Genomic DNA, 71,525 nt, shown 5'->3' on the forward strand with positions numbered 1-71,525 from the left:
TGGATGATGGCCAGCTGTCAGATAGTCCAGTTAAAAAAAAAAAAGATTGGACAATGACCCAAGGGTTAGCTTTATCACTGGGTCTGAAGTCTCAGCCATTTGAGGCTGGGCATGGTGCTCTCCTCCACCGCACAGGGCCAACGTTAGGTGGTATTTAACTATCCTCACTTTCCCAGTGTTGGTGACACCATGTGTGACTGGTGAGTTGGAAATGACTTTACTGGAATATTCTGCCAAATACCAGGAAATAAATTTGCGAATTAATAAAAGAAAACAAAATCAGAGACCGTTCTTTTTCATAACTGAAAAACCTGTTAAGGGTGACCTTTTGACCCGGTGTCCAAAGCTGCAGAAATAAAAAGTCCTGGACCAGTGAGAACTGAAGAAAGGGTGATTTCACTGGCTTGTGCTGTCCAGTACACTGCTTCTATCTGGCTGGCCAAATGGGTTCATTTTGTTTGCCTCCATGGCCTGGTAGATAGAGAAAAAGAAGGCTGCAACAGCACCAAGGAGCAGCAGCTGTGCCCACACTGGCAGGCTGCACCAGGCTTTGGCTCGTACACTAGGAGGTGCTGCAGACTTGGGAAAGTTGGACAGGGTTACTGCAGAGAAAGGAATGGCTGAGAGGGGCGTGACGCTATTGCAATGGACGGAACGGCTCTCTGTGTAGGATGAGGTGGTCTGCTTGTGTTCCATGAATCGTGCACGCAGTGTGTCTTGCAGATTGTCGCTGATGGGCCGGCCAGCTGCTCCTTTAATTGGTGACCGACGGGTTGCGCTTAGGGAAGAAAGAAGAGAAAAGACAGCGAGAATATTAAGAATAACCTAATAATTCATTCATTCATTCTCTGCAACCCTTATCCAGTTCAGGGTCGTGGTGGGTCCCTGGAGCTGTGTGACTGCAACACTACCTGCTGCCCAAGTAATTCAATCACTTATTTTCTGCAACTAATAATATAGTAACCAAATGTTAGAAAATACACACAAAGAAATGTAAAGAAAAAAAAATATGTACATTTTTTATTGTCCATGTATTAGGCCAGATTTTATTACAAAAATACAAATGTTCATGACCAACTTACATGACCTAGCAAATTTTGTTACAGTGACTTTTAAAAATCAAGAACTTCAAATAAAAAGTGATCATATGCTACAGAGAATTCAGTGATTTTCAACTCACCTCATTCCCGTATGTGTGTTGAGATTCTCATCAGGGAACATCTCTTTTAGGAAATCTCTTTCTGCTGGTTTCGGGGTGTGTTCAACAGCAAACAGCTTCTCAATCTGCACCCAAACACAGACTACTAGTCCTGCCGTATTTGCCCAAAACACTCACCCAGCACCAATTTCTAAAAATAACTAATAGCAGTTGCTGAATGGCTAGTATTTTTCCACGTGTTATTAGCCAGTTATTTTAGCTTTTTAACAAGTAATATAAATCTACTACACATGAACTCATAGCTTGTGAGTGATGGCAAGTAGCATTGCCAAAACGTGCTACTGTTGCGTGTCTGTGGAGAATTTTCACCCTGATAAATGCGAACGAGTGAGTGAACGTGTCAGTTACAGGCCAGTGTTCACGAGGTGCTTCAAAACCTGGTACTTTAGCATAGACACCCAATGTGCAGGAACCTTATTCACCATGAACCAGCAATCATTTTGTGGCATTACCGGTAGTGGTCTCTGGAGAGTGTGGTCTTGCTCATATACAGGGTTGAAGTGTGGAGAGAAGACCTTATGGATTTTGGTTTGCTTTCCGCATAGTAGCGCCACTTTAGACGCAGAGTAGTCCTGTTATTGGAGTAAAGCGGACAGGTGTTCCTTGTGTGTTTTTCTTAGAAAAAACACAGCAAAAAATGTCTATGCTTACACAACAGTGTTTTTTTTTTTTTTCAGGATGCTTATCTGTGCTGAAACACATTAAAGTTTTAGTATTAAATATGCTTTAAATGGCTGTCTGAACATAAATGCATCTACAAAAATAGTAATTTTACAAAAGAAGGGAAAAAATACCTTCTTAGCTTTCAATGGAAGTCAACAATTTCCCCCCGATACCCTTTACTGTTAAATTCTATTGAAAATATCCAAGATATCCCTCCTCTACAGAGTCAAAAATACTCCATTGCAAACCTTAGGCAATCTCTTTGAGACCAGTAGAGGGTCTTCTCGAGTGAGACGGCAGGGTGAATCAATCTGAGAGTATGGAGGAGGGAGGAATTTATCCAGGGCTTTCAGAGGAGGAGGGGAGTGGCGGCACATCATGTGAATCAAATCTTTAGATGGTCTAGTTGAAGCTTTATGAGGCAGAACGGATGGTGGGTCATACTTGGCCAACAAGGCAGGTTCGGCTTCCCAAGATAAACCCTTTGGTACAGAGTGTAACACCGCTTAAAACAATATAGACCTACTTTTAAATTTCTTATCCCATGTTCTTACACAAACCTTTCTAGCCTTAGCAAGTCTGGAACTTCCCCAAAACAAATCTGCACCTATGACATTACAAATAAACATACGTTTCTTTCTTTTTCTTTTTTCAGAGCTATGTGGACATGTCAAATCCAATTTTTTCCAGTCAGAGTTGAGTCACTCATATGTGTGTTTAAATTGCACAGGTACCTGAATCGTGGACATTTGACATGAATGAACAGATCGGATTTCATGTCTTTTTGCCTGTACGTACCCAGGGCTGTCGCATAAGCCACAAAACAATGGAGGAGAGGCTACTCCCTGCATAATGCACTTCACAGATTAGCAAACTAAAGCTACTGACCCAGACAGGGCACTATTATATTGGGGTATAAGCAGCAAGATTTGCAGCTTATACCCCATTATAAATGGTTTTATAGTTCAATATAGAAACACACTCTGAGTGCAGAAACCACTACTTTTTTGCTTACACTTTGCACTACACAGGGTGGAGTCCTACATGTTAATATGAAAAAAAATAGCAGGCAATAGATAAGCTAGGGATTATATAGTTTTTACTCCAGTGTGTGTGTTGATGTGCGTTTTAACTCCTCCTTACCTTGTGCTGACCACTGCGTGTTCTGGTTGTGACTGATGGTTTTCCTCTACTCCTCAAAGACCTCTCCACCACCGGGACAGGCTCTGGGACTGGCTCTGACTCAGGTTCTGGTTCAGGTTCTGGAATTACTAATGATGTTTCTGATCGACAATCACCACATTAATATCAGTTAATTTGCCATTGATCTGTACTAGGCATCAATTGCCTTTGCAGGAACAACGGCTTTACAATTTATTAAATACAGTGGAACCTCTACTAACGAACTTTCCAAGATACGAACTGGGAATTTAAATATTTTTTGCCTCCACCAACGAACCACGACTCTAGAAACGAACCCGAGCCTCCGCCGAGCCTGCGGCTGGAAATGGCCACTGACCCCAATAGGCGAGTCTCCCAGCGCCCCCCAGACTTGAGTGAGCTTTTAAGATTAGCACATTGTAGCTTTAGCAATTTAGCATTAGTGTAAATAGCAGACATCGAAATTCGTTCCACATTCACCGCCTACTCTCCGTTATTCCTCCCTCCCCCCACCTCCCGTCATACAGCCAGTGCCTGTGTTACTGCTCCAGCCAGTCGTCACGTCTTCAAGGTAGCGATGTGTAACCACTTACAACTTTATTATTTCTTTTTTATTACTGTTACCACTGTATTTCTTTTTTATTTTTAGTAACGCTACATGTATTTTTTTTTACTAATTTGAGAGTGTTGTAAACATAGATCAGTGCAAAAAGGGTGACTTTCGGGGCGGGAGCTGGAACGCATTAATTGCTTTTCCATTATTTTAAATGGGGAAAATTGACTCGAGAAACAAACTTTTCCACTTACGAACCGGGTCACAGAACGGATCAAGTTCGTAAGTAGAGGTTCCACTGTATATTAAGGCACCATGTTGCCACAATTTTCGGTTCCTGTTTAAAATTCAGATATTTTATATTGCAATTCAACATATCATCACTAAACATAAGAGCCTTGAAACTGAAAAACAGGCCAGAGATACTGGCTTCCATATGCTATAATCCTGTGGTCACAGGATGTTTCTTTCTGTTAGTTTTGTAAGGAATTTTCCACACAAGCTGCAATACAAATTGAGAGTTCATACAGTCACCTCTACAGTTTAATGTCTGGTTTCAACTGTGGATAAATGTATTAAAAACTGTACCACATAAGCATTATTTAATCTTTAAGCACCTGCAGTTGAACTGGAAAGAAATTCCTCCTCATCACTGTACTGGTCTGAAGCAGTGTTGCCATTTTGGCTCCTGTCAGTTTGAAGAGGCTCTGAGGGAGGTGCGACTACCTTCTTCTCGTCCACCTTAGAAGTTTCTGCTATAAAATCAAATAAATTAAAGACAAAAATGGTATTGAAATAACTGAACAAACCATTCAATCAGATCCCAATATGATCCTCCGTACGATGACTTCCAGAAGGGACTAACAACAAAAGCATGCCCTGTAAACAGGCAGAGATTCGTTTTCACCCGAGAAAAAGGACTTGTACCATTTATGGTCATCCAAACAGTTCTAGCTTGAGCTAACTGCGCTGATAAGCCTGTGTGCTAACCTACTGAAGAGGGAAAAGAAGGAAAAAGAAAAAAAGAAAAATGGGTGTGGGGGGGTGATATTTATGCATAAGAGGCAAAACACAAGCCATGTTAGTCCCCACATGTGAGTCAGGCTTTACATGGAACAATAAATACATTAACCTCCTCATTCCAAACGTCCAGTATGCTGGACATTTTTTTTCTGGCTTTTTTAACTCGACAGCAAGTTTTTCAACGTCCCACCCACTTTTACGGGTTTCTGCCCAACTACGGCTTTCTATTGGTTGGTCAAGTACGTTTAGGTTTTTTTGATTGGTTGTCGAAAATAGTCCTGGAAATGGCAGCACCTAAGAAAGACGCACCCCGCCTTCGTGATCGAACAAAACGTAAGTTTTTCTTCATTATTCCATATTGTTAACTGAAAAGTCTTTGTACATATGTTATTTTAGACGTATACTGATACGAAAAATAATTATACCAACAATGGAAAGTTATTTTCACAGTCCCAAATTTCGAGCGAAACATTTATGTCCAGCTATATGGACATTGGGAATTAGTCTATGGAATGTTGCTGACTTTAACATTCTATGTATTGCGAGTACGTGCATCTAATGATCGATATTGCATTATTGTTCATAGATTTCCTGGTATGCTTATCTTCTCATGTCTGTTTAGGCCTAACAGTAGAAGATGTTCTTCAGTTACTAGATGATAGTGACTGCAGTGTTGAGAGTAGTGAGGATGAATATACACAGGACAGGGAAAGTGATAGGGACTCCAGTGATTCTGAGGACATGCCAGATGAAAAGGAAGAGGTAACTTAAATCAAACTTAGCTTAATGTTAAAATAAAAGGCATTGTAATTTTAAATATTGTTCAATTTTGTTAATTGTAAGTATATTATGTAGTAGGGGGTATCAGCTCCAGATTACCAAGCCTGGTCTAAAATACATTTTAATGGACATTTTTATTTAACCTAAGACTGCACTTAAAGCATGAGAAACAAATGGGTATGTACACTGTATATTTGTAATTGTAAATATTGTTTTTAAATTAAGGTGGTCCTTATGAAATATTTTACAGGAAGCTGAACAGTCTGGACAATCACGGCTCTTATTCAAGCATGCAGCATTCAAACCTTTTGATGTTCCAGCATATGTGGATCCACAGTACACACCTGATGCAGACAGAGAACACTGGACACTTTAGAACTACTTTCAACAGTACTTTGATGATGAATTTTGGGGTCTAGTTAGTGACCAAACTAACATACGAGCTTTGCAAAATGGTACACGGCTCAAAACATTCATTCATTCATTCATTATCTGTAATCGCTTATCCAATTCAGGGTTGCGGTGGGTCCAGAGCCTACCTGGAATCATTGGGCGCAAGGCGGAGGGGGCGCCAGTCCTTCACAGGGCAACACAGACACACACATTCACTCACACCTACGGACACGTTTGAGTCGCTAATCCACCTACCAACATGTGTTTTTGGACTGTGGGAGGAAACCGGAGCACCCGGGGGAAACCCACGCAGACAAGGGGAGAACACACCAACTCCTCACAGACAGTCACCCGGAGGAAACCCACGCAGACACAGGGAGAACACACCACACTCCTCACAGACAGTCACCCGGAGGAAACCCACGCAGACACGGGGAGAACACACCAACTCCTCACAGACAGTCACCCGGAGGAAACCCATGCAGACACGGGGAGAACACACCAAGTCCTCACAGACAGTCACCCGGAGGAAACCCACGCAGACACAGGGAGAACACACCACACTCCTCACAGACAGTCACCCGGAGGAAACCCACGCAGACACAGGGAGAACACACCACACTCCTCACAGACAGTCACCCGGAGGAAACCCACGCAGACACAGGGAGAACACACCACACTCCTCACAGACAGTCACCCGGAGGAAACCCACGCAGACACGGGGAGAACACACCAACTCCTCACAGACAGTCACCCGGAGGAAACCCACGCAGACACGGGGAGAACACACCAAGTCCTCACAGACAGTCACCCGGAGGAAACCCACGCAGACACAGGGAGAACACACCACACTCCTCACAGACAGTCACCCGGAGGAAACCCACGCAGACACAGGGAGAACACACCACACTCCTCACAGACAGTCACCCGGAGGAAACCCACGCAGACACAGGGAGAACACACCACACTCCTCACAGACAGTCACCCGGAGCTGTGTGACTGCGACACTACCTGCTGCACCACCGTGCCGCCTGGGCTCAAAACATCACAGTCTGAAATCACACATTGTGATGGGATGCTTGCGTTTACCACGCATTAGATTGTGTTACAAACCAGTAAATCCAACAAATCCAGCCATTACTCAGATCCCAAGGGACAGGTTCTACAAATTGAGAAACAATTTGCATTTTGTCAACAATTTGGATGTAGCAAAACTGACATGCTGAATATTTTGACCGGAGGTTTTAGTAATTCTATTTTTATTAACAAATTTTTATGAAATACATTTAGTGCATACTACATGGATTATATGAAAATAAATCTAAGAGAAATTAAAGAAAAAAATAGAAGCAAGATGCTTAATGTGTTGACTTGAATAGTGATAAATGAGGAACATGAATAAGATAATTCAGTTGTTTTAAACTAATGGAAATCTACTGCAAAATGTTTATATGTACTTCCATATTAGTATGTAATTTTTACTGTAAAAATGTATTACATGATTCCCCTAACACTTAACATAGAAAATACACTTGCTTTGGATACTGTGTGCGGCACGGTGGCGCAGCAGGTAGTGTTGCAGTCACACAGCTCCAGGAACCTGGAGGTTGTGGGTTCGATTCCCGCTCCGGGTGACTGTCTGTGAGGAGTTGGTGTGTTGTCCGCGTGGGTTTCCTCCGGGTGCTCCGGTTTCCTCCCACAGTCCAAAAACACACGTTGCAGGTGGATTGGCGACTCGAAAGTGTCCGTAGGTGTGAGTGTGTGTGTGTGTGTGTTGCCCTGTGAAGGACTGGCGTCCCCTCCAGGGTGTATTCCTGCCTTGCGCCCGATGATTCCAGGTAGGCTCTGGACCCCCCGCGACCCTAAATTGGATAAGCGGTTACAGATAATGGATGGATGGATGGATACTGTGTTAGTCGTAATAAATATTTGAAATTTTTAAACTCATGCGGAGTCTATGCCCTTAATTCCAAATGTCCAGTATACTGGACACTGAATATCTTAAAGTCTCCATGCAATTTAAAAAAAAAAAAATTGTACTGTGACTTTTAAATGGCTGTAGTAAACATATTTCTTAGCAAAACATCATTTGTTTTTGATGTGTCCTCTCTCGGGACTGAGGAGGTTAAACGAAAAGTTTGGTTTGTGAATATGAATAATGTAAACTTTTCTAGAAGTTTCTATTTCAGGAGAGAGGGGTTTTGTGCACGTCACAAGTGATGAAGCGACTCATACTGTATACATTTACTGTAATTTGATACACTCTGAGCAATCATGATAACGGTTAAAAACTTTGAGCAGTCCAAGTATCAATTCTGCATTTTCTAAACGGTGCAGACACCTGGTAAAAACACTGCTCAGTGAAGTGAACGGGCCCTACAGCTGTGAGTAAGCATAGAGCTATAATCCTGCCCTCTGCGACTACAACCATGAGCCTGACTTTATACGAAAACGTGCATTTCCCTTTTCTGTTTTGCAACAAAGAAACAGTCTCTGTTTCTCTGTTTCAGCCCCTTAAAACCACTGCAGGGATCTTTAGATTTGATGCAACTGTTGTCAAGCGGTACAGGAAGTGATTAGCAGTTATAGAAGCTCAGAATATATAGAAACAAAACGCCAAAAGTTGGTCTTTCAGACCTTTGGTTGTCAGTTCAGTCACATCTATCTCCTCTAGCCGGGGTCCGTCAGTCTTCTTCGTGGCTTTCTGGAGAGGGACAAAACAGAAAATAGATTCAGATTTCAGAAATTAACATCAGATTTTGATGCATAATTTTAAATTTGAGTTCTTCTACTGTGGGTTCGATTCCCACTCCGGGTGACTGTCTGTGAGGAGTGTGGTGTGTTCTCCCTGTGTCTGCGTGGGTTTCCTCCGGGTGACTGTCTGTGAGGAGTGTGTTCTCCCTGTGTCTGCGTGGGTTTCCTCCGGGTGGCTGTCTGTGAGGAGTGTGGTGTGTTCTCCCTGTGTCTGCGTGGGTTTCCTCCGGGTGGCTGTCTGTGAGGAGTGTGGTGTGTTCTCCCTGTATCTGCGTGGGTTTCCTCCGGGTGGCTGTCTGTGAGGAGTGTGGTGTGTTCTCCCTGTGTCTGTGTGGGTTTCCTCCGGGTGCTCCGGTTTCCTCCCACATTCTATAAACACATGTTGGTAGGTGGATTGGCGACTCAAAAATGGCCGTAGGTGTGAGTGTGTGTGTGTTGCCCTGTGAAGGACTGGCACCCCCTCCAGGGTGTATTCCTGCCTTGCGTCCAATGATTCCAGGTAGGCTCTGGACCCACCGCGACCCTGAACTGGATAAGGGTTACAGACAAAGAATGAATGAACAAATTCTTCTACTCACATTTATTTAACCAAAATAAGCATACACATGTTATGTATGAATCTGTAACGAAGTGAAATATATTCCACATAATCTGCAAAATATTTAAAAGCTTCTGCAGGAAAATTAAACTATGTGCTGTTGTCAGTTTGAAGACACACAAGCGGAAGCCACAAAATATAAAACCTTGAGTATAGAATCACAGCGTTCTAACCATGAACGCTGCTCACTAAAGAATACTGTAAACATTTTCATTCATTCATTATCTGTAAGTGCTTATAGAGTTCAGGGTCACGGTGGGTCCAGAGCCTACCTGGAATCATTGGGCACAAGGCAGGAATACATTTGGAGGGGGCGCCAGTCCTTCACAGGGCAACACATACACAAACCTTTGAGTCGCCAATCCACCTACCAACATGTGTGTTTGGACTGTGGGAGGAAACCAGAGCACCCAGAGGAAACCCACGTGGACACAAGGAGAACACACCGCACTCCTCACAGACAGTCACCCGGAGGAAACCTACGCAGACACAGGGAGAACACACCACACTCCTCACAGACAGTCACCCGGAGGAAACCCATGTGGACACAAGGAGAACACACCACACTCCTCACAGTCAGGCACCCGGAGGAAACCCACGCAGACACAAGGAGAACACACCACACTCCTCACAGACAGTCGCCCGGAGCGGGAATCGAACCCACAACCTCCAGGTCCCTGTAGCTGTGTGACTGCAACACTAAAGTGAAAATATATGTACTTGTCCATGAAGGGGCTCAGGTCAGCAGCATTAGCACAATCTGTGTAAGCCATTCATGCCATTCCTGACACTAATCTGGATAACACAGAGCATTAAAGTTCTAAAGTCAGGAAGAAAATGAGTTCAAATGTGTGCTGCTTTCAAAACAAAACTTTAAATCCCCCTTAAATGTAGTTCTTAAGGATGAAAAACAGTAACAATTTATACAATCCTTGACATATAACTTTATATATATCGGTCCATCCAGAAATGTTTCAACAAAAGGCCATTTCAAATAGTGACAATGGTAAAATGTTGATAACAGAAAGAACAAATGAAATAATATCCACTTGATCGTCTACACAAAGGCTGCAAGAAAACTCCAGATTAATGGAGTCACTGGGGCTGGGAGTGGGTTTAACTGTTGCAGAAAAAGATAGAGCAGGAATACTGCAGCTCCAGCCACATTCCCCTGGAGCTCCGCCATGGCTCGCTCCACAAAAACAAAAACATGTGATTGAGCTGAAGCAGAAAAACAGTGAGAGGCAAAGCAGTGCACATATAGGTGTATCTCATGAGTGCGAGTAGAGAGGGCGAGACATTGAAAGTAGAATTATTAGCGTCAAAAAGTCCTCACTCCTCGCAGTTCCTTAGAAATACCTCGAGGCCTTCTGAAGGGGATTTGGAACGATGCCCGTTCAAGGACCAAATTTCATAAACACACATTCCAAGAGGAAGAGTGAGGGAGGAGGACCTTTCCTCGGTCCCCCAGCCACACCACTCCAGACTATAGAGGAAAGCATGCATCCCAAATCTATGCTCACTCTACATTCAGTACTAGACTTCTATTAAAAAGTGCACATTCCCTTCCTACAACTTGGGCCAAGGCTCTTGGGTTTTCTGACATCATCGGTCCAGACAGTACTCACTCAGTGTGGTTCAGAGTTAGTGTTAACACTCACGTGCCCCCTGTGCCAGACATCTGTTCTTGCAAATAAAGAGGCATTCAAGTGGTCAGCCACAGTTTTCCAAACTTCATTGGGAATAAACTAAATACTGAAGTGACTACTGCACAACAGGTGTATACTACTGGGAAATAGACCATTTCAGGAAAAGCCAGGACACAGCCGTAAAAAACACCACATGCAAAACAATAGGGTTTTTCAAGGTAAATATTAGCAATGGATTCTTCCCACTTTAATTCTCTGAATGTTGAAGCCCTATAGGGACATTTCACAAAGGTTTAAGAGTCTTAAATAAAACATTCCCAAGCCAGAATGAGTTTAAACCAAAGAAATATACAAATATTCAAGATACTCGTCAAGAGATTTCATCCATCCATCCATTATCTGTAACCGCTTATCCAATTTAGGGTCGCGGGGGGTCCAGAGCCTACCTGGAATCATCGGGCGCAAGGCGGGAATACACCCTGGAGGGGACGCCAGGGCAACACACACACTCACACATTCACTCCTACGGACACTTTCGAGTCGCCAATCCACCTACCAACGTGCGTTTTTGGACCGTGGGAGGAAACCGGAGCACCCGGAGGAAACCCACGCAGACACAGGGAGAACACACCACACTCCTCACAGACAGTCACCCGGAGGAAACCCACGCAGACACAGGGAGAACACACCAACTCCTCACAGACAGTCACCCGGAGCGGGAATCGAATCCACAACCTCCAGGTCCCTGGAGCTGTGTGACTGCGACACTACCTGCTGCGCCACCGTGCCGCCCCAAGAGATTTCAATCTAGACTTTATCCAGGTCAGAACATGAGCCTGACAGACTTGTTCTCCAGACATATCTTAGTGGTGTTTGCACTGTGATCACACAGTTTTTAATTATGGGAACCAAGCCTATATCTGCCATATTCTCCTTTACTCCAAACAAAAATCACCAGTTAATCACAGTTAAAACAACACAAATCTGCAGTTATTCAGGTATTAAGACCTTTAAAATATGGACAATTGTGCCAAAATAATTAATAGTGGAAAACGAAAACGTAACTAAGAGCTGAGATCGGGTTGTAAAACACAGGAGTGTTCCTTTAAGTAAAACTATAAACATTAGTGCAAGCCTTTGAAGAAAGTTTGGACAAGCACACATCTGGCATCATAAGTCCAAATTCCTCCTCCCAAGCAACTATTTCCTCAATAAAGCGACCAAACCCACAATGAAAACAGTCATGAGCTGTAGCCATCCTCAGACCCCTGGACAAAGGAGAGGAGAGAGATAAAACGTAGTGTATGTGTAATGTCACAGAAAACACTACATTTTATTATTGCTTATTCAGCCCTCAGCAGTTCAGGCTGCTCAGGCACACAATGGCACAGGAAGGGTTTCAGGAAGGGTTGGCTGAATTTTGACGAGAGACAGCCAATCAGAACAGAAGGACGAGGAGGAGAAGGACTATTATTTTTTCTAATCCCCTCGTGGAGACTCCACATTTAACTCATCTATGGCAGTGAACTCACACATACCCCAGCAATTTTTTGCACACATACAATATGAGAAACCACTGAGCTTGTAGCATTTGTGGGTTAGGGCACTTTAGCCTTATCCAGTTCAGGGTCGCGGTGGGTCCAGAGCCTACCTGGAATCATAGGGCGCAAGGCGGGAATGCACCCTGGAGGGGGCGCCAGTCCTTCACAGGGCAACACACACACATTCACTCACACCCATGGACACCTTTTGAGTCAACCAACGTGTGTTTTTGGACTGTGGGAGGAAACTGGAGCACCCGGAGGAAACCCATGCAGATACAGGGAGAACACACCACACTGCTCACAGACAGTCACCCGGAGGAAACCCATGCAGACACAGGGAGAACACACCACACTCCTCACAGACAGTCACTCGGAGCAGGAATCGAACCCACAACCTCCAGGTCCCTGGAGCTGTGTGACTGCGACACTAGCTGCTGCGCCACCTGAGATGATGTTGCAAAATGTAATTTAATATAATGTCTGTTCGGTAAAGAAATCCTTGCACAGGCCTTTCATACAACAAATCCAAAGAAAGCATGTTTTTTTTACCTAAAGGGTAAAAGCATTGTGTTTACTTTAATGTGGCACACCTCTGCTTGAATTAGTTAGCAATTCTAAACCTCAAACGTCTTTTTCTTTTATCTTCCTCCAACTTGGGAAACAGCATTTGTTTACATTAGATAACTCTGAATGAACAGGACTAGCAATATCCAACATGCCTCTGCACATCAGGATTAAGACCTGTGACAGGTGTCGAACAACATGTGTAGCACTCTATTCAAAAGTTTGTGGACACCTGCTACCTCCAATGTTTCTTCTCTTCCCCTACTCCGCTGAGAAGCTTTCAGTGGCTGAACTTTTCTGGGAGGATGTGGCAAGATTAAACAAGGAGAAAATTTGTGACACCAGGAACTGATTGATTATTAGCTCTGCTATTCATCCCAAAGGTATTGGATGGAGCTTTAGAGAACACAGTCACACTGCACAACCAAATACTGAGGCATGGGACTGAGCACGTGTAGCTCATGTGCAGCTCCAGAACGTCATATTTTATCCGTGGAAATGATACAAGCTGTAAGTGGACAACTGAAGTGTTTTCAGGAAGAGTTGACCTCCACGTGATGTTGCTCATACACTAGAAGATGCATCATAAGCTAAATAATCAAGCAATGGCATGTCCAAGCATTTCCACTTTGAAACTACACAATCTGAGTAGGTGGTTTCAGACAGACGAGGTTTCTTATGTCATAAACTTGCAGGTCAGGCTTTTGAACTGCAGGTGAATGGCAGAAAGGTGCGCAGAGAAAGAAGTGGGGTGCACATACTTAAAAGGACATTATGTAAGATTCCATTTCCCCCCCTCCGTGTGCTCCCCTGTACTGAGATAAATGGGGAGTTTCTGCAGTGCTGAGTACCAACAACAGAAGCTCTACTCTCCTTATTAGGAGTCAGTGAAGCATCACAATGATTTTTATGCTGTAATTTTAAAGTAAAAATATTACATAGTGTCCCTTTAATGAAGACGAATGTATCATCACATCTAACACGATTTAAGGGCATTTCCCTGTTTTTTAAATATTTAATTTGAAATGGCTTTTTCGGGTTTAAGAAGGGGAATGGGAATGAATCGACAAACTATAGGAGATCTCTTCAAAGTACTGGCAATGTTCAACACACTATTTGTAAACAGTAAAATGGTGGGGAGCAAGAGAAATAGGAACAGAAACTGTCACAGAAATGTCTTAGGAATTTCAGTTCCCTAAAAAAAGTCTTCCAAGTTGCTTCAAAGCTTTAGAAAATAGCTTAACGCTGAGGTTTATATATAATTCTTCTGTCACCTAGGTCCTATCAGGGACTTTTATGAACGAAAGAGAGATTAGAGGAACTGTGCAAGCATTTTCAGCATCTCCTACACTTCTAGACACAGCACACTGAAGGTATGGAGATGTTACAGAGCTGCAGGAGTACTTTTTTTTTTTAAGCGAAACCAAACAGCTGGTATTGTTAACCGTGTGGAAAAACACACTCATGCACAGAAGAGTGAAAGTGACCGTGAGAGGGAGCCCACCCTGGCGGAGCGGCTGCTGTTAGAGACCGGCCGCCGCTCGTCGTCGCTGGAATACAGGTCCGGGGTGGTGCTTCTCCGGCTCGGAGAAGTCAGGTGTCTCAGGTAAAGCTCCACATACACACTCTTCCTCTGCTCTCCGCTCGGCAACACCACGTTGTTGGCCAACAAAGCGGTCTTCAGCTGCTCTTTAGTGAGGACGGACGGGTCCTCCAGAAACTCAGACATGTCTGCTCCTCTGTATCTTTATCTGTCACTATCCTTCCTCCTGCTCAAACACGGGTTTTCTACTAACACTAAACAGGCAATAAACCACTTTTAAACCACTGCCCAAGTGGCCACTGGTAGAGCGCGCAACTGATTGGTCAGCGAAAGAAGAACGGCCCTTCTCATTGGAGGAAAAGTCTCCCGCATTCAAGCGCCTGCCCCAAAATGTTAACGGAACCAATATGGAGAGCGTCGCAAGGCTGGGACCAATAAGATTAGCTTTTCATTGTTGTTTACCTGCAGGAGCCAATAAAATGTTATCACAAAATAGTAATACAAGGGGTTTCGCCAGCTAACTTAAAGGAACGATACGAAATTAGCTTACAATTAGAGCTTCAAAATCATTGTGATGATACACTGACCTGTGAAAGGGACAACAGAGCCTCTGTTGTTGCTACATTTGGATTAGCCCTGTGGAAACTGCCCAAACCACCCTCCTTCCATACTGATTTTTGTACAGTGGAGAAAATACAAATCTTACCTAGTGTTCCTTTAAGCCTAAAGTTGAGGACTGTCCAATAGTAGTCTCTCACAGCTCTGCTCCGGACAAGCTGGACATTATCTGGCTAAACTGAGAAATCCTGCTTCCTGTTACACTACTCAGTTTCTTTCCCTTCAGCCTTTGTTTTAATTGCCAAGGCATCATCAACATAAACACAGAAATCAATGAGAAATCATTAACACCATTTTTATTCATTCATCGATTGTAGCCACTTATCGAATTCAGGGTCAGAGTGAGCTATTTTCTGTTTACAGAAATTATTTCCAAGAAATGAAACACCCAAACATCGGCACTGTACCATAATGTAGGAGTCTTATCTTGCTACTTTTTCCTTGGCTTGGTCACTTGGGTCTAGGACCTGGAAGTCTGTAAAACTGCTTTGTGACATCAGAAACATTTGTAGAAACATTAGTGGCTGAAATATTTTATTTTTTTTATCTTTTGTTTTTCAGGTGCACTACCAGGAACAGCATACACTGGCAGCACTGGCATTTTCGTACATTAACACTGAAGATATAAAATGGCAGCATTGACTTTTATAATATACTTTCTAAGTAAATAACGATCTCTCTCTCTTTCTCTCTATGTTAATGTTCATGAGTCCACCATCAGGAGAACCCAAAACAACAATTAGTGCAAGAAGAAAGCCAATCCTCTCCAAAAAGAAATATTGCTGCCTGCCTGAAGTTTGTAAACATAACAGAGAAGCTAGAAATCTATTGGGAAATGAGACAAAAAAAAAAAGCTTTTGGTTTAAATGAGAAGAATTGTGTCAGGGGAAAAAAAAAAAGGAAAATATGCATTCCGACTTGCCAGCTTAATTGAAGCAGTTAGGACTGAGGCTACCACCTGCTGGTTAATTCTGGTAATAAACATTTAACTTTGAACAGTCTCAGAAAATAATTCAAAATTCAAAATTTACTGCTGAATGAGTCACGGAAACAATATCTGTATTAATGGAATAAACATGCTGATAAATGGCACATCACCAATATTTTATTGACTAAATGATACAACAGCCATGTTGCAACCAAAGACAAACAAGTTAAGAACTTAAGTCGCTTTTAAGCGTTTACACGTTGCAGTCCAAAACACCCCAGTATCTGGGTATGCATGTTATTACACCACAAGATACCACTGTGAATAATATCAGCATTTGATATTACATTTCTCCTCAGGATCACTTCCACTGAGTTATCATCAAACTGAATGTGAGCACTGTGTATTCCCTTTAATGAAAAACATTTTTTGTTTAAAAGCACAAATCCAAAAAGGAAAGGGAAAGAAAAAAACAAACAAAACAAAAAAAAAAAAGCAAGGTGTTCACAGTGCTGTGGAAACAGACCACTCACTATTGAGGAGCTGACATGATACAGCATCAGAGAGAGAGTAGGCAGCTGGGGGTCTCCCATCTCTACTACTTCCTCCTGGTGCTTTGCTTGAATGTGTTGTTGGATTCCTCATACTCCCCACGTTAAGCTCAGCTCCCCAGGCTGTTTCAGGAGATGGAGTCAGGGTGGCACAGCACTCTGCAGGGGCGTGGGCTCACTGCCCCAGCCCTTTCCGAACCTCTCCTACCACTTTCCTCTGCATCCCTCAAGCTTTGATCTCAGCTGGAGGGCAGTACAGTGCATCTGAATTCTCAGAGGCCAGCTCCTCTGCAAGGGACAAGTGAGGAAGTTTAGGGACAGCACTACTTTGAACTAAAATGCTGAAATGTATTACTGTGAGCCTGGTTGTATTGTCAAAATGATGAATTAATGAAAGATAGCTGCAATTACGTAGCAGTTTTCTAGGCACTCAAAAAAATGTTAAAATAAATTGAATTGTAACGACTATTTGGAAACATACATGACACGTTTACAGAAAACTAGGGCACATAAAATATATGCTGTTTGCAAACCAGTGGTTAAGCAACACTTCAGCTGAAATACATTTTAAACTCACCTGGAAGGACACACTTCCACAAGCCGTACGTTTTCCCCACAGCTGTCTGCCACAGGCGCAGAGTCCCATCCTCAGAACCGCTGGCATACAGTTCTCCGTCAGGGCTGAAGCGCACACAGTGCACAGGTCCAAAGTGACCCTTATAGGACTCTGATTTTTTGAGGGAAAAAAAGTAATTATTTTGTTGCTATTGGCAAAAACAACAGCAAATATGTTTGGACACAGTGGCCAACCTGGACTTGTCTGTAATCATAAAAAAAATAATTATGTGGCTTTGTGTTAACACATCTTTCAAAATCCAGCATAACATCAACTTTCTATATTGTTAAACAATATTTCACAATATTACTACACTCAGAAAAGGTACTGTAAATGTACATTATTGGTACAAACAGTGTTAATGTAAAACAGCGGTTTTGAAATCCAGTTGTGTTCTCTTAAGGTACACTGCATACTCTTCTCCATAAGGAGAGGTGAATATGTATAATCTTTCATTATTAAAGTAAAGCAAGTTTAAAGTAGATAAATGAAATATGTCCTGGAGGTGAAACTGAGCACATTTTTTTTTGTTGGAAATCATTTTAACCACGCACGGTGGCGCAGCAGGTAGGTGTCGCAGTCACACAGCTCCAGTGGCCTGGAGGTTGTGGGTTCAATTCCTGCTCCGGGTAACTGTCTGTGAGGAGTGTGGTGTGTTCTCCCTGTGTCTGCGTGGGTTTCCTCTGGGTGACTGTCTGTGAGGAGTGTGGTGTGTTCTCCCTGTGTCTGCGTGGGTTTCCTCCGGGTGACTGTCTGTGAGGAGTTGGTGTGTTCTCCCTGTGTCTGCATGGGTTTCCTCCGGGTGACTGTCTGTGAGGAGTTGGTGTGTTCTCCCTGTGTCAGCGTGGGTTTCCTCCGGGTGCTCTGGTTTCCTCCCACAGTCCAAAAACACACGTTGGTAGGTGGATTAGTGACTCAAAAAGTGTGAAGGACTCGCGCCCCCTCCAGGGTGTATTCGCGCCTTGCGCCCAATGATTCCAGGTAGGCTCTGGACCCACCGCTGAACTGGATAAGCGCTTACAGATAATGAATGAATGAATCAATTTTAACCAAAGCAGAACACGTTTTAGTATAGGGTATAGGGTAGGAAGCTGATCCTAAATCATGACAGTACTTTACTGATTGTAGGGATGGTGATCACCCTTGTTTTAGATTCTTACCCATTTCCTCCTTTGTACTGTAGTCATATTTGTAGAGCTTGAAATCATCCCCTCCAGCCACAAAGAAATCTTTATCAGGATGTAGTGATGCAGAGTGAATGGAGGCTGGGGCATCAACCGTTTTAATCAGGTCCAAGCTACAGGAAAAAGAGACATAAGAGATATTGAGACACATACTGATAATATAAATCAAGGATTAGGCATACACAAAAATGACAATAATTTAAAATGTGGTACATTCTTTTACTTTCCTATTAAATTTCCTGCCTGGAATGAGTCTGGCAGAGATTTATTAAGGCAGGTAAATTAACATTACAAAGGGACATCCAAAACACAAAGCCACCTTTAATCATATTCTGCACCTGTTTGTTTTCATGCAAACCTGGGCTGACACATAGTGCGTGTTTCACTGGAACTAGTAATCCACAAAATTTTACTATGGAGGAACAGCAAATAGGAAATATTTACGTGTGAGCTTTGTAGAAAGCAATGGTCCTTCCATAGGTGAGGACAAGGATCTCCCCATCAGGAATGTATTCCATGCTACTGACAGATGCTTCAAATGAAAGAGTCTTCACTGCTTCTCCAGTGTTTCTGTCCCAAAGGCTAAAGAGCAGAGCAATGTGTTAAAAAGGATTTACTTTTTAAAAGTGTGGAGCCCTATGACCAATGAGTTTGTAGGTTTCCAGATCATCACTGGAAAGAGGCAGTGCCCCTATAATGGGTTTATTTGGGTGTTGGTTCATTCTGAGCACCACAGCAACACCAACATGGTTGTGACGTGGCTCACAGACAGACAGTCCACCTATTTGCTCGATCCCAACATGTGGATTGCCTGTGAAGACTTGAGGACTGATTTCAGTCACACACTTCTCCTTGTTCACACACTAAGGGTCTGTCCCAAAACCCAGTGAGCTGCCTACAGATAGCATTTTACATCAGAGTGTGCATGCTCTTGAGTGTGCTTACAGAGATACCTTAATCTGGCTAGATTTTAAGGCAGTATTGAACAAATTCTCAGGAACAAATTCTGAGGTAATCCCATGGTAGAATGTCTGCCTCCATCTTTCTTTCCCCAGAACAAAAATTATTAATCGTGTTAAAAACAGGAAGAACAGAATCTATGAGGCTAGTAGCTGAGGTAATTAAACACAGATTGCGCGCAGTGGGCAGGAACAAGCTGGCAGGGCCTATCACTCTCCAATTGGAGGGTCTAAGGAATCTGCCTCATGAGGATAGACTGCTGCCTACTTGGTCAGTGCCTACTCAGGCAGTGTACTAGGTTTTGGGACAGAAATTAAGTGTACAGTAAGACTATAGCTGTACCTTACAACTCATTATATAGTCAGAGGTATTACTATAGTGTTCCTGTCATTTCATGAATGAAGTAGATAGCAGCAGAAAAAGGAAGAAAAACAAACCAAACAAACACACACAACAAAACAACAAAAACTGTGCAGTAAGGGATATTAAATGGTCAGCAATTGTAAACGTATAATGTGTGCTAGTAGGAGTGCCTATTAAATGACATGTGGGTACAAGACACAGTATGTACTTAATACACTCTCTACACACACACCAATTCAACTTACCGTATAGTTTTGTCATCTGCAGCAGAGAGAATCTGCTGGTCATTGTTACACCACAGAGCTTTCTTAATCGCTGATGTGTGGCCAGAGATCTCTTGAGGCTCTATGAATGAAACAAAACACCAGCTCATTCATAAAAAGTAGGCTTTTGTTGAACTTCTAGTTCACCATTAGAGTCCACAATTTCAATTATGGGTGGAGGGAGGGGGCAGATATTATGTCTTTGTCTCTCTCAGTTTCACTGAAACTTGCTGTTCATTGGTTATTTTCTATACCTGCTTCGGGTTTGCTGAGGTCATAGATGCGCAGCAATTTATCGTTTCCTGCAGTCAAGAGGCAGTTACTGTCCTGTTAACATACGAAACAACGGAGGATATTTTATTATATTGCATAATATGACACAAATAAAAGAAAAATCTTTGATTGGTCTGATTTGTTTTGTTTGACTCAATGAGACAACCCTTCATGAAGCAATAATGTAATACAATGGTCCATTACCTGTGTGAAGTTAACACATTTAACAATGTGCTTGTGTGCCAGGGTGAGGACCTCATCACCAGTGACTGCATCCCACACCTTTCTGCAAAAACAACGATGAAGAACGCTATGTAACGCTGCCTGTTGCTCTCTCATGTAATGTCAAGTAAAACAACCTCCCCAAAACATTAGGAGATTTCAACAGTGGCATAACTTTTATACAGTTCTTTAAAGGCTAAGCACCAGCTCTATGTAAATAAATACAGTGGAATTTGAGTTCCTAACTTGTGTTTATTGATAGTCAGAAAACATGTAATTTCTTACTAATTCAAGGAATAAGGTTTAAAAGACCGTTGCTAGGCTATTGTCATGAATAATGTTGGTTATTTAGCTAGCTAGATACTGCGGCGTTGTTCAGCTGTTGTCCACCAGTGACGTCACGGTTGCGTTCAAGAATTTCCGTAGCGAGCTCGGGTTTTTCCGTCAATTTAATAAAATTTTCAGTTTTAAAGCAAATTAAGCTGCTATTTTCATTTTAATTCATACTTATATATGTCAGTAACTACAATAATGTGAAATATTCATGGAGGTCCATTAAGTGGTGCTTAGCCTTTAAGTTAATTTATATGTTTCATAATTTTTTTTTCAGAAGGATAGACTTTTAGGACAATTTCTACCTGATCAAACAAATTTTGTGTAGAGAAAACCAGGAGAGGAATTTCAACCAGGTTGCACTGTCTGGAAAAAAAATACCCTGCCTGTGTATGGGGCTGTTTTTTAGGTTGGTGTTGGTAAGTTCACTGGTGTTTACTGATGGAATCAAACAAGGCCAAATAATCTTCAGGTACAGTAAATACTCCAAAGCTTAAACATATTTTAGTCTCTGTTACTGAGAAAGTCATACATTTGCGATGTGATACATTTGTAATGCGTGTCACTTACGCTGAGAAATCGGCAGCAGCGGTAGCTGCTTTAGTGGCTTCTTTATTTAAGGTGGCCCCCCAAACGGCACCTTTATGACCCAAGAACGTCCCAATCCAGTCCCCTGTGTCCCCCTGGCGCAACATTGGTTTGCCATCTGCAAAGGTTGAATAGATAATAAGGGATAAAAGGGTTAACCACGGTTAATTAATTTCAATCAACACTGAAACTATATTTACACTGTTGTAGAAGTGTCTGATCATATTTTATTATTATAGAGATCAATTTTGTTATTGCGATAAACACTTTTCTGGGCATAGGACGGCTGTACTTAAAGTACATTTAACAATCACTGAAAGCAGCATAACTTTCTGGACAAACGGTGAATTGCTGAACAAAACATTTAGTGGCCAAGTGTGATACTAGCCCAGGGTCTGTGTCAAAATACTGTGTATTGTGATGATGTCTTTAAGCATAACGACACCAAACTTTGCCATATCACTTTCCCCTAAAAGAATTAATCACAAAGGGGACAAAAACATCTGACATTTTATCTAAGAATTAAAATACAAAAAAGAGTATGTCTGAGATTCCACACTTACCTTTGCAAGCACTTATCAGGAAATAGCCATAAGGGGTTATTCCACTGAAAGCCAGATCCACAACAGGTCTTGTGTGGCCTGAGCAGGTGAGAGGAGTTTGCCTCATAGCCATTCTCTAATGTAAAACCTGGAGAAATGACAGAGCCGATTATTAATTTTGAACTGATTATTACCTCTAGTTAAAGGGCCAAGCTTTTTCAATATTTTATTCCACAAATTTCTATTACACGTAACTAGGTACTTTAGTAAATTGGACGTAAATTAACGGAACACATTCACACACGGCTAGTTGTCTTTAGCCAGCAAGAGCTAAGAGAAAAGACTGGCCTGCACACGTTGAGCCTTGAACAATATCATTTTGAGCGTCTAGATTTTATAAAACGAATCAAATACTGACACACGACTCTTAAAAATTGAGAAATGTTCACTCTATCGCTCAAACAACACGGAAAACGTTTAGCTGTTGGGAAATGTACGTTAGCTGGCTACTGAATCATCGGGCTCAATCCCAAATGCCTCCCTATGCCCTGTATAGCGCACACTTTGAAAGTCTTTAAATTCCACCACATACACCCAAACAGTGTAATGAATGTTAGACAAAGAGCCACGTAGCTTATAGGCTTTGTACAAGTCATATAATGCGTTTTTATATCTGTAAAAGATGTTACTCGTTGACTTTCATAGTGCACTACATAGGGAACTTAGTGCGATTTAGGATTCGGACTGAGCCTGCTATAAACAGATGCTAGCCAAAGCTAAGATAGTCTTGATTCGCCGGTACTTAATGTGTATGCTACCTAACTTACCTTATACACAGACAGCAAACGAAAGCCCGCGCAGATATCTCCGTGTCCAGCGAAGCAGAGCGAGAAAGAGAGCGATGTCCGGGAGCTGTAGATGGAGTGTGTGGAGAGGCAGTGAGGAGGAGCGCACCCACTGAAAGTGCTGTGCCACCAGCAGCAGCAGCAGCGATAGAGCGGAGCTCAAAACGGCGAGGGCCGCTCCACACGCACACATTAACGGACGCGGACAGGAAACAGTACACCCCCCAGCTCAAACTACACCTCTATACCCTACAATCAACTACCCTGCCCTCATGACATAATAGCATATTACATTTATATGGAGATTTACATATTCTACGACATTCTGAAATACTGTAAGCAACAGCCAATTTAACTGTGCTCTACGTTGTTTTATCAGAAGTAACTTTAATATAAATGTGTTGTATTAACAGCTGACTACATAAAATATAATTAAAAACAAAATGAATTATTTTTAGTAATAACTGTACTAAGCAAACAAGAAACCTAGTTTGGAGTGGACTACTGTTGCCAGGCAACCATGTCATTTAAGAGGACATTCCCATTTACTCGCTTATCACCAGCACACTTTGGTGAGGCCTTTATGGATTAACATATGTTAATTTAGGGCGACCAGACGTCCTCTTTTACCCGGACATGTCCTCTTTTTTTAGACTTAATAAAAATGTCCGGGCGGAATTTCACAAACGTCCGGCATTTTGTTTTTCTAGCGCTTACATAGAACTTCGAGAAATTTCGTTCACAAACTAGTCCCGCCCTCCCCTACTCCGATTGGTTCGCTTAAGTGAGAAGGGGGCGTGGTGAAGTAGCCTAAAATCTTCGGATTGGACGGTCTGACTGTAGAGCTACCGTTATTGGTCGATAACCTTCTCTGTAAACATTTAATTGGTCAGTCTGCACGTCAGGCAAAGCTCATGTACCTACCCTAATCTCGAGCAGCTATGCCGGAACGTAAATATAAGTTCTCGCGAGCATTTCTGTTTTGAATCTGCAGTGTTACTAAGATGGCTTCCCGTGAGCGAATTCAGACAACCATCTCGGCAGAAGTTGGGGGTTAAGGGCTTCGCTTAAAAGCACCTCAGACATTGATGATTAGGCAGGAGAGTGTTATTTCTTCACTGTACATGGCCCCAATTTCTTATTGGTCAAACCTGTGGCCTTTTCTGTTCCAAGTCCCTTTCACTAAACTTTAGGCCACTGATACCCCCAAGATAACACGGTTGGGTGTTTTTGATGGATGTGCTATAAGGAATATACATTAAAAAGCTTTAATGCAAAGAGCCGGGTTCAGACCTGCGCAAGGAAACCAGGCCAACAACTAGGCCATCACAGCACCACGTTTTAAATATTACTCTGCCGTAGCATTTAAAGAAACATCAGTTAAGATGTTGTGGTATTTATCCTACTGGGCTACCCCCTACAGTTGCAGAGTGCAGTTCATATTTTACAGCACTGTCCTGAAATCAAGTGGGTTAATGTGGTGTTTTACTGTCTTCCAAGTTACATAGTGCAGTTTCTACAGTGCTGAGCCCAGAGTAGCAATGGCAGAGGCTCTATTTCCCCAATTACAGGTCAGTGAAGCATCACAATGATGTTAAAGTTGTATTTTTAAGGGAATAACACTTCCTAGTGATGACATCCCAGTGCCAAACCTGCTTCTCTTAACCTACTTAAGCCATGGCTGCCCCAGAGGAAAACAGAGACTGTCCCAACACCGCCAATAGGATTACAACCTCGCTGCTTGCTGACACAGTTTATAAGTCGGGTTTCTCTTTTTCAGTCATCCTATCTTCTCACCCCTTTATGAGATTTGGGCATTGAGAAAAGCAGAGGCTTCCCAGCTCACTGATCAATCATCTCCTAATCCCGGAGCTCTGACGCAAACTTGTGAGTCACGGGCCCCGGCATGCACCGCGCGGGCTGCCTCCGGGGGGGAGGGAGCAGAAGAGGCGGGTCCGACGCATTAAAACTCATCTGATCTGCTGTTGGAGGAGAAAGCGAGAGTGAGACGCCGTCTGCTGACTCTCAAACACTCACACTCATACATACACTCAAACCACAGCCTTAGTGGGACTCTGCAGCTCATGGCCAACTACATCCACGTCCCGGAGGGTGCACCCGCGGTACCCAAGCTCAATGTGACCGTGGACGAGCAGGACTACCGTGCTGGGGCGCTCTCACTCATACAGGCGCTCAGACCGCACTGGAAACCCGCCGAGGTCAAAATGAAGGTAATGGGTTTTTTTTATTGTTATTAAATTAAATTAAACTATATTTAAGCCCTAAAAGGACCGTTAATTAGTTGAGGACTCTACACCCTTCTCCGCTATCTATATGAGCTAACGTTATATGAGGCGGAATGCAGGCGGCCCTGCAGCGCCTCCGCCCTCTGAGGCTACCGTTACAGCTGCGTCACCGATTCGCACCGTCACGGCTCGCGGTGCAGAGTTCCGTAGCGACCAGCAGTGCAGTCAGTCGGTGTGAAGCTGATACGGGGAACGACTTATTAATGTTCAGGGGCTGCGTGTGGGCGCTGGGGGGAGTCACAACGGCCGTTTTCTCGAGCAGGTAATATTACACCTTATTTTCTTATCAGCAATGAATCAAACAGAGGTACGGCTGGGTTTGAAGGTGATTAAAACAAAAAGGTTTCGGGTCTAATGGGTTCTGGCACACGCAGAACTAGCGCTGTACTGCGGGGAGATTCAGATTCAAAAATAAACGTGTCAGAGGAAGTGAGATGGTAATGTTTCAGCCTCCATGGAGCACGTGACGACCGTCACAACATTGCGGGTGTCTTAACGTTGCGATTAGCAGCTTTTTGTTGGTGCGTGCTCTAATTTATGAACCCTATGTATTAGAGCAGAGAGGGATAGAGAGAAAGAGGAAGTGAGGGAGGGCACAACAGGGGTCATTTTTTTTATAATTCTGAATAAAATAAGAACTATTCTTTATATTTACACGGTTAAAGACCCATCAGTGGTCTCAAACAGGTGATTTCAGAGTGTTTTACGTCATAAAACTAAGGAGCCAACCCCATTAACTCATGGGGAGGGGCTTTCTAGTTAAGCTTGAGCTGCAGGAAAGAATGATTGGACAAAGAGGCAGGAAGTCATTTGCATATTCATATATCAGTGCATACTGAATGAAGTTGAAGGTGTGGAATTAACATACAATCACATCTGCACCAGTAGAGGATATTATTTAATGATAATAATAACATTTAAATAGGTAATATTAACAAAGGCGAGCCTTTAGGGGTTTAATGGATGACCAGAAACGGACTTTATGGTGTAAACAGGGTGCAATGATGTAAATCAGGCATCCAAACTCTTTAGTTCCACCTAAATCTATGGTTTAAATTGTTGCAAAAAAAATGACTGGATAAATAATTACAACATATTTATTTTTTGGCATAAAACCTACAACTATTTATAAATGATTAAGTGCCTCATGTCAGTCAACATCTTTTGTTTGTGTAAACATATGAACACACCCCCTACTGAGAACAAACGAATGCACAGTAACTGCTGAGGTTATAAAAATAAAATAAATAAAAAACGAAGGGTGGTGCAGCAGGTAGTGTCGAAGTCACACAGCTCCAGGGGCCTGGAGGTTGTGGGTTCGTTTCCTGCTTTGAGTGACTGTCTGTGAGGAGTGTGGTGTGTTCTCTCTGTGTCTGTGTGGGTTTCCTCCAGGTGACTGTCTGTGAGGAGTGTGGTGTGTTCTCCCTGTGTCTGTGTGGGTTTCCTCCGGGTGACTGTCTGTGAGGAGTGTGGTGTGTTCTCTCTGTGTCTGTGTGGGTTTCCTCCAGGTGACTGTCTGTGAGGAGTGTGGTGTGTTCTCCCTGTGTCTGCGTGGGTTTCCTCCGGGTGACTGTCTGTGAGGAGTGTGGTGTGTTCTCCCTGTGTCTGCGTGGGTTTCCTCCAGGTGCTCCGGTTTCCTCCCACAGTCCAAAAACACATGTTGATAGGTGGATTGGCGACTCAAAAGTGTCCATAGGTGTGTGTGTGTGTGTTGCCCTGTGAAGAACTGGCGCCCCCTCCAGGGTGTATTCCCGCCTCGTGCCCAATGATTCCAGGTAGGCTCTGGACCCACCGCGACCCTGAACTGGATAAGCGCTTACAGATAATGAATGAATGAATGAATAAAAAACGAATGTGTGAAGATGACGTACAACTAATTTTTATATATTCGTTTTTTTTCTAATGTGTTAAACTTAAAGAAACAGGAACTGGGGCAAAATCTGTATTTGACTTCAGCATAAATATCTTGTACGTTCTTCACTTAGAATATCAACAAAACATGTACTTTATATATATTTTTTGTTACTTTTATAAAGTGTTATGTACTTTATAATTAGTTTTTTCAACAAAGCAGTAACATTTATATCAGACAACGCTGACTAATCATGTTTAAATATCAAAAACAGAACCATGTGTAAGATTTGAAAGAACATATGTATGTATGAGAACCTACATATTTTCATTTTATTTGGATACCATCCCCATTCAGTGAACATCATTCTTTACATTCATTGTCATCTTTTTCTTAGAGGAAGCAGCAGAAGTAACTCAAACCTGTCTCACTTGTTCTGTGTCCAAAACCATTTAGAGCACTCATTACGTCTCAAGTTTCTGTGTACTTGTGTTGGGCAATACTATGGTGACCGGCCTTTTCTCATGATTCAGTACAGCAGGTTTTAATTCTGGTTTTGCCAGGTTCTCGAACATTTATATTGAGCTTGGCTCATGTAGCCCCCAATCTTCCTTATGTGGACATGGGGGGGGCCTCTGCCATGGGAGGTTCCTTCACGTAAAATAACTCTTGCTCCTGAAGTCAGTAAGTAAGTACACAGAGAGACACAGCCCAAGGGTATTTTTTTACAGAAGTGATTTGCAAATTGAGCCAAGTTCAGTGTACATGGGTTAGTTTGCAGATATATATTTTAAATGTAGTTGTCTATGTATCATCACTTGATTCCATTGCATTAAACATGAACAAGGTGCCCAACAGGGGTGTTAATTTTTTTCTATCTCTGTTCATTCCAATAGGCTACAATTTCTACTGATAGAGAGAGATAGTTCTTCTCCACTTGACTCGAATACACTGTGCATTATCCTTCTGATTGACAGTAATCATAATGATAACCTATTTAAAGGCATAACACTTCTGGCAAATTATTATTCTTTTTCAAATAACCGTGACAGATTAGACTGAAGTTTACAATAACCACAAATGACATGTTAACTCTCATTGCGGTTGGCACACCATTGTAAATAATACCTTAGCTTTTCTATTAGAGAGATTTGGATTGGATTCCCTGCCTGTGAATACACACCTGCTACATTAATAAGGGCGTTGCCACACTTGTCCCCAACACTTGACTCTACACCCAGGAGTGATTCTGGGCTCGTCTTGGGGAAGGGCTCTATCTCTGGTTTGATTTTTGCATATGAGATCTCCCTCTGAACCGTGGATCGATTGAATTTCATACACCACTTTTCTTTGCATTGGTCCCCAAAACGTTAGGAAGAAGCTTCGTCAGTTTGCTGCTTTTCATTATTGTCCTTGGAGGAAAAAATAAAAAATTCAATTAAAAATGTGGTGTGGCTTTTCACCGCATAGGAGCCCCTGCAAAGGATGGGAAGGTTTATAGCCATGCAAACCAGTGCACGACAATGCACACCCCATCTACAAAAGCCTTTCGCTGCCGTCACGAAACTTGCAATACGTCAAAGCAGATGTGAACGCCCCTTTGCAGTCATGCCAACCCACACACGGTACTGGGGGTGAATAACTTCCATACCTGCATCAGACCACAACCTATTTTGCTAGAAACACTCCCTAGACCACATTTCAATAGGACCAGAACTCGGTGCTCTGGACCGCTTCAGGGCTTAAACAGCTGGGACCGGAAAGCGTCTCTTGCGCAAAAACACCATAAGTGTATTTTGGGAACTTCAAGAACCTGCATCATGTGCCATGATTAAAGTAAGTCAGTTTGAATAGGAGTGCTTGCCAAATGCCATAAATGTAAATGACTCTGGCCTGCATATACTTAATCAAGCAGTACACAAAGAAGGTTTATTCTCCACCCCCATCATGATGAATTGTTAGAGAATACTAATTGTCACTGAAGACATCCATGTCTGTGTTTAGTGGATATGATCTGAGGTTAAGGAGAGGATGCCCCTGAATGTTCTGGACTATACAAATTCAATAGCACACTAGATGCGTCATGTCCAAAATTCTAAACCATCGTTTTAAGCGGATGTATGCACGCTGGCGCCAGCAGCACACGCCGACTCTGAGCACTGTTCAGTGCCTCAGCCCATCTCAGTGTGCCATGGTATAGTTGACCATTGCTACCTTACGTTAAAGCTGTATTGAGAGGCGGTAGATCAAATGTGGCCTAACAGTTTGAACTTGAAGAGAATGTTCATTGATGCTGTCATTTTGACCCTTCGGTGGCATTTATAGTGTTATTTTTAGTTAAAATGCATATGCTGCAAAGCTTATAGGCAATATCATTTTGAAATCACTCCTGTATAAATTTGGCTACAGCATCTTGTGCAAGGATCAGTCAAATATCACATAACTTTATTTTTTGATTTGTGAGAACCTAGTATCTAATATACTGACAGAAGGAAAGGAAAACGTGGCTCGGTACAAGCCTCTAATAAAGTATATTTTATTCAGGGCACCAAACATGGATGTTTCTGTTACTTCCCTGTTGTAAACAAGTTCACACAGAACTGGTATTAGTACTGTTTAAATAGCTAAAGCCATGCTTTTAAAACAGCAGCGAGAATGTTTTTTCTTTGTATTAGCTACGCAAGTAATACGTGACTTGTTGATGTACTCGCTGTACCATGGGGGGGGGGTGTGTCACCCTATTCCTCAATGAATTATCACCAAAAAAAAAGTGGCACTCAGCACATGCCAGCCTTTACTGACTGGTGCAAAAATAAAATTCCTGACATTCCTCCTGCGTCCGCTCAATCCCTGATAGTGCACATGATTAGGGCTGGAATGCCAGGCTACCAGAACACGCTTCATTTTACATGAAGGGGACAATGAGAGTTTGTACCACTCTGACAAACGGTGTCATTCCCTTTTGTATCGAAGATGGAATCCAAGCTCATGTGACACCTGTTTCCATGCACGTCTTTTATGAAAACAAACAGAATGGCAAAGGTTGAGTGTCACGATAAATGACTGATAGAAAACTGTTGTTGAATGCTTACTTTCTGCAAAAAAATAATGTCAACGTGAAGCACTTTATGCTTCTTGTTCTTTAGGAAAAACAGCAGAGAGTTGTGCTATTTGCCTTGCACCCGTTTTTCAGCAACACACTTGAGCACATGCTGAGGTTAAAGAATCTTCGCTAGACAAGTGGCTGGAGACTTGTCAGACGATGCCCTAATTTGCTGATGGCAACACACTTACAGTAACAGTGCGGTACATAGAAACAGGTGGGAGGAGATCAAGTGCATGTGTTTGCCTCACACAGTAAACTAGACTACAGTCCAAAGATACTGGCCACTATGCCTAGTTTGGGACTTGGCTGCTTAAAAATCAAGTGACTTTAAAGTGTGTGTTAAACCATGCTAGTCACAAAGGCTTTAGTCAGCAGCTCAGTTTGGTTTATAAGGGGGGAAAGAAAACCCAACGGAGATTCTCACTTAAGCCACAGCATGTCTTGCACGCACACCTTCTTCTGCAATATCAGTCTATTTAAGCAGGCATTAGTCACACACCTATGTAAACACAGATCTCTGTGGTTATCTCTCTTGTTTATCTATCCTTTCTTAATTATCTAAGAATGAACGCAAATGACTACCTGCAGAAGGAGATAATCATCAGCATTCATTTCTATAGCTGCAGTGAAGGATGTGTTAATTAAATAATGTAATGATTTTTTTTTTTTACTGTGATATTGTTTGCCGTTTTTGAAATTCCCAGTTTTCTTTATGGTTCCAGGAAGTTAGAAAGTGTCCCTCACTTCCTGGAACCAGACCAATTGGTGTGATTAATAGGTTAGAAATAAAACTCATAGATCTTGTGCGTGAAGTGAAATCTTATCTGCAGCTTTGAGTCAAAGGAGAAGTTTATGAAGTGTGACTGGAAGCTTTGTCACAGAGTCAGCAAAAGTGTTCTGGTCTTTTTTTGATCAAAGTGATTGTGTGAATGAAACCCTTGATAATTGAAACACGAGCGTTCATCAACATCATCTGAGGTTGCTCATGGCACTCAATAAAAGGAGTGAAATTGGAGAGCCTTGGTGAATAATGGTACAATGTCTTAGCTTAGTCAGATGAATGTATTTGAGCTCCTCCTGAAACTTACTAACAATAGCGAGAGTAATTTTATCAGTGCTGTCTCTTCTTCAGCACTTCCTCCATGTCTAAGATGTGCTTGCTCTCTATATTCTGCTGTAATGTTAATGCTGACCACTAACTTACACAGTTCATCTTAACGATATCAAAATACCACAAGGATTAAGCACCACAGCCTGTCTAAACAGCTCACCAGTGAGAAGCCATTTTGTTTTTTTACGTTTTTGCTCATTTCTCTTCTTTCGGTGTCTTCCTTTTTCATCTTTGTTTGTTTTTACATGGGTTATCCTCACCTTTGCACATTTACATAAACGTCAGCTTGTGCTTTGACTGGATACACTCAGATAAGGGGGCGGTATTTAAACGTGGCCACACTAATGTCAGAATTGGAGCAGCGTCAGAACGGTTCATTGAATCTTTTGTGCGCTGCCTTGGGCAAACCTCAGGAAACCGAATGTGTGGTTTAGTCGCACAGTTTGTGGGCTGTTAAGCCAAAGATATTAATAGATAATGTGTAAACACAGTAAAATATTGCTATGGCTTTTTTCATATGCTTCCTTTAAAACAAAACCGGTTGCTTGTTGAATTGGTGGTCTTGTGTAAATTTATGTAAATGACCTATACATGAATAAAGGCTAATCTGTGTTTAAAATGTCAGGTATGTTCATGAAACATTGGATACCTGTACTGCAGTAAATGTACACAGTGCTGACCACGTGCAGAGAAAGTTGCATGAGGGATAATAGGAGTTTAGCCAGTTTGCCTATAGAGCAGCTAATACTACAACCTGGATTATGCGGATGAGCTCTTCATAACTCTTGTAGGGGATTTTTCTGCAGAGTCTTGAAAGGGACGTGTAGATAGATGACGCATCTTTAAGATCACTTTCAAAGTATGCCTAAAAATAGTTTAAAAGAGGCATGCTTAAAGCAAACTGGATGTGTAGACAGTGTGTTAAATTAGAGAAGGAAATGGAGCCAGAAAATTAACTAGTGTTAGTTTCTTGCACTAGAAACTCGGTCTTAAAATGTCACTCTCATCACTTCTTCCTCTCTCTGCAGTCTTTCACTGATGGCATTACCAACAAGCTGATTGGCTGCTACGTGGGTGGAGCCCTGCAAGACGTGGTCCTGGTGCGGATCTACGGTAACAAGACAGAGCTGTTTGTGGACCGTGAGAATGAGGTGAAAAGCTTCCGTGTTCTCCAAGCCCACAGTTGTGCCCCACGCCTCTACTGTACCTTTAATAACGGCCTCTGCTACCAGTTCCTCGAAGGCATGGCCCTGGAGCCAGAGCATATCCGCAACCCAGCAATTTTCAGGTGAAGAACGGATGCATACAAGCGCACACAGTTGTGGATGATTATGGCCAAAATGGCCACTGCTGCTGACCTGTAAACAACCTTTAATCTGTGACTGTGTTTCAGAAATGTGTTTAGAGTCATACCACCGTTATTGAAACATTTTCTGTCATATATATTGATACTATTTTATTGTCTGGCCCTTCTCCGAAGCCTAGATATGCCCTCAGGCAGGCTTGCCACTCAGGTTTCTAGCTCAGCAGCCAGATCTGGGCATGAGCTTTGTGCTCATTTCCTCTGAGTTGAAGCCACAACCTTCTTTGCAACATGATCCTACTGCTCGTGATCTGAAGCTTGCCAAGCCCCTGCTCTAACTCCAGCACTCATTCTGCCTCACAGGCATGGGGACTCTCTGTATATGCCCTGCCAAAGGCTTTTATGGCATCTCTCCAACCGTGTGTCTATTAAGAGCTTGTTTAAAAAAAAAAAAAAGAAATAGTGCCCTGCTGTTATTGGCCTGAACATCAGTCATACTAGAACTAAACCCAGTAACCACAGAAACATTATAACTGAAAGTTATCTGATTTTATTTCCTTTTTCTAGACTCATTGCACGGCAGTTAGCCAAATATCATGCCATCCATGCACACAATGGCTGGGTGCCACAGTCGGATCTCTGGCTGAAGATGGGCAAGTTCTTTTCTCTTGTCCCCACCCACTTCGAGGATCCACACAAGAATGAAAGGTGAGGGCTGGGCTGGTACATGATGGTATGAGATTCGAAAGGCACTACTCTGACTAAGAGGGTGTAGTTTAACCTTGTGATTACCAATTGATGTTATAGGCTGGTCCTGGCATAGTCCCAGGCTGCCAAACCCTGTTATTGTACATAGAGGTCTTTTTAGTTTCAGCACTAATTGAATGAACTTGGCCCTACTTTTCAGGTGAAGGCGACTTGGATTAAGTTCACCAGTCATTCTAAATTAAGGCCAGAGTCTGAGACAAGAGTTCACATCTCCATATCACAGAGAACACGTCTCGGTGGGCTGGTCAGCTAGTGTAAATATTAGAATGTGCAGCTGAACATAATATAGGATAAAATGTAAACCCTGTTTTTATCTATTATTTATTTATTTTTTTATCCAGTAGAAAAGGATCAAGGACAGTGTTGGTTTAGTATTATTGCCCATTGCATCAAGGTCTGTAAATTTTGGCAGCTATCAAATGTTGAGACTGAAGGCTTGTAATATAGAGGCATTCTGAATCATGAGAGAGAGAGAAAATAGGGGAGAGAGACCGAGGGTGAGAGAGAAAGTGAGAATATAAGAGAGAGAGAGAGAGAATGAGAATATAAGAGAGAGAAAATGAGAATAAGAGAGAAAATGTGAATGAGAATAGGGGGGAGGGAGAGGGAGAATGAGAATGGAGAGAGGGGGAGAATGAGAATGGGGAGAGAGGGGGAGAATGAGAATGGGGAGAGAGGGGGAGAATGAGAATGGGGAGAGAGGGGGAGAATGAGAATGGGGAGAGAGGGGGAGAATGAGAATGGGGAGAGAGGGGGAGAATGAGAATGGGGAGAGAGAGGGAGAGTGAGAATGGGGAGAGAGAGAGGGAGAGTGAGAATGGGGAGAGAGAGAGGGAGAGTGAGAATGGGGAGAGAGAGAGGGAGAGTGAGAATGGAGAGAGAGAGGGAGAGTGAGAATGGGGAGAGAGAGAGAGGGAGAGTGAGAATGGGGAGAGAGAGAGAGGGAGAGTGAGAATGGGGAGAGAGAGAGAGGGAGAGTGAGAATGGGGAGAGAGAGAGAGGGAGAGTGAGAATGGGGAGAGAGAGAGAGGGAGAGTGAGAATGGGGAGAGAGAGAGAGGGAGAGTGAGAATGGGGAGAGAGAGAGAGGGAGAGTGAGAATGGGGAGAGAGAGAGAGGGAGAGTGAGAATGGGGAGAGAGAGAGAGGGAGAGTGAGAATGGGGAGAGAGAGAGAGGGAGAGTGAGAATGGGGAGAGAGAGAGAGGGAGAGTGAGAATGGGGAGAGAGAGAGAGGGAGAGTGAGAATGGGGAGAGAGAGAGAGGGAGAGTGAGAATGGGGAGAGAGAGAGAGGGAGAGTGAGAATGGGGAGAGAGAGAGAGGGAGAGTGAGAATGGGGAGAGAGAGAGGGAGAGTGAGAATGGGGAGAGAGAGAGGGAGAGTGAGAATGGGGAGAGGGAGGGAGAGGGAGAATGGGGAGAGGGAGAATGGGGAGAGGGAGAATGGGGAGAGGGAGAATGGGGAGAGAGAGGGAGAGTGAGAATGGGGAGAGGGAGAATGGGGAGAGGGAGAATGGGGAGAGGGAGAATGGGGAGAGGGAGAATGGGGAGAGGGAGGGAGAGTGAGAATGGGGAGAGAGAGGGAGAGGGAGAATGGGGAGAGGGAGAATGGGGAGAGGGAGAATGGGGAGAGGGAGGGAGAGTGAGAATGGGGAGAGGGAGAGTGAGAATGGGGAGAGGGAGAGAGGGAGAGTGAGAATGGGGAGAGAGAATGAGAATGGGGGAGAGTGAAAGAGAGAATAAGAATGGGGGGAGAGAGAGAGAATAGGGGACAGAGACTGAGGGTTAGAGAGAGAGATTTGAGAATGGCAGGTATCGCGTGCCTTTTTTTCAGTGTCATAAAAACTGCAGGAACTGTTTAAAATGGATTTGAATAACATTGGCAAACTTGGACAGAAATGCAGTCAGTCTCAGGAGGCCAGACTTCTGGAAGCAGCATTTTGTTTGGAATAGCAGTCTATCTGCTGCTAACAAGGTTATACACCCCTAAAACCTGCCTCAAGGCCCTGTTTTTTTAAATGTCTGTACATCAAGTGACAACATTAACATTCAGTTCGCTACTGAAAGGCCATCACTGCCATAGAGCTAACTTTCCCTTGGGGTGTTTATATAAACTAACCACAAGTCATGAGATTTCTGCACACATTTACATACATATTTGATTGATATATTTTTTAATACGTTTGGATTCCTCCTACTTTTTACAAGGCGTTGGACTTGTTTGAAGTTTGTTCCGACCTGAATGAGTGTATGCACGTCTCCATTTTACCATTTGTGTACCTTGTTCTGATGCTCCTAACCCTACATACTATATAACACTAATTTCCGCCTGTGCGTGTTTCTCTTGTGACTGTGTGTAGGCTGAGCATTGAGGTGCCCAGTGCAGCATGTCTGAGAGAGGAGCTCGTGTGGCTGCAGCAGAGCCTCTCCAAACTAGGCTCACCTGTTGTTCTCTGCCACAATGACCTGCTGTGTAAGAACATCATCTACCGGCAGGCAGGAGGTGAGCCCCTTTTCTTTCCCCACCCTCTCATCCTCCCCCTCACCCCAACCCCTCCCACACCACACCTGCCCTGCCCCAAGGTAGGCCTGGTTTTTACTTTTCTGCACTCATCGTTAAAGGATGACACTCCCCCCAACGAATTCAAATAAGGATCAAGAAGGGGATCCAGGGTAAATCTAAAGATTTGCTGCCATAAGGTGTCTGTTTTTTGGCTTTGTTTTCTGTAAGAGTGTCTTTATGTGTGTGATTGTGTTTTTTACAGCAGCAAACGTACGCTTGTGGTTCTTTTTGGGAATGTTGATGTTATTGTTCCTACCACCACGTGTGATGCTGTGAATGCTTTCTGTGTTCTCCATGAATAACTGAAAAAATAGCAGGGTGAGGGCTGTCAGATGCTTGCAGCCAACCCCCGTGTGGCAGCTTTGAAGGTGAAGACGTGTAACTACTACCACGAATGTGTAGTAAGAAGTCTGCCTTTGTGCTCATCTGCTCTTACAGACAGGCTTTTTTTTTTCTTTTTTTTTGGTAGAAAGAAAGTCAGCCACACTCACAACACGGCAAAAGCCACTTCCTCTAGCTACCATTAACCATGCAGAAAAAAATCTAGTGGGGTTTACATACTTTAACAAGAGAGTGTCTTTGTACACAAGACAGTCTCCTCCCCCGCAGAGAGGAAGAGAGAGAGAGAGAGATATGTAGAGAAACAAGAAAACAATCGTGAGTTGCGCAACAGCAATGCTTCCCCAGTCTTTATTTTCTTTATTTATTTTTTTACTTTCTAACAGTAAAGAACTTTTAACATGGCAGAGGCCACCTGTGCTGGAAACCACGCCATTTTGTATTGGTTCTTCAAGCCATTGTCTCATTGGTGCTGTCCTGGCCAATGGGGAAGCAGCGTGGCCAGGCAGGCGTGTAAAAAGTATGGGGTTGGGGTGGTGGAGAGTGCTCGGTTCTCGATTCTTAAAATGGGGAGGTGTGCAGAGGCCGCTCTGCAGTGAAGCTGTGTGTGTTCTGTGACAGATGTGAGTTTGCCCCAAATCTCTTCATCTGCTGCACAGGCCTATAGCCACTGACTGGAGGTGTTCAGTGTGTCCTGCTAGGATGCCAACGGGCCCGGTAACCACCTCATGTGTCTCTTTCTGTAGACCAACACTTCTGTCTACTGTCAAATCACAACATTTTAGCACATCGTTTAAAAAACGAAACAAAAACAAGTTAGTGTTAAAGAAATGTGCACTTGTTTAGAACGGAACTGTTTAGACATAGGAACACAACAAAAGCAGTGAGTTGTAAATCTGTAAAATTGGCAATAGATTGCATTGTAATGGAGGAGTAAGGATTTGTATTTTGAAATCTTCTTTGCCTGACTAACTGTTATTACTCTGCTGTGCCGCTAGAGGGTGATACCACCCCAAATTTTCCACCTTCTCATTCCCTCTGTTCAACATTTCCATTTTCAAAGCATGGTTTTGTTTATTTACATTTTAAAGTCAATGTGTATTAACAGATATCAGACTTTTTAAGGGAAATTACCCTTCCATTTTGCTGTCTTCTACTCTTCCTATCCCTGTGGCAATGTTTTATTTGCCTGAGGAAAGTCTGTTTTTGTTAAGAGTCACCAGATTTCCAGGAAGCCGTCGAGCACTTGCAACCATAACCTATATCTTCCTTTTTAATAAAAATCCAGTTCCAGATGTTTGTCTTGGCAGACACCTTTTTACGTAAAAACAAAAAGGCTCCAACAAAAACTGCGCAGGGTTTGCAAAAAATGTGAAAGTAGTTTCCTCAGAGCTTGGTTGCAAGTTGATTACTCGACGCTGGTGCGGTCTCCCCGTGCATGCTGCGCTCATGTGTGTGATTTCATGCCTGCGCTCTGAATGCTTGCTGTCTTTTATGGTGTGTTTCATTCCACACTTTCCTCCTTTCAGAACGCAAACCCTTACTCCTACTCCAGGGTCATAGTTGTCTAGTCATGTTAGAACTCAAATGTAAGCCCAGGTATTTCCAGTGTAGGTTTGGTAATGTATAGATTTGATGTCTAAGGCATAGGAAGGGAATAAGACCACGTGACAGTATCTGCTTCTAAACAAACCTTCGTTTCTTTGCCTTCTCCAGGGAATGTTAAATTCATTGACTACGAATATGCTGGGTACAATTACCAAGCCTATGACATTGGGAACCACTTCAATGAATTTGCAGGTAATAATAATGCATTTTATCCGTGTCTTGGCCAGATTTGACGCGGTTCTTATAGAAAACTGAACGTGCTGATTTGAAGGGCTTGTCCTCTTTGTGATTGACAGGTTTGAATGAAGTGGACTACAGCCTCTATCCCAAGAGAAGCCTACAGCTGCAGTGGCTGGGGGCATATCTGGAGGCCTATAAAGAATACAAAAATCAGGACACTGAAGTCTCCAACACTGAAGTGGAGGTCCTGTATGTTCAAGTCAACCGCTTTGCACTGGTAAGTGAACCTCAGAAGGCTAAGCACCACTTAATGGACCACCATGAATATTTCACATTATTGTAGTTACTGACAGATATAAGTATGAATTAAAATGAAAATAGCTGCTTAATTTGCTTTAAAACTGACAATTTTATTAAATTGACGGAAAAACCCGAGCTCGCTACGGAAATTCTTGAACGAGACCGTGACGTCACTGGTGGACAACAGCTGAACAACGCCGCGGTAAAACACTGTTATGACAGTATCTAGCTAAATAACCAACATTATTCATGACAATAGCCTAGCAATAAGCTAAACTCAAATGTAGAGGTACCGTTATTCTTGTAAATGTGATCGAAGTCGAACTCGAATTCATCCGACACTATAAACCTCCGTAATGCAGCTACGTAGCCGAGTATAATCTGAGACACCGAGTTTAGCGAGTCAAGCTAACGTTAACTAACACCAACTAAAACAGGCGAAGTGAGTGTCCTTACCCTGTTTACCTCCATGTTACAGAGGCTCTTGAACACCTTTCGTTGGTGTCTTAATTACAGTCTTCCCCTGTAGGGTCCAGTAACTGGAACATTACAGACAAATGGACATGAGAGTAAACAATCAAAGATTAGATCAGAATGAAGCCATACTTCTGTTGTTCTGTCAAAGGAGGAAATTAGTGGTGTTTTTTCTGCAGTCACTCGTGCTATCAATTTTCTTTCAACACCCGGCAGAAGTGTTGGTCAAAAGTCTGTAATTAGGGAGTCTGTAATGTGGAGCAACTGACCCCTGCTTCATAGCCCTCTTTTTGTAGTCTTACAGAGAGCTTTGAGAGAGATGAAAGCTCCATTGAGGAGACAGAAGCACTGGAATTAGCTCAAGCCACTCGCTCTCGTTTCTCAGTGAAGGAAACAGATTTGACACCTTCGCACTGCTGAACTGCAGCCAACCATGAAAGGAAGTGATAAAAACGCCACAGTGAAGGGCATGCCAGGTCGTCTACCTCAGGATCTCTAATCACATGATAAATCCAGAGGTTGCAGTCTTATCGCATGGCCCTTTTTTGTTTTGTGTGCCTCGTCCTATGAGCGCTCTCTCTCTCTAATGAGTCTGTCACCAAGCCAACTCAAACAAAGCTCAGGCGCAAAGGCTCTTTAAAATGTCATCACTCGGAGGAAATGAAGCTTCAATTGTTCTCTGTCAACAAGAGCAGTCTTTACAAGGGATAGAGTAGATCAGGAGTTACGGGTACAATCAACATGCACCCACGCAGATGTCGTTATCACCATCATCGGTGTAGAAACAACAGTGATTTTTGTTTTGCTATTTTACATGATCTCTCTCTCTCTCCCTTTAGGCATCCCATTTCTTCTGGGGTCTGTGGGCCTTGATTCAGGCTCAGTATTCAACTATTGACTTTGATTTCTTGGGGTAAGTTTACATCTGAACAATCGACTGTTTGAAAAAGTCACACACCCCTCAGTTACTGTGACTGTGTCTGTCAAACCTCTGTCCGACACTGGCTAGCATCAAAAAGCGTACACTTTTTTTTGCGTGTGTTGGAAAGTGACTAAATGAATATTAATTACGCTTTGTTTGAGGTCACTGTGAACTCCTTCAGAGCTGTTTGTCTCTTCGCTGCCTGTGTCTCACTGGTCTATAACCTTGATGCTTGGGCGTGTAGATTGTTTATGGAACAATTGAGGGTGATAAGATGGCAGCTCATATAGGATAAAAAAAAAAAACTGATGAAGGCAAAAAAACAATGGCCTTTACAGGAATCTCAAGCCTTTCTAGAGTAAAGTGGAAACCCCTTTCAGATCCGTTAATGTTAAACCTAACACTGGCTGTAGTCTGAGCAGTGAGTTGTTGGCAAACTTCAAAGTTATTACACATTAGTGTCTTCAAAAGCCTTAACATTTTTTACAAAATTTAAATAAAGCTAGCGGCACAGTGGCGCAGCAGGGAGTGTCGCAGTCACACAGCTCCAGGGGCCTGGAGGTTGTGGGTTCGATTCACGCTCCGGGTGACTGTCTGTGTTCTCCCTGTGTCTGCGTGGGTTTCTTCTGGGTGACTGTCTGTGAGGAGTGTGGTGTGTTCTCCCTGTGTCCGCGTGGGTTTCCTCCGGGTGACTGTCTGTGAGGAGTGCGGTGTGTTCTCCCTGTGTCTGCGTGGGTTTCCTCCGGGTGACTGTCTGTGAGGAGTGTGGTGTGTCTGCGTGGGTTTCCTCTGCTCCGGTTTCTTCCCACAGTCCAAAAACACACGTTGGTAGGTGGATTGGCGACTCAAGTGTGTGTGTGTGTGTGTTGCCCAATGATTCCAAGTATAATAATAACCAAAAATAGCACACACATGCACTCTCGTTCTACGCTTGTATGCTTTTCATATTTATAGAAGCACAACACGGTGATCTTCATCAAGGGGCTGTTACATTGGGCAACTGATTTACCAAATGTGGCCCGTCTTTTGCTGCTATAGAAGAGTTTAAACAGAGAGGGCGTAATCTTTAAGGCCAGCAGAGTTCTGCCTACTATTGGTTTTGTCAGTGTGAGTCAAACAGTCAAAAGTATTATCACATGTTTTTAAATTATTGTGCTAAACTACATTTCTTAGTCTTTACTATCTTTTTTTTTTCTCCCCCTCCTCATTTTTTAGGTATGCAGTTCTTCGCTTTGACCAGTACTTCAAAATGAAACCAGAAGTCACAGCACTGAACTTTCCAGAATAGTCTCTAGGCTTGTGGTTTGTGCTCCTCTCTAGAGAAGGGCTCCCTCTAGTGGATGTGCGCAGTACCAACAGAGCACTTCTGTCTGCGGATGTAATGCTGCACTTACTTTACTGAACACATCATCCTGGAAGCAACTCTCTGTTTAACACCTCTTCAAACCTCTTTAGTTTTGTTTACAAGCCCAGAGCTGCAGCCCTTCACCTCAGTGTCCTACATATTTAAAGGTTGTTGGAGCCACGTGGGTGACTACCAAGCCAGGAAGCACAAGGAAGCTTAGGAATTATGTCAGTAGATGTTCTGCAGCTGAGCACTATGTGGTGGTCTTTTTCAGTTTGAAGCCTTGATCGACTTCCCTCAGCGGAAGGGGTTAGGACCAACAGAAACCCGCCCCCTCTGAGACCAACCCACAAAGTTGCCCCTTACCGTGGTCAGAAAAGCCTCGGGTGAACACCAGACCTGGGTGTCTTAAGCAAACCATACCATACAACTCTCTGTACCCTGTAGGATATTTGTTTGTTTACAGTCCTCAATGATGCGAAAGTCTCTCGGTTGCGACCAGGCGTAGGTTTACTGTCACGCATGGAAACAAAGCCTGTAAGGCTTTAAGGCCTTCCAGCCTTGGCTTAGTCTGTAGTCAGCACTACTGCTCTAAGATCTGTGATTTAGGGACCAACGGAACTTGGTTGAGCGCTTTTTTTTCTTTTTTCTTCGCTTCTGACTTCCCCCCCCCCCCCCCACCACATCCTGTCACTGTGAACCACTTTACCAAACGACTTCAGCCGTCTCTCTTCAAGAAGGTGCTTACATAAGAGGTAGTTATTTTTCTACAAAGAGCACCATAGCTATCATCTTTAAGGTAAATGCCTACACCAAAGTGCTGCGATGTCTCGCGTGTACAAGATTGCACATTGTAATTTCCACTCGAGTAATGTATGATACATTTACTTTAAAATAAAAAAAAAAAGGCAGTTTTTATACCAAGTTTAGTGGAAGTGTTTTGAAGAGGTTTGTTTGCACGTTAGTCAGAAAATAATGCCTTAAAGTCATGACCAGCTGTTGGACAGACCGTGTGACATCAGTCGTGCTTAGACCTCCCTTAAATAAATCGTTAATAAAGGTTATGCTTTAATTGTAGTATTCTGGTGAGCCACGGTTTTGGATTTAGATTAAGACTGGTCTTGCACTATGAAGGATGATATAAATTGGAGTGGGTTTGTGGGTTTATTTTTATTTTTTTTTGGGTCTAATTCAAAATTAGGCTTTATTTCTGGGTCTTAGAGACTATCCCCAAGAGCTTGCCTTCAGTCTGTTGTAGGTTTCTCGTACAATCTGTTCATTTCCATCACGACTAGCCACGATGTACATATAGATACTGTGAACTGGATCTCTCACAAATAAGAATATTCCCTGAATAAAGAAGGGGTCATCATAATCCACCACATTTCTGCATCTATCTCTAACCACTGATCGCATCATCACTTTCTCTTCTCTGCATTTGTTAGCAGTGCAACTGCTCAGGCCTCGACTCGGATGATACAGTGCTTCGGAAGAACAGTAAATACCCATTGTAAACATTCACTACCAGATGTAGTATATGTGTATATGTATATCTTAAAACACATGTAATGTTTATTCTTGTCTGCTGTGACCTACTGTACATAGGGGAGATTCTCTGTTTGTTTTTTTTAAGAATGAAATACTGTCAAGTACTATCAGTTACCTGGGAGAAAAATCACTGGGATTTTAGAGACCGTTTTAGATTCTGTATTTGCATAACGTGAACACGAATAAAAAATGTTTAAGTCCCGCCTCTTCTGCTTCATTGAAAGACAGTGGGCTTCCATTTTTAAATGGTTCGGTCAGTGATGGTTGAAGTGTTTGCGTGATGTACACCTCCATTTCACATCGGACCATTCCGAATGGCGAAGCGTGGAAGAGTTTACCTGTGGATTTGCTTTCAGTGTTGCCAAGGGGAACTAGGGACCTGTGTCATGAATCCACAGCGTAAGGGGTTAGGACCAATAGAAACCAACCCACAAAGTTGCCCCTTACCGTGGTCAGAAAAGCCTCGGGTGAACACCAGACCTGGGTGTCTTAAGCAAACCATACCACACAACTCTGTACCCTGTAGGATATTTGTGTTTGTTTACAGTCCTCAATGATGCGAAAGTCTCTTGGTTGTAACCAGGCGTAGGTTTACTGTCATGCATGGAAACAAAGCCTTTAAGGCGTTAAGGCCTTCCAGCCTTGGCTTAGTCTGTAGTCAGCACTACTGCTCTAAGATCTGTGATTTAGGGACCAACGGAACTTGGTTGAGCCAAAGGGAACTAGGGACCTGTGTCAAGAATCGTTTACAGCAGAGGTATTCAAATGGGCGCATGAAGTTGCAAGTCTACAATCTAGATTTTTATCGTGGGGTTATTTTAATTTTATAATCAATGCTCAAACGTTGGTGTCACATGAGAAAACTAGCATCACAGCTTCAGAATCCTAGATGAGAGAAAGCCTTCCTGAGCAGGAGCGTGTATTCTGTTCATGTGTGTCACTGGCAAGAGGACGTCCTGAGGAAAAGTCTGGAAACTTGACCCTTGCCTACTTGGAGCATGCATCACAGGCAATGCAGGATTTTCCTGTTGCGGAACTGGTGAGGGTTAGAAATTGTGGCTTATGACAACATCTTACAAAGGTGAGACACTAAACTTTCTCACTGGGGTAGAGTTGAAACAATTTTCCATGTTGTTGCTGTCCAATGGAAGAAATGTACGTCTGTTGAACACAGCCACTGTCCTTAGAACTGTGTGAAATGGACCACTAGAAATGCTCCAGTACAAAGTACCTTTTCAGTACTGACTTCCATTGAAAGTTGAAATGTTTTTTTTCCTTCTGTAATGTTACTATTTTGAAGATGCATATATTTCATTGGAGGGCGGCACGGTGGTGCAGCAGGTAGGTGTCGCAGTCACACAGCTCCAGGGACCTGGAGGTTGTGGGTTCAAGTCCTGCTCCGGGTGACTGCCTGTTAGGAGTGTGGTGTGTTCTCCCTGTGTCTGCGTGGGTTTCCTCCGGGTGACTGTCTGTGAGGAGTGTGGTGTGTTCTCTCTGTGTCTGCGTGGGTTTCCTCCGGGTGACTGTCTGTGAGGAGTGTGGTGTGTTCTCTCTGTGTCTGCGTGGGTTTCCTCCGAGTGACTGTCTGTGAGGAGTGTGGTGTGTTCTCCCTGTGTCTGCGTGGGTTTCCTCCGGGTGACTGTCTGTGACGAGTGTGGTGTGTTCTCTCTGTGTCTGTGTGGGTTTCCTCCGGGTGACTGTCTGTGAGGAGTGTGGTGTGTTCTCCCTGTGTCTGCGTGGGTTTCCTCCGGGTGACTGTCTGTGAGGAGTGTGGTGTGTTCTCTCTGTGTCTGTGTGGGTTTCCTCCGAGTGACTGTCTGTGAGGAGTGTGGTGTGTTCTCCCTGTGTCTGCGTGGGTTTCCTCCGGGTGACTGTCTGTGACGAGTGTGGTGTGTTCTCTCTGTGTCTGTGTGGGTTTCCTCCGGGTGACTGTCTGTGAGGAGTGTGGTGTGTTCTCCCTGTGTCTGCGTGGGTTTCCTCCGGGTGACTGTCTGTGAGGAGTGTGGTGTGTTCTCTCTGTGTCTGTGTGGGTTTCCTCTGGGTGCTCCGGTTTCCTCCCACAGTCCAAAAACACATGTTGGTAGGTGGATTGGCGACTCAAGTGTCCTTAGGTGTGTGTCTGTGTGTTGTCCTGTGAAGGACTGGCATCCCCTCCAGGGTGTATTCCCGCCTAGTGCCCAATGATTCCAGGTAGGCTCTGGACCCACTGCGACCCTGAAGTGGATAAGTGCTTACAGATGATGAATGAATGTATTTCATTTACAGCATATTATTTACTTTTTCAGTGGGACACTGCCACAACAAATCCTTGAATATCCAGATGTTTTTTACATAATATGCAAGCTGTCCTACGCCATGCTGCACCAACATTTTAAAGTACTTTGGATATTTTTTTCAGATGGCACCAGTATTCAAATCTGAGAGCTTTCTACTGAAACATAACATTGCCTTTGAGCATCTGAAAACCACCCTGGTGTTGACTGTTAAGAAGCAGAGGGGTCAAGGACAAAGCTGAAGAGAAGAAGCCTTAATTGAATTTCCGTTCCACATTAAATGGTGCAGCAGTCACACTCTGACACCCTTAAGTAACCACCATGGAGTCCACTTCCTCTGATGCACCATTTTTAAGGTGGAACTGAGATTGATGGATCAGATGCACTGGTTAGTGCATTAACAATAGTGTTGTGATCTGCAGCTGTAACGTGGGAGCTCTCAGAAGCAAAGATACGTCTTGTTGTTATTGTCACTACTGAGAAGCACACTGACTTTTTAGAACAAAGCATTTCACACCAGGCCCCTGACTGTCCACATTTAGAGTGACACCAAGGGACTGGATTGTAATAGATACTGTACCAAATGTATTTTAAACATGGATTTAAGAACCCACAATTATGTGGGGATCCTCTGCATGGAGCACAAAATATTCAGGGATGACAAAGCAGTTCCATTCTTCTTCAGGAGTTGCTTTGTAATGTAATGTCAGAAATGTTTTTGAACATTCATTCATTTTTGGCTTCATCCTGATCAGGGACGGCAATGTGCCCAGAGCCTTCACGTGAGGGGGGTTGTTGGCAGAACACAAAGTGGACCGGGCACCAATCACTCACACACACACACACACACCTGTGGACAATTTCACACACTCAACCAGTCATTCACACATTTTACACTCACACACACACTGTCACCTGTGGACAATTTCACACACCTACCCAGTCATTCACACATTTTACACACACACACACACCTACCTACTCATTCACACACTCAACCAGTCACCCCCACACTGCCACCTGTGGACAATTTTACACATTCAGTAACTCACACTCTCTCACACACACACAAAAACACACACACACACACCCCTGTGGAAAATTTTTTACACACTCAGTAACTCGCACACACACCCCTGTGGACAATTTTACACACACAGTTACTCTCTCTCTCTCACACACACACACACACCTGTGAACAATTTTGCACTCTCAGTAACTCTCACACACACGCACACATACACCTGTGGACATTTTTACACACAGTAACTCTCTCACACACACACACCTGTGAACAATTTTACACACACACACACACACACACACACACCTGTGAACAATTTTACACACACACACACCTGTGAACAATTTTACACACTCAGTAACTCTCACACACACGCACACACACCTGTAGACATTTTTACACACACCTGTGAACAATTTTACACACTCAGTAACTCTCACACACACGCACACACACCTGTAGACATTTTTACACACACCTGTGAACAATTTTACACACAGTAACTCTCTCACACACACACACACCTGTGAACAATTTTACACACAGTAACTCTCTCTCACACACACACACACACACACACACACACACCTGTGAACAATTTTACACTCTCAGTAACTCTCTCATCCAGTAACACACATACACACCCCTGTGGACAATTTTATACACCCAGTAAATCTCAAACACACACACACACACCCCTGTGGACAATTTTACACACTCAGTAACTCACACTCACACAAACACACCTGTGGACAATTTTACACACTCAGTAACTCACACACACACACACACACACACACACCTGTGGACAATTTTATACACCCAGTAACTCACAAACACACCTGTGAACAATGTTACACACAGTAACTCACACACACACACACACACCCCTGTGGACAATTTTAAACACTCAGTAACTCACACACACACCTGTGGACAATTTTATACACACAGTAACTCACACACACACGCACACACACACCTGTGGACAATTTTACATATCCAGTAACACACACACACACACACACCTGTGGACAATTTTATACACCCAGTAACTCACAAACACACCTGTGAACAATGTTACACACACAGTAACTTACATTCACACAGACAATTTTACACACTCATCCAGCCATTCTCACACACACACACACACACACACAAAACTGTGGACTACTTCACACACTCGTCCAGTCATTCAGTTACATACGCACTCAGACACTGGGAAAACACACCAAACTGTGACCTAAGGCCAGGATCAAACACATTACACTTTTTTCTAAACAATATTTTCTTTTAAAGGACGTTTTTTCCCTGCAGTGACATAAAAGTCTATTTCCTGCAGTTAACAGAACGACGCCTGTATTGGTCTAAACACAGGTTCTACAGGAAAAACGAAGAGTTCACCGCCTCGTCTTTCGTCACTGACTAGAGAAGTATTTCACAAAGTGAAATGATCAGACGGCACCACGGCAGTGCGTCTCTAATTGACTCAGCCTCTTCGTGGAATCCAGTCATTTTTGTATTCAACCCTCGTCCTGGATCTCATTCACTGAGGGTCAAATTACAGGCTGTTTTTTATCTGAAGGGATTTTGAAATTCACTACAATGTACAAAGTTAATCATCATGGGGTTTCATTCTTATGAAGGAGAAATAATTAAGTAGTTCTTGAGGAGAAACGTAATTAGGGTGAACTACCATAATCATTGGTTCTCTTAATACCTACTGAGTAATTAATCAGGGCTCCTTGCTAGTTAACAGTAGGTGTGTTAATGCAACACGAATGATTAGTCTCCGTTTAGTCCCTGCATAATAATTACGTTTGAAACCATATTGAAAACTGTTACCAACTAGAACTGAAACTATATGTTTTAAAAGTTGTTAAAAATGCAAGGGAAAAAATGCAATGTTGCATGGCTAGTAAATTTGGGATGAATTATCCTTAACCAATCACAGTCCATTCATTCATTCATCCATTATCTGTAACCCTTATCCAGTTCAGGGTCACGGTGAGTCCAGAGCCTACACAAACACACCAACTCCTCACAGACAGTCACCCGAAGGAAACCCACGCAGACACGGAGAACACACTACACTCCTCACATACAGTCACCCGGAGGAAACCCACACAGACACAGGGAGAACACACCACACTCCTCACAGACAGTCACCGGGAGCGGGAATCAAACCCACAACCTCCAGGCCCCTGGAGCTGTGTGACTGCGCCACCGTGCCGCCCAATCACAGTCCAGTATTCCAAAATATGTTAATATTTACGTATCTATGTGAGCTAAATACAGCTACAAAGCAATACATTCTGAGGCGGAATGTAAGACTAGAATAAGAATCAAGTGTCAGAATTTAAGGTGGAGTAAACAATTGGAATATGAACCCTGAATCTAAATGCTACTCCATTTAAGGTGGAACTGACAGATGGTATAAGTATGCGGCACAAAACGCAACTTCAAAATAATGCTCTTAGGCCATTTTAATGTTTTTTACATGAACTGTAAAAACGTGATATCTACACACTTAGCTGGAGTTATGATTTGCCTGTCAGCCATTTTAACTCATGTCGCATCCTTGGGCTAATGATATGCTTGTTCTGTTAGGCAGCTTTTGTTGATAAGTGCACTGTTGCACCCTACTTTGAGCTGCTGGATTAGTTTAGAAATTTCACGCTCATTTAGTACCCACTCTGTGAAGTCTAAGTTTCCAGACACATTTAGCAGCAAATTTCTTAAAATCGTCCCCAGATGTTCTTCTTACAGGATTACGCCTGGACTCTAGTGCTATAGAAAACCCTAGGAAGGCTTTACACCAGATGTTGGAACATTGTTGTGAGGATCTGATGGCACTGAGTCATTTGAGCTCAGGTACTGATGTTGAAAGATTAGTTCTGGATCACGATCACCTCAATCAGCTCATCCCAGATTGTTACCACTTCACAGTCCAGTAGTAGGGGGATGTATCCCATTCTGGCTGACACTTGGCATTGAGTATGATCACGTATGACTCATGTACAGCTGCTCCAGAGCATCCCATTTCTAGTCATGTTTTTCTAGTCATTTATACATTGTAAAGGTTGGTTAAAACTTGATTTACAGGTGCTGTATTCCAGGCTCCGAGTGGCGCCACCTCCAGGGTGTATTCCTGTCTTGTGCCCAATGATTCTGGGTAGGTTCTGGATCCACCGCGACCCTGAACTGAATAAGGGGTTACAGATAATGATAATGATAATTCCAGGCTCCAGAAAACACACACACAAGATAATTATTAATAATAATTTTTGAATGTTATTATCACTTTTCCCTGTCTTTTCTTTGAGTCTATTTTGTTTTTATGATAACGACTTTCTGCATTATATTTCTTTTTCACTGTTGCTATATTCGCTACGTCTTTGTTTCCCCTGAATTACTGCATCACCTTGACTCCATCAAGTGCTTATAAAAAAAAACCAAACAAAACAAAACAAAGCAAAAACAAGCCGCCGGAAGCCGCAAAGGCGGAAGCGTTGATGGTGCGGAACAATGGGATAGCAGCGAGCGGAAGCGGGTCAGGGCCCTCATTCATCTTGATTAGACGCGCCAACCTAATTACGAGCGGAGGAAGCAGTAATTAGCACAAGTCTCACCTCGTTAATCACAAAAAAGACTCCTTCACTCTATTTTTATCTGATTAATGGCTCTTTAAACATGGGGGGATATTTATATTCAGGGTAATTGTACACAGCTTGCTCGCTCTGGTTTTATTTCCATGTAACCTCATTAGCTTTCGCATTGTTTCACAGAGAGTCTTGTTAGCGCTAATTTGTGCACAAACATTCAACTTTTATTCCCCTCACCTTTTAAAGACAATTTAGACCTCAGCGAACCAAATGGAGCTACAGGTTGCAGCTCTGAGGCCTGTTTACTGTGTGTGAGGTGGTTGATACGCTGAGGAAACATTACAATACGTTACATGACACAGTCACAGCAGTCTCAGAAACGCAAGATAACATCTGGGGCTTGGGCTTAAGCTTAGGAATGACTGGCTTCTTGACTGGAACTCGGTTTCAATTTCATAGAAATGCTTCACTATTCAGTTTCACTTTTGTGCTCTACTGCTTTCACCAATATTCAGTGGAAATCTGTGAATTTAGGCAAAGAAAGGTTTGATTTATAATCTGATTTACTGCCTGTTGCTGATCTCATAAAAACTTAGAGCTTATACTACAGCTATAATTATACTAATGTTTGTTCTTTATTAGTTACTGGACTGATAAATATCTACCTCACTGTTACTGCATCTGTGTCTGTGTCCCATTCCAAATGCTTCACTGTATTTAAAACTCTAATAGTTTTAATTATGTGATGTTAAAGAGTCAAAAAAGGGCGGCACGGTGGCGCAACAGGTTAGTGTCGCCGTCACACAGCTCCATGGTCCTGGGGTTGTGGGTTTGAGCCCTGCTCCGACTGACTGTGTGTTCTCCCTGTGTCTGCATGGGTTTCCTCTTCGTGTGCATCCTAGACCCCACTTTGAAAAGTGTTACAACTAAGAAATAAACATATTAGTGTTTTTATACTGGAAAAACTGGAACAAAGTAAAATGCCAGAAGTTACAGATGAAACAGGTTACATTCTGCTTCCTGTAGAAACATTTTCAAGAAACAGTGGTGGAATACACAATACTCTGTTGTATTTCAGTTGTGTTTCTCTGGTAATATTTCGGCTTCTGTTCACACACAAGCCTTCTCATTATTTAGCAGGTAGGTTTACAATACGGTACTAGATCTCATGCAGGTAAACTGCTGTAGTAGTCTTGGCACACTGCTTGGGTTCAGACTTGAAATCTTCTTGATAAACTACAGCTACATTTTCATTTTATCATTTGTTCATCTTCATCTTTACTCTTTTGCGGCATCTTTACCAGTAGTGACACTATGCAGTCTCAAGCCGGAATGAATGGGACGGTGGTGTCAGGAATGGTATTTGGCAGGAATCATAGGTCAAATATTCTGACCATAATGATCCACTCTTGTGATACCTAGTGGGAGCAGCCAATGGAAAATAACAAATAAAATATTACCAATATTCTTTCATTCATTCATTATCTGTAAGCGCTTATTCAGTTCAGGGCCGCGGTGGGTCCAGAACAGAGGCGATTGCTCTAAGACTGCAAGGGAAGCTCATCTTCCCCTAAAATGTAAAAAAATAAGTGATTAAATATATACTGTTGTGTGTACATGTCATTGAATAAATATGCACTACAACGCACTCAACTTTTGTTCAGAATCAGCTTCTTATCACTGGTAAAGACGCGGCTTTCCTCTCAATCATTCCCACAGCTTCACGGTGCTTTAAGCGTCCACAGAGTTCAATAACGAAGCAGCAAAGTGCAGCGCAATGAGTCATTGGATAAATGCTGGGCTTTGTCCCGCCCATCGGACGCTCAGCGTCTCTGGGGTCTATGGGGCAGTGGGCTGGCCTCGGCTGGCCCGGATGCTCAGCTTCTGTATGATGATTGGATGATCTGTCTGAGGCTGAATCCCTTTTTGATTGACAGCAAAATGAGCGAATCAGCGATCCTTTGGTGTAAAGATCTGTGGGAGCATTACATTTTCATTCTGTTCTGAGTTGAACCGGAGACTTTCTTAATCCTCTTAACAGTATTTTCTTTGTTAAAAACGACTAGCGACAAATCGAGCTTCTATTTCTGGTGGGTTTTTTTGTAGCTGCTTGTGTTTGGAGACTGACTTCTATCACTCTTTCTGACTTCTATCGCAGTTTCTATCCAGCGGGTGCTGCTGAGCCCCTCCACCGTCACAAAGCACTCACAGGCGGACACACTTCACATGGGCCAAGGCCGTTTAAGCAGCCTAGCTCTGCTGGCCATTGAGAGGACACTAGTCAAGTCCCTGGAAAAGACGCCTTGTTGGTGCGACAGGGTCACAGATCATTTTCTTAAAAAGGAACGGAGGGTAGAATTTACGTATAAATAAACCGACACATTTTATGATGTAGGCCGAAATTGAGCTTCCCCTCCTTGAAAGACCAGCATCCGCCACTGGTCCAGAGCCTACCTGGAGTCATTGGGCGCAAGGTGGGAATACTCCCTGGAGGGGGCTATTACCAATATTGCTATAATTAAAACATATTTAGTTTTCAAGCAAGTACACTCTCAAAACTAGTTTGAATCCTATTTACCTCCTTGTCCCTAATGGGGCTACCACTGCATGATACATACACTACTCTTCTGCTTTTCTATTGGGTCAATTTGGTACCTAGAATTGGGTAATTTTTTAGTTCCTGCTCACTCATAGTTCCAAGTAGACTGAGTAGAGACTAAACTCTTACATGTAAAACATACAGAGTTGAAAAGAGGGACTTGTCAATAACAATGAAATGCAGACACCCAGAGGAAACTAGGCCTTTATAAGATCTCCAGGGTACAGTAGAGATCATTCATTCATTCATTATTTGTAACCTTTATCTAGTTCAGGGTTGCGGTGGGTCCAGAGCCTACCTTGAATCATTGGGCGCAAAGCGGGAATACACCCTGGAGGGGGCGCCAGTCCTTCACAGGGCAACACACACACTCACACATTCACTCACACACTCACACCTACGAACACCAATCACCAGTCACCAATCCACCTAACAACGTGTGTTTTTGGACCATCGGAGGAAACCGGAGCACCCTGAGGAAACCCACACAGACACAGGGAGAACACACCACACAGTGAAGACTTACTTTCACATAAATAAAAGCCGTTAAATTGCTTGTAAAATGTCTGTGGCCTAGATTAGATCTATATAACTACATAGTAAGTCAGACCCAGTGACAAAAACATATACAAATTCTGCCGGACCAAAATAGATAATATAGAGAAGTCACATCATTTTTGACAATTCCTTCTCAGAGAAACATCTTGCAATCAGCTGTTCTCTGCGCTCCCATTAAGCAGGTGTAGTTTTAGTCTCCCGGTTCCATCCTGCACACAAGTAAAAATCAGAGATGCGGGCGGCAGAAAACATCTGGCGACAGCAGCAGGCTGGTGGAGCACTTCTCTACAGATGTATACTGGTTCCAGTGCAGATTCACCGCAGAGAATAATAGGCGGCATAATGGCCGGGATCAAAAGGCCCACGTTGAGCTAAGAGCTAAAGATTGAGAATCAGATAAACAACGCTTCACACAAAAGCGAACAGCTGTTCATAGCGCGGCGGCTAAAGATATTCTCTCAGATTAGCAGCAGCACGACAATGCCAACAGCTGTCTTTGCAGAGGATAATACAATAGGCAGCAGAAAGCAGTATGAGGAGGAGGAGGGGGGGATAAGTATTTGGTGAAAAACATGTGCTATCATCACAAAGGGATTGTAGGCCTTGAACGCCTTACATCCTTCAATCCTCGGGGATCAAACAGGCTTTGTATCAGAGCGCTGTTCGACACTTAACTCAGTCAGAGAGCTCCCAGGCTAATCTCGTCGCTTTTTGCGGCTTTTCATCGCAAAAAATACCGACTGTGATAGAGCGGCGTTGTAGGCCTACTGTCGGTAGAAGAATGACAGAGTGAACCTTATTGTCAGAGGCTGATTTGGCCTCTCATTGAAGCCGATTTGTCCCCGCTTTGAATCCATTAGCGACGTGCCTGCATTGTTAAACCCTATCACATTGTCACTTATAAAAGCAGTATGTGAGGCTGCTGCGGCCTGAAGGAAAGAATCTGAGAAATAGTTGTTGAATGAAATACTGACATGTCTTATTTCTCGCTCAGTTCATAATGACACTCAGAGTATGCTGTTCAGCATAATAGGAAAAATCTGGCTTCTTACCACAAAGCACCCAGCTCCGGGTGAGCACAGAGTTGCAGGGGAAGTCCATAGATTTTTCAAAATTTCTGCAAAAATCAGCCTTGGAGGGGTAAACAAAGTACTTCAGAGCTGATTCCTCCACAGCAGTGGTTACAAGAATCAGGAGTCACGGTCTAATATGGTTGCTATGCAAACCCAGGCATTTAATTACTTTACAAAAAAATGACCATGGGGCTTACAAATGTTTTAGTCTTGACGTGTTACATTGATAATAGCTCAATTATCTGCTGTGAGTTCCCAAAACTACCATAAAACAAGATTAAATATCAATGTTTTTCTGAATATCGTTGTTCATATCTGAGTAATTTCACAATGCAGTGATTCTTCACAGTAAATGCAGTTGCCCTTCATTATATTCAGACATCAAAACGCGTCTGGATGATCTTTTTGGATGTATGTTCTTTATGGCAACTCAATTTATGTTTATAGAACATGTGCACATTGACTGGTTTGTTCATTCATTCATTATCTGTAACCCTTATCCAGTTCAGGGTCGCGGTGGGTCCAGAGCCTACCTGGAATCATTAGGCGCAAGGCGGGAACACACCCTGGAGGGGGCACCAGTCCTTCACAGGGCAGCACATTCACTCACACACTCACACCTATGGACACTTTTGAGTCGCCAATCCACCTACCAACACGTGTTTTTGGACTATGTGAGGAAACCGGAGCACCCGGAGGAAACCCACGCAGACACAGGGAGAACACACCACACTCCTCACAGACAGTCACCCGGAGGAAACCCACACAGACACAGAGAGAACACACCACACTCCTCACAGACAGTCACCCGGAGGAAACCCACGCAGAGTCTGTGTTTATTTAGTTTTATATTTCTAAGTACATGAAAATAATGGTTAATAGAGTATACATTAAAATTGACAGCATTTGGCAGATGCTCTTGTCACTGTTGAAGTCAAGTAACAGTCCAAGAAGCTTATACAGTGTTAGGAGCCTTGCCCAGGGACTTTTACTGAAGTAGCGTGGTGTTCCTGCCCAGGCTGGGAATTAAACCCCATTCTGTGTGAAAGGGAGTGGTGCTAATTATGGCACTACACCATGTAACATTTCTAACCACAGGGTTGAAAAATACTTGCAAAAGCTGATTCTTTTCATTACTGACTGATATATTTTACATCACGTTTCTGTAACTTTCCCTACATAAAGTGAAAATGAAGCAGGTATTAACATCTGTTTACCAGAAAGGCTGTTTGTTTGTTTGTGCAAGAGATTATATTAATAAAAGGCATATTTGATTAATTATAGATCCCAGACAGGGTTTGCTTCCAATGGGAAAGGCAATATTCAACACAGCACTGCACAAAATTGCCAACAGATGACAGCAGTGTGCCATACAAGGCATTTCTCTCACACAAAAGCATCCTTCAGTGGCTCAAGAGCCAGAGACGCTGATCACTGTCTGCTCCAGCCTCTGGATGGGATGCAATTCACTCAAATTTAGCTTGTTGGGAAAAATTATAGGTGAGTTTTTAACCTTTTTAATTGCTACCAAAATGTTCAATAATATTTCTAATTTCTAAAATATATATGGGCTGAAATCATAATAACAGTAACAATATAATAATGTGCAGCATAAGAGAAATACATATTCAATAACATTTTCTCCTCTCTATTCACGAGCATCATCTATTATATAGATTTTTAAAAATATTTAAAATTATATATTAAATCTGGAAAATAAAAACTACAGTGGGTTTCTACAGTGCTGTAGTATTGTTTATAATACTACACCAAATATATATTTACTTTAAACATAAATCTTAATTCTGAGATAATAATCTCTGTATTAAACTGAATGATTAGGATACACTGTGTATTTCTGTAATGGGGCAATGATAAGACCATGGAAAATACGTTTAATGGAACTGAATGGCTGCTGCTGCACGGCTCCAGGTGACTGAGCTGAGAGTAAGGAACAGTATTGTTGGGCTGGGCTCTAAGTGGGACAATGGGTCATCTGTACCCCTCCAAAGAGGGTGGAGACCCCGTTGTCAAGGAGACCAAACACTCTTTACCTGATTGGTGGAATTGGAGCATGGTGATTTACGTTGTTCGCAGAAATTTGGTCTCAATTAAATGTGGAATTCAGGGGTTTCGGTCAAAGCCCTGTCCAGGGGCGTGTCTATATTTGATTTTCTCCTCTTTCAGAAATAAGTACAGGGGTCTCTTTCATATCTTTCACATTCAAATGGAAGAGAGAGATTTCTTTTCAATAAAATAATTGATTTATTATTTCTGTGTGTTGTACTTTTGAGATATTTTTGCCATGTGCTTCAAACTTTACCAAGCAGCCACAAGATGAGAACCTCTGTGGCCCCGGTGGAAGGGTGGGATGTATATCAGGCTGCAGGTGAACCGTCATTCCTTGAAGTTGATGTTAGAAGCAAGAAAATTGGTAAGGATCTGAGCCACTTTCACATGATCTGAATTAATGTAACGATTCTTTTACAGCATTTTCAAAATGGCAGGTGTTGTAGGGTGTAACGAAAGTGGACCAAGGGAGGACCACCAGTGACTGGTAATAGCGAACGGGTCAGCACGCAGCCCCATGCACTGCACAGTGTTCAGACCCCAGCACAGAAACTCTTTTGTAGGATTGAACCAGATCGTCCAGGCCTCGCCCCCCCTCCCCTCTCCTCAGTGAGCCTCGAGTGCCCTGGACCACTTCTGGTTGGAATTAAATAATGCACGCTGGGAACATCACATAAGACCTGACACTTTGGAGGTGGTCCAACGAAAATATTATCCCCATCACAATGTGGCCCCTGACAAAGTGGCTCAGGTTCTTACGCCGGTTCCGACTGATATACCTCAGCCCACGACAGGGGCTACTGTAACCAGGTAATCAATGCTATTCATTTCACCTATCAATGGTTTTTATCTAGCGTCTGATTGCCACACACATATTAAACGTTTTATCTCTTTTACTTCCTGTTTTTTATTATTTTTTTAATTCTGCAGTCAGAATAAAGAGCGCCTCTCTCCACTACTTGAAAGAAAGCAGAGGAAAGCTAAGTTCCACAGTGAGAAAAGCGATGGGAAAGTGACAACAACATGTAGATGAAGCCAGATAAACGGGAATGGATAGATAGATTAATAAATAAATAAAAATAAACACTGCTTAACGAAGCTGAGGTTGAACAAATGCTCTCATCAAGCTCTTTCAAAAGGGTGCCTCCGTTTCCTTCAGATGCAGGGGGAGAACATCAGACGCCGGCCGATCTGACGGAGCACAAAAGGAGCGCTTTATTCCGCACATGAAAATCGGCCTCATCTAAAATAATTAATATGTCCTTGACAAAAACAAAGGGGGCCGGCACAAAAGCGAGGGAACATGGCTACAGAGGAAGGAAGATGATAATTGTTTTCAAGTCCCGGGCTACTCCGCAAATGAGTTTAGTTGTGCTGAAAACACAGCGTTTCCTGTCTTTTATTAGGTGCCCTGACTCCATTTTCTTCCCCTCCCTTTTTCTCATTCTGTCTCTCCTTCTTTGTTTCTCGCCACCCCGACCGTGGTTAGTTTCTCCTTGGTATTCATGTCCTTCCACGTTGCCAAGCTTTTAACGTCCCACAATCTATTTATTTCTCCTTCTCTCCCTGCTTTCGCTGTGCACTTTGAACCCCGTGTGAAAGCCAGCCATTTTCCCCACATTTTACCTATTTCACATATTTCAGTCGTGTGCCTTCAGCTACTTTAGGGTTCACCCGACAAAGACAATGACATTCAGATTTACACACACAGCTTCTCCATAGAAAAACATGTAATGAACCTAAGGTCACCATGCCCAGTTCCAGGGCTATTAAGCCCCCCCCCCTCCAGGGATGTGGAGCAGTGGAGTTACATTGTGATGGAGTGAATTCTGCGATCCAAAGGTGATAAACGATCTTACAAATGTATCACAGCCGAATACCATCAAATCCTCACAGAAACTTCTAAATCATTCCCAGAAAAGCAGAAGCTGATGAAATGTGGAACAAACGGTCTATTGGATTTCCGAAGAAATTTCGGATGAACAGGCGTCTACCAGCTTTTTTTTTTCTCTTTTACTGAGCAATAAATGGGAGCCAAAGCTGAACTATGATCTGTCCCCCACAGCAAGGCTTTTCAGATAATGCAAGGGACGTTTTCGACCAATCTTTAAGAAACTAACGGCTGAATGCCGGAGCCAGAAAAGGATCTCGCCACTACATTGTAGTACTGAAGGTTAATTGATGTCTTTCTCGTTGGGAGTCATCAGGCCACAGTGCAGGGCTAATCTGGGAGGGAGGTTTCTTGCCAGGAAACAAAAGACCTTTGGCTTGGCTGAGCTCGCCAGCCTTCCCATCAGGGAGAAATGAAAAAAATGACATCCCAAAAGAACTAAATAATTGATCGTCCATCTAAAACACAGTGGACATCCCTAAAAGTCCTGGAGAGCTCACCTAAGGCCCTCGCTGGGAGCTTGTCACAGGACACGTGGCATTCAGATACAACTTTCGGTGACATTTCTGAGTAGAATGTGTCACCGGAGCCACTCCGGTAAAATCGAGCGCAACGTCAGTCTGAAGCTGCCTCTGACACTCGTCTCAGTACACAGTCTGGGACTGACTCTATGTTGTTTACATTCTGTCTCAGGCGTTCCTGAACACAACATTAGTCATGGCGAGGTCACGTGACCCCTCACGCGACCCTTTCCTTCGGTTCCTCCTCCACACTTCTCTGCGTTTTCCACAAGAGACGAAGGGGCGGGGGGGGGGGGGGGGTGGTATGAGAGTGTGTTGTGGGGGGGGGGCTCAGGGGATACCGAGCTTTTTTTTTTCCCAGACACGTCTCCAAAACTTCGCTCACACCATCAGATATACATAGGCCTATTTGCATAGCAAGTTTCCATTAAATCCACGTGTGTCATTACAGTTCAAATTCTTAATTATGCCACAATTTTCCCTCTGGGAAAATTCATGGAGGCCACTTCTCTCCACAATCTGTCCATATGGCGTTTAATTAAAAGTTTTTCTTAAGGAGTAAATTGTGTTCAATTCAATTAAAACTGTAATGTCATAGCAAAATAATGGGCATAGCCTTCTACAGCACTGTGTTGGAGGAGAAGGGGGAAGAAGAAGCTCTCTCTTTTTTTTCTTTTTGCAGTGTTTGCACTGGAAAGTACATATCTTGGTTTTTTTTTTACGTTAAAAAAAAAGGAAGAAAGAATGAGAGAAAGAAAGAAACCCAGAACAAAATATGCAAGAAGCAAATATCACCAAAGCCTCCTACATAGTATCAGGCCTTAGGCATTGCAAATTAACATTGCTGGAGCTATTTCTAGATTCCACTCTTGGAATTCATACCATGACAAATGAAGCATTGGAGTTCAGAATTCCTATTTATCTGCATCGCACAGAGGCACCTCTTTGGGGGCGAAGAATAGAGGATTTAAGAGCAAGACAAAAAAGCATTCTGCGAGATAAATTAAAAAAAAATAAATAGATAGATTGTGTTGCATCGGGAGGTAAACTGGTGCAAATTTGGTCTCTGCTGAGAGGGCGGCAGAACGGCAGTGTTTAAAAAAAAAAAAAAAGACATCACATCTGGGCAACGAATGAGGAAGGGTTCCTTTTGAGACGGCGTGGAATAATGTGGGTGCAGTCCTGCAGGCAGAGTGGGGGACCACGGAACAGCGTTCTGCTGGGGGTGGTTAAAAATGGCTTTGAGAACATGCAGCACCCAACAGCCATCTGCTGGGAATGAAGTGTCATTCTGGTTCTGTTTGTTTGTCTGTGTGTGTGTGTGTGTGTGTGTGTGTGTGTGTGTGTTTTGGGGGGGGGTTAACCATTGAAATGGGAAAGTAAAGGGTAAGTTCTTGTCTACCCTCATCCTCTCTCTGTCTCTCTCTCTCTCTTCCCCCTCTTTTCTGAGCACCGAGGGCCCCTGAAGCATAAACAAAGCCCAATGTATTTCCTCTGTGAGCAAAGCAGAGAAGAGCCTCTGTCTCCCTTTGGCTTGGACGCTCTTGGAGCTGCTCACTCATGCTGACTCTTTAAGAGCTGCCGAGGCGTGGGGTTTACTCCTCTGGCCACCAGCCACACACACACACACACACACACACACACACTCACACACACTGAACACTGTAAGCTGCGTGCCCCACCGCCAGAACCAAATGTAAAGATAAGACCACTATCAGCTGTACCTTAATTCCATCCTTCGTGGTGCTGTGGATTAAGCATTTGGTATTTTTAGGAAGATCTCAAGGCTGAAGCAAGAGCCTCCTGACCCACAGTCCTCTGTAGACTGCCCCCCAGGCTGTGGGTAAAGAAACAATATTTTGTCAGGACCTGAAGAACAGCGAATTTGAAATCTAATATCTGTTACAGGTTAATGACGGCATTTCATCTGCATTTTCAGTGCAGCTCAGAACCTAAAGACCCAGTAAACAAGGAACGTCCCTGGACGTTCAAAATAGGTCTAAAAGTAGTCTGTCCATCAAGGACATATTTTTAACGTCAATGGACGTCCAAAATCCATCTTAATAAGTTAGGTAAGTGGTGACCAATCGATAACGTCAGTGGACGTCCAAAACGCGTTTTATACAAGTAATTTATTTCGGAACCAATTAATACGTCCAAAATACGTCTAATAGTCGTCTTTTCAATGTCTGTTTGGACGTCTTTTCAACTTTCATTTTCAACCTTAAGAGAACGTTGATTAGACGGCAGTCGTTACGTAATTTCAACGTTGAATCAACGGCTAATTGTTTACTGGGGAGGAACTCTTTACAGTAACATTAGCTAATATTAGAGTGAGAACTGTAATTGTTTTCTTCAAACAATTAAACGTATACACAAGCATTTAGACAAATCAGAAGTGCTTTGGAAATTTCTCTTTGATCAGATGAAAGGCAAACAGAACTCTTCATCTTGAGTACGATCCTAGGAAACTCTACACCCGCTGTGAAGCATGGTGGTGGAAATATTCGCACATGAAGCTGCTTCTCTGCAAACAGTACTCCCACGTCAGAGCACTGAGGCCTGAATTGAGTGAGGCACTAAGACATTTCAGTAGAAAAATAAGTCTGAATCAAAATGACTGAGGCCGGTTTACAAAAAAGAAAAGGAAAATGTGTTTAAAAAAAAGGCTTGGCAAATTTCTGAAAAAGCCCAACAGAGCCAATTAAAACTAAAAATATCAATTAATGTTATTATTATTACATTATTATTTACATTTCTTTGTTCAAAGGGATAATAAATTTGATATACGCTATGAATTTGTATAAAATAATGTAAATAAATGTCTTTATACTTGAATATTCGGCCTCTGACTGTGTGAAACTGAACGAAGAGGCTTTTTATTTGGTTGTAACCTCTTTAGGAACATTATGTTGATATAATATTCTATTTCTGAACCCTTATGCTCCCAGTCAAAGAACAGGCTTGGGACCGCTGCACTGACTCACTGCGTTACAGCATTCCCCTCACAGGCATCCCTGCAGTCATGAGAGCCACGGGAAGTCCACGCTGATGACATTTCCAAATCATTTGGATACGCATTCTTGGCTATTGTACTGCTCCTCCTCAGATGGGGAGGCTGAATATGATTTTATTTCTTTTGGAGTTGTCCTTTTTTTTTTTTCTTCATAAAGCAGTCTCCTGGGAGTCCCCTGGCCTTGTTTTGGTTGGGTTTCTGGGTCAGAGCATCTGTGTTTTTACCCCGTGATTGCTGTTCCTTATAGGATAACTCTTCACAAAACAACACACACGTTTATCCATTCTACATGGTTCAGACTGGGTATGCCTTTGTTTACAAGTGGCTGGGAAGATGAGGCTTTAGGCCTAAAGGAGTGAAGGCAATGCCCTGGATGTTCATGGTGACGGGTCGAATATGGAGTGGAATGATCCGGCAGAGAGGCAAACCGACCAGAAAAAGACAATATGTCCTGTCAGTCGCTACAGAGAGTCTGAGGCAAGGAACACAAATAGTTTCTGAGTATGGGAAGTGGCAGGGATGGAATCTCTCAGACTGCCGTATATCATAGTGTGTGTGTGTGTGTGTGTGTGTGTGTGTGTGTGTGTGTGTGTGTGTGTGTGTGCAATATACACAGAGTTCACCTCAGCCTGCAGGAAGGGAGCTGCTCTCTTAGCTAGCTTTTAAAATTTTATAAATTGTAAACAAATATTATAATGAAAATATTTATTACAAATACAATGCATGCAGAAAATTGAATTTATGTTTAATCCAATTATGGTTTGAGCCACTTCCAGACCTCCATCAGTTCTTGGTTACGTTTTTTTTTCGATCTGAACAAGTGCAAACTATTGCTGGGGCTGGGGAATAGAAGCTAAAGCCTGGAATCAAATTTGTTCTTTATTGTATATAAAATATTGTATATTTTATTTCCTACAGAACAGGAAAGTCATGCTGCAATTTACTGCATTATTGTTTATTTGCACTTACACTACTGTTATACAGTGTTAGAGGCAAAGACGATGGTTTTGTTCTTCTAAGAATTCTAAGCTAAGAATTATTCACAGGCACATTTTGTCCTTGTTTGTGTTTATATGTTTGTTTGTTGGTCAAATAATAATAATGTAATAAACCCTATGTAGAGTCTATACAGATGTTCATTTTAGTGCCAAATGTCTGTATATTTGTGGATTTAAATATCTTCAATTATTTAAAATGAATGACGACATGTAAATTCAATGCAAATTTTATGGTTTAATTTTTTTCAGTACAGGAAATCCCCTTAGCCTTGGCCTTAACCCTGTCATAATAATAACTAGGACACTGCTGACTCTGAATGTGAGCTGTTGTGACTCTGTGTTGAGCTGCTAGTGAGCAATGAGCGAAGACAATAAACTACATGAAGTGTGTTCAAACTGACACAATAAAAATTAACACGCAGTAGAAAACTTAAAGACGGACTCATCTAGAAACATGGACTGCAATGCTCCCCTAGAACGGTAATAACACCTTTTGCTTCTTTATATTTCAATTGATAGAGATTCCTTTAATGTTAGTGCACAGTTCCACTGATGTACCCCTTAAAACAGGTGGGAATATTTTGTGAAGGTTTGCTGATTTGGCATTTGGTGCTAATCTAACATTAGGAAGCCCTTAGAGGCTCTTGTGGAAATCATTATACTATTCATTATCTGTTGGTAGTGTGATAAACAAAGGTTGTTTGTAAAGTGATCTGCAAAGCTTTGCATTGTTATGTAATAGACGCATGGGTAGCACATATTAATAGTCTATAAATAATAACTTGTTTAAGTGTAAAGTGAAATTTAGAAAGAAAAGAACATGGAGCACACATCAGCAAGTATATCTAATATTACTAAATCTACATTTAAATTTAAAGAAAGAAATAATGATTAAAGGAAAGTGTGCCATGTGGCATTCCATATGAAACTAAAATAATAATAATAATAATAATAATCAAATAGCACCTGTATATTTTTTAGTTTCTCATGGACCACAGTGAGATCAGATGAAAAGACAAAGGAGACAAACTAATATGTCTGTAATATGTCCATGCAGAAAGAGCCCAGAAATCTCATGTGTTTTCCCCTGAGATTTAGTCGAGATCTCAGATTTTGTCTCATTTAAATCCTGATGTCACCTTTTTCTTTGATGATATTTGTCCAAAGGGATATTTGAGAATCAGTGTCCGGAGCCATTAATGAGCCAAAAAAAAAAGCAATAAAATAAAAACAATAAAATGATAAAATAGAGCAATAACATTTACAATTGACTGACAATTTCAAGCAAAACCTTTCCTAGCTCCTGCACTATTTTAAACATTACAGTAATTTTATAAGAATTCAGTGTCATTCACTTCATCAGTTCATCTCAGGGACTTTACCCACAGATTTCTTGCAGATCTCTTTTGGCTCATGGCTCTTACAAAAGCTTCTCTCTGCTTATACCCATCAAGTCAGCGTGCTACCGCTAAGCTAAAGAAAGCAGCCAAGGGTTCAGGGTTCTTATGTCAGCCGATGGCTTGTTGGGACGCCTGAGAGAGAGAGAGAGAGAGAGAGAGAGAGAGAGAGAGAGAGAGAGAGAGAGAGAGAGAGAGAGAGAGAGAGAGAGAGAGAACAGCACGCTTCCAGGCGAGAACAGATCGAGTGCAGCATCCCTACGAAACAGCTCTGGAACGTGGCAAGGAGGGGCACTGCATTCTTCACTTTTAATTGAGTGTCAAGAGCAGGCTGGAGATTAACTATGCTCAAATCACACAGATAAAGCCATGCCTCATTACAGATGCTTTATTTGTTATTGATATTTACTGGATGTCATACTTTCCCTCGGGGATTAAAGCTTAGAGCGAGTAGCTTAGCGCTGCGGCAAGCACCCTCCCGAAAAATCTCCCGAACCCACCATCCGTCTCCCCCTCCTCCTAAAACAATCATTAAGATTCCTGTTCCCATCTGATGTCTCATTCTCTCTCTCTCTCTCTTTCTCTCTTTTCGCAAAAGCGACTGCAAGTACACTTTTTTTTGTGAACATGCTAAAAAAAAAAAAAAACGCAGAGGGCAGAGATCGTTCTGAGCCGTTTTTTGAAGATGACAGCACTTTAGCGATTGTAGAAGAGGGCTCTTGAAATGTGCTGTTCTACAAGATGTTAACTTATCAGTTTATCTCTTTTCTTGTTCTTCGCCAGCTTTCTTTATTAATATTTTGGCTCCAGTCAATTGCCAACTCTAAAAACAGGAGTTTGAGGAGTATTTCGGAAAGACCCCAGTTGCTAAGTAGAGTCAGTTTAGCAACTAGCATTTAGAGAATGTTTAAGTGATAGTTTTTGAAGTATTCTGGCACCGGGAAGGTCACCATCAGAAGAGAGCAGGGTGGCAAAATGCACTGTACATTCAAACAAAACTATTTCCACTTGGGGAACATTAAAAATCCATTCCAAGTACCCTCTCGGAATACAAGAAGCTGCTAAAGTAAATCTTAGAAATTCACACAAATGTAGCTGAAATTTGAATCCATCCAGCACCTATAAACAAGGAAATAGTTTTTATACACACACCCCTCCAGCCTTAACTTTCTAAATCATCTTGGTTTAATAAAATAAAATGACATTTCTCTGTCACTTCTACGTATATGACTATAATGAATTTAGCCTTTAAAAAGACATGTAACTGACTTAACAGTAGATACTCACTAATGTATCACAGTTAGAATTACAATTACGAAATATGCAAGAAAGTACAAATTGAGGAAGAAAAATATATTTTTTTAAAAACTGTGATGTTTCAAATGTTTGAAAGAGTGCAATTTTCAAATTCCAGCAGCTTTCTTTTTAAGGGCATATTTTATTTAAAAATGATAGACATATTCTCCTTGTCTTCTTGGTTATAAAAAAATGCCTGGACCTTAGTATATAAAAATAGATCTGAATACTGGTAAGAAGGTATCATAATTAGATATTTTCTCCAAATCCTTCAGCCTCAGTACAAAATCTATCAAACTTTTACTCAAGTATTTCTACTGCACTGGTAGAATTAGTGAGGGTTTTTTTTTTTATCATTTTGATATGATGTTAGCTAAGTCGGTGAGTTAGCTATCAAGTATCTCACATTAGCCCAAGTTGCTAGCAAGTAAAACAAACCTGAAAAGTGGTAGATTAATATCAATAGTGAATACATACAAGTATCTGAGTGGTTTTGAGGTGACCGGTGTCTCAAAAAAGTGAAATCAACTCTAACTAGCATGGCTAACGTTGTTGTTGCTAGCTAACGTAAGTCTGAACATTGTACTTTGTCTTGTGTGATACTATTACAGTCGACACTGTTTAACTGCAAGGTGTTATTGCACTCACAATCAACTTTTCACCGTGTACTTCATGGAATCACGGCTAAAGATGGCTTCAGAGCACAGTTTTAACAGTTTGCAGTTATTACATTAGTTGTTTCACTCTGCTGTCATGGCTCTGTTATTCGTCCGACAGCCATCCTTCCATCTCCCTCTCTCGTCTTTATCTACCCTCCTCTGTTCTTGTTTCTTTCTTTCCTTACCTCGACCACTTTCTTTCTCTGTTCTTTCTCTTCCTGTCCTCTCTCTCTCTCTCTTTCTCCCTCTCTCTGTGTTCTGCCTGTTCTGCTGACAGACAGCCAGTGCTCTGGTGGCATCTGCCTGCTGCTCCGCAGCTTGCCTGTGTGATCAGCTCTCTCCAGCTCCTCAACACTTCATCTTCCCTTCTTAGCCCCGCTCTCCCTTCAGAACGCGCAGCTTGCGTGCCAACTCACTGCCTCTATTAACTCGCATACCATCTTATGTACTGCCAAAGCAGATTGTGTTTGGAGGGCAGGCAATTAAGGGGGAGAAAAAAAATCGCAATGTAATTTTGGCTGCAATATTTACGAAAACGCCGAAGCTTAAGCGAACGAACATGACAAAGTCAACACCGTGGAGAATAATGATTTAGTGCTGAGATTTAGTGGGAAGGGAAGCTGGCACATTCCTAATTACGCAAGGCCAAATGTCAAGCCTGCTCGCTGTCAGCATGTTTCGTTAGTGGTTTTTTTTTTCCCTTCCTTCCTTTTTTTTCAGCAAGTTTAGCCCATGTTTTATGAATCTAATTATAAGTCATTAAACTGCTCGGCAGATTTCGGCGGCTCCTCTCTGAAACCCTGCAGTCTGGGGCTCGGTGGAGTTTCACTGGGTGCCTATGAGCGTCCGCGCACCAAACGAGAGGAGACGGAGAGTCGAAATGACCGCTGTTAATTCGCCTCTGCTCTGGGGCAGTGAGGGGTAAGTGAATTAAGATGCTCTGCAACAAGGCTCCTCGGCAGAAGAGGCAGGAAATCTGCCCAGGGTAGTGCCACACTAATTCAACGTGTAATATTACCATACCCCAGCTACCTTCCCCCGCTGTGAGAGAGATCACCTGGGCCCTCCTAATTACTGGAAGATGACGTCCTTCTGCTGAGAACATAGACATCATGGAACGAGTTGTTCCAGGACGATGAAGGCGATTCGGTCGATGGCGGTGTTACCCCCTTTCCCTTTTGCCATCTCTGGGTCGAGCAATTGATAAAGTCTTCCATGATGTCGCTAGTGGAGTGTTTATGTATGTGTGTATATTTGTATATGTGTGTGTGTGTGTGTGTGTGTGGCGGAGGCCGTGCGGGGGCTTGTGCTTTGGCAGCGGCCAGGCGTTGCGGTTGCGTTAGCAGTGCTGCAGATGGTGAGCACTCTGAGCTGAAGGTGAGAGAAGTGTGTGTGTGTGTGTGTGTGTGTGAGGTTGGCGGGCCGCACTGTGCCAGAGAGAGCAGGCAGGCGTCGGCGGCGTGATATTGATGCTGCGCCGCCGCTTCGCTCTGAGCCCCGCCGGCACCCTGCGACTTGGCGAGGGGAGAAACGAGGCCTGCGTGGGCGCCAGACACACTGATCCACACTCCGTGTGTGTGTGTGTGCGTGCGTGTACGTGTGTGCATGCACGGCACACATTCACGTGACACGCTCCCTAGTCCTCACCTGTCACCTGTTCATGGCGTAGCCCATGGGCAAGTCGCTGAAAAGTAAAGAGCGGCGCCTTTTCAGCTAAAAGTGGAGCGTTTTTTGCTACGAGGCGCTTCTAGCATGTACCAATTTACCACACTTTGTACATGATCTCGGAGAAGGTGATCTCACCAAACAAACAGCATGTTACCTTAGGACTTGTAGTGGAAGGACAACACTTTTCTCTTGGCAAGTGTGAAACTTTGGCGGAACTTGACTTAAAACTGTGAGGAAATGTGCAATGTGCGTAACTGTAGAGCTGGTGCGCATTGATGACCTCAGTGTAGTGGGCGGTGTGTGATATTTGAAGCCACAGCGATCCAGAGGTCTGTCTGCTCTTGGCTCTAAATTACCTGCACTCTTCTGTCGGACAGCAGTTATTGCATTGTGTGGCTGTGCCTTCACTCTTACAGATGGGGGGGGGCAGGGGGTCTAGAACAAACGCATTCCGAAGCAATGTAAGGCCCCTGGACACAGTCATTCATTCATGCATTTTCTGTAACAGCTTCGTCCTGTTCCGAAGCACAGGGAGTCCTGGAGAGGGTGCCAGTCCATCACAGGACAATCATACACTCACAAACTCACCCAGAACACTTTGAATAGACACTTACCTATATGTGAAATTAAATGAAACATGCAATTATTTGTTACTCTACAACGTACAACAAAACGTGTCCTCTGCATTTAACCCATTTATGGCAGTGAACACACACACACACACTGGTGCACCAGTGGCTTTGAACACACCTAAAGTGGTGGGCAGCCATCCCCGTCGCCTGGGGAGCAGTTGTGGGTTCGGTGCCTTGCTCAAGGGCATCTCAGCCGTGGATTGAGAGAGGAGAACTCCGTTGTTCCTTCACTCCCACCGTCCCCAATTTTACTGCCAGTCGTGGGAATCAAGCCAAAGACCTTTCAGTCCTAAGCCTTCTTCTCTTACCGTTAGTGTGTATGGACTGTCGTAGTAAAACTGAGCACTCGGGGGAGACCCACACAGACGCTGAGAGAACACGTACTCCTCAGGGACAGACATCCGAGGCAGGGATTTAACCCACAAGTGACACTAAGTTTGGTGCCACTGTGCCACCAATCCCGATTCACCTTTGGGGAAATTACCCTGTGGGCACAGGAGCCTCAGGAACCTCAGACCTGGCTCAAAGACCTGGGACAGTCCCCTGAAGACTAATGGAACAGTGTTGTGACTACTTTATGTTGTTATAAAAATGTATACCAAAAGATCAGCTAGAAGGGGTATAGATAGCCCAGGTCTTGGTTTGTGGATCACTGGAACCATGTCCTCTGGAGATCGAATAACATTTGGGTTGAGCTGGAGTGGTACCTGTGATCCAAAACTAATCATCCACCATCACCATCTTGATAAAGTTCTGGAAACACATCAAGTGGAAGCTTGGGACTGACAGCATTCCCTGTCTTTTCACCTCCTTGGCCAAGATGTGAATGGGTGGAGCCAGGGGTCTCAAGGAGACACATGACTGTTGTGTCTGTGCATCTCTCCTGCCACCTCCTACGACCTTTCAGACTGGGGGTTGTAGTCATGGGGTTCTGACAACGCCTGACACCCCACTCCACCTCCATGATGTGGGGCAGACGGAGCGTGGGGGAACCCCCACTGGGCTGCAGCGGAGCACCCGGCCCCTCGCTGACACTAAGCCAGTCTGAGAGGGAGTGTGGGGCTGGGCTAACGTAGCCTGGCAGGTGAAGCTAAGCTCTCCTCATGTACCTGCTACTGCTACCAGGCTCCTGGCAAAGCCCTGCTCAAGGGCTGTCAGAATAATAATGGCCCTTCACTTAGGCCTGGTCTTCTGTTCCAGCCTGATAAACACATGCACATTTTGAGATGAAGACACCACACACATATACGAGCACTTACAGATCTCTCACCGCACAAAAGTGTGTGGTGGTGGTACAAGTCGTAATTCCAACTGGACGTGATCAAGGTTTTTGAAAGGACAGGTTGGTCACTGAGCTCAAAAACTTTCACTGACACAATGCCTCATGAAAATCGTCATGATATGAGGCCAGGGGTGTGCTTGTCAACACTCTGGTTTCTAGCTCTGATATCAAGTGTCCATGTGGGATTATCTGCTGGGGGATGAGTTGCATTGAAACACATTTAATTTGTTGATGACATTCTGGCTTTCTTTCTGTGATCACTCAATGTAATAAATAGACATCTTCATCTGTTTCAAAGATCTGAGAATAAACATTAAGTTGTTTTAATGGCTGCCAGTGAACAATAATCTCCCATGTCACAAAGTCCTATCCCACTGTTTATGACGTTAAATCAAATTTTAAAACTTGGGTTTTTTTGTGCTGTCTACTTTTAGGGAACTGGGTTTGTAACCGGAAGGTTGCTGGTTCGATCCTCAGAGCCGGCAGATCATGACTGAAGTTGTAATAATGCAGGTTTGTTGGAGTAAGGGAAGGAGGTAAGTGCAGGAGGTTTTATTACAATAACTTAAAGGAAACAAGACAAACAAAAGGGCAAAACACAGAAGCTAAGGAACTAAACGAAAGGGCTAAATACAGAGGCTAAGGAGCTAAACACAAAAGACTAAGCTAAACTATAAACAGAGCTAAACACAAAACAAGGCTCAATGCTAAACACTAAACACAGCTAAAAGCTAAAAGAAGAATCTAAACCTAAAACACAAGAGATAAACAAGGCTAAACACAAAGCAAGACAAAACCCAGAACAAGGCTAAACCCAGAGCAAGGCGAAACACAAAGCAAGACTAAACCCAGAACGAGGCTAAACCCACAGCAAGACAAAACCCAGAATGAGGCTAAACCCAGAATGAGGCTAAACCCAGAATGAGGCTAAACCCAGAACGAGGCTAAACCCAGAGCAAGACTAAACCCAGAGCAAGGCTAAACGTAAAGCAAGGCTAAACCCAGAATGAGGCTAAACCCAGAGCAAGGCTAAACACAAAGCAAGACTAAACGCAGAGCAAGACTAAACCCAGAACGAGGCTAAACCCAGAACGAGGCCAAACCCAGAGCGAGGCCAAACCCAGAGCGAGGCCAAACCCAGAGCGAGGCCAAACCCAGAGCGAGGCCAAACCCAGAGCGAGGCCAAACCCAGAGCGAGGCTAAACCCAGAGCGAGGCTAAACCCAGAGCGAGGCTAAACCCAGAGCGAGGCTAAACCCAGAGCGAGGCTAAACCCACATACAATGACCCACAAACAAGAACCACTGACAAGGACTATATAAAGACAACACCAACAAGAAACACCTGGGTACTAATTAAGACATGACACTAGAAACACAAGGGAAGGGTATCACATGACCAGGGAATAATCAGGAAGCAGACACAAGACAGGGGGAAACAGTCACATGACAAGGGGAGCACAAACAATGAACAAAAACAGAACAGAACACAAAGTAGCACGTAACAGAAGTGCCCTTGAGCAAGGTATCTAACCCCCAACTGCTCCCAAGGCACCATAGCTAGGGCTGCGCATCACTCTGGGCATGTGTGCTCATGTGTGCCCCTAGTGTTCACTAGTGTGTTGTTCAAATGTGTGTTTCACTGCATGGATTGGGTTAAATGAGGAGAACAAATCCCTCTGTGTGCAAGTGGCCAATAAAGTGATTCTGATTCCCAGACATGTTTACACCAAGTCTGACAGCCCCAGCTTCAACATGTCAGCGCCATTTTAAATGGCATTACGCTGCTAGTCTCATTCATTTCTACACCTCATCTGACTCTGAGTCTGAGCTGTGCAGGGATTGGGGCATTTATCTGAGGTCAGCAAATATCAGGTGAATGAGTGTAGAACGCAGCTTGTTTCCAACACTGAACATTACCATGTCGTCTAAAGGGGGCCGATTCGGAGAGCTGGGGGTGGCTGTAGCGTAGAAAAGGCTCTACCCGTGTCTCTGTCAGGCCTCTGGGTGAAGCAGCAGGAGATTTCGGGTTTGGAGATTATTACGTCACCGCAAAGCTCTTTCTGAGCAGGAAAAAGGAGGATATTAAAATCTGTACGAGACGCAGGCTGCGGAACTCAGGTCATGGATGTGTTCACGTCTCCAAATTTACGGGTTTTTGTTCGCCACAAAGCACACGGCCCAGAGTCGTCTGCTGCAAACACGTCCTGAGCTGAATGTCATGGATTCCTTGCAGAAAGTTTGAGCGAGAGCTTTGTCAAGTTTGGAATATTTGAAGCAATACAAATGCACAGGTTTGAGTAGGCAGCGGAGAGAGAGAGGGAGAGAGAGAGAGAGAATGTGGCAAAGAGAGAATAGGGGAGAGAGACCGAGGGTTAGAGAGAGAGAGAAAGTGTCTGTAGGAAGATGGAAGAGAATGGAAAGGAGCGAGTGCCAAGGAAAGAATACATGCCCCTGAGGTTAGGGGCTGCTGGGAGTGGGTGTCAGGTATGTCTCTTCAACTCTCTCTC

At 43.1% G+C, this 71,525-nt stretch overlaps 3 protein-coding genes and 1 long non-coding RNA gene across 10 annotated transcripts; 2 read left to right on the forward strand and 2 right to left on the reverse strand.

Moving 5' to 3' along the window:
• Window positions 1-375: 375 nt before the first annotated feature.
• Window positions 376-14,800, reverse strand: tmpoa (thymopoietin a). 6 transcript variants are annotated; one of them, XM_066666886.1, is made up of 8 exons: window positions 14,406-14,800; window positions 8,430-8,496; window positions 4,214-4,351; window positions 3,026-3,144; window positions 2,131-2,364; window positions 1,672-1,791; window positions 1,181-1,284; window positions 376-778 (listed from the first exon to the last, which is right to left on the reverse strand). In XM_066666886.1, the coding sequence occupies exons 1-8, from the start codon at window positions 14,628-14,630 to the stop codon at window positions 397-399; spliced, it is 1,389 nt and encodes a 462-aa protein (XP_066522983.1). In that variant the 5' UTR covers window positions 14,631-14,800; the 3' UTR covers window positions 376-396. The 6 variants fall into 6 exon arrangements, with proteins under 6 accessions (XP_066522983.1, XP_066522982.1, XP_066522984.1 ...); XM_066666885.1 differs by having other exon boundaries at window positions 3,026-3,165; window positions 14,406-14,798; XM_066666887.1 differs by having other exon boundaries at window positions 2,131-2,193; window positions 3,026-3,165; window positions 14,406-14,797.
• Window positions 4,731-5,970, forward strand: LOC136693755 (uncharacterized). The gene is made up of 3 exons (XR_010802104.1): window positions 4,731-4,952; window positions 5,242-5,381; window positions 5,650-5,970. It is a non-coding gene; the product is annotated as an uncharacterized lncRNA (long non-coding RNA).
• Window positions 14,801-15,381: 581 nt separating the features above from the next.
• On the reverse strand, window positions 15,382-23,293 carry strap (serine/threonine kinase receptor associated protein). Of its 2 annotated transcripts, none has more exons than XM_066666894.1 (10): window positions 22,234-22,380; window positions 21,907-22,033; window positions 21,326-21,461; window positions 20,405-20,486; window positions 20,182-20,254; window positions 19,910-20,009; window positions 18,786-18,923; window positions 18,318-18,454; window positions 17,119-17,268; window positions 15,382-16,829 (listed from the first exon to the last, which is right to left on the reverse strand). In XM_066666894.1, the coding sequence occupies exons 2-10, from the start codon at window positions 22,016-22,018 to the stop codon at window positions 16,768-16,770; spliced, it is 990 nt and encodes a 329-aa protein (XP_066522991.1). In that variant the 5' UTR covers window positions 22,019-22,033; window positions 22,234-22,380; the 3' UTR covers window positions 15,382-16,767. The 2 variants fall into 2 exon arrangements, with proteins under 2 accessions (XP_066522991.1, XP_066522990.1); XM_066666893.1 differs by lacking the exon at window positions 22,234-22,380 and adding an exon at window positions 22,713-23,293 and having other exon boundaries at window positions 15,383-16,829.
• Window positions 23,294-24,661: 1,368 nt separating this feature from the next.
• Window positions 24,662-42,671, forward strand: etnk1 (ethanolamine kinase 1). The gene is made up of 8 exons (XM_066667905.1): window positions 24,662-24,961; window positions 32,134-32,393; window positions 32,976-33,116; window positions 35,534-35,676; window positions 37,792-37,875; window positions 37,980-38,140; window positions 39,477-39,550; window positions 40,775-42,671. The coding sequence occupies exons 1-8, from the start codon at window positions 24,815-24,817 to the stop codon at window positions 40,845-40,847; spliced, it is 1,083 nt and encodes a 360-aa protein (XP_066524002.1). The 5' UTR covers window positions 24,662-24,814; the 3' UTR covers window positions 40,848-42,671.
• The last annotated feature ends 28,854 nt before the right edge of the window (window positions 42,672-71,525 follow it).

The sequence above is a fragment of the Hoplias malabaricus genome, chromosome 4 (assembly GCF_029633855.1).
Source record: "Hoplias malabaricus isolate fHopMal1 chromosome 4, fHopMal1.hap1, whole genome shotgun sequence".
Taxonomy (NCBI): domain Eukaryota; kingdom Metazoa; phylum Chordata; class Actinopteri; order Characiformes; family Erythrinidae; genus Hoplias; species Hoplias malabaricus.

Bases quoted from the DNA above. Each gene is read 5' to 3' on its own strand.
- tmpoa (XM_066666885.1), bottom strand. From the start codon at position 14,630: ATGTCTGAGTTTCTGGAGGACCCGTCCGTCCTCACTAAAGAGCAGCTG. The intron at 3,166-4,213 runs GTGCTTAAAGAT...ATTGTCGATCAG, and splicing joins TCTTTCCAGTTCAACTGCAG to AAACATCATTAGTAATTCCA. The intron at 1,792-2,130 runs GTTTGCAATGGA...CTCCAATAACAG, and splicing joins TCTCAAAGAGATTGCCTAAG to GACTACTCTGCGTCTAAAGT.
- strap (XM_066666894.1), bottom strand. From the start codon at position 22,018: ATGGCTATGAGGCAAACTCCTCTCACCTGCTCAGGCCACACAAGACCT. The intron at 20,010-20,181 runs GTATAGAAAATA...TTTCATTCATAG, and splicing joins CCTCAGCAAACCCGAAGCAG to AGCCTCAAGAGATCTCTGGC. The intron at 17,269-18,317 runs GTAAGAATCTAA...TCAAAAAATCAG, and splicing joins CAGTACAAAGGAGGAAATGG to AGTCCTATAAGGGTCACTTT.
- etnk1 (XM_066667905.1), top strand. From the start codon at position 24,815: ATGGCCAACTACATCCACGTCCCGGAGGGTGCACCCGCGGTACCCAAG. The intron at 35,677-37,791 runs GTGAGCCCCTTT...TGCCTTCTCCAG, and splicing joins CATCTACCGGCAGGCAGGAG to GGAATGTTAAATTCATTGAC. The intron at 38,141-39,476 runs GTAAGTGAACCT...CTCTCCCTTTAG, and splicing joins AAGTCAACCGCTTTGCACTG to GCATCCCATTTCTTCTGGGG.